Genomic DNA, 71761 nt, shown 5'->3' with positions numbered 1-71761 from the left:
CTTTTTTACAAGGGCACTAATCTCATCATTGATTATTATATATACAATTATTACTTAAAATAACACTGATCACCTCCCAAAGGCCCCACCTCTGAATACCTAACCTTGGAGGTTAAGATTTAACATATGAATTTTGGGGTGACACATTCACTCTAGGGCATCACTCTATGATCACCGATTAGAGGAAAGATGAGGCCAAATCAAGGGAGTCTCGATCACTGACTACTACCTGCCTCAGATGTCTTTTTACAAGAAAGGGACCTCTATTAGCATTTCTTCCTTCCACTGAACTCCCAGGGCCCCTGGTCACTGAGCGCTGTACCCTTCCCTGCCCGGCTGGGACACTGTGCGGGCAGGATCGCCCCGCCCCCGCCTCGCCCCACCCCTCACCCCCCCCAATCCCCGCCTCGGCGCCCCCCAACTCCGGGCGCCTGGCTGCTGTGTCCCGCCCAGCGCAGCCCTTCCGCTGTCGCAGGGTGACCAAAGGAAGGGAGACTCCTGTATTATTACCAAGCCCGTTTTATCATGTCTGCTAATTCAGTCAAAAGCCTGAACGCCGTCCAGACCATTAAAGGTTAAACTTCTTAAAATTCTGGTCACTCTTAACTTGCTCAGCAAACCTCTTCCTTTTTAGTTCAAAGATAGATGCCCAAACCAACTGTAAAAGACAGCGTTGAGACAGTGATGGGAAGTTGAGTATGGATTCTGTGTTAGATGATGAAAGGAATTGTTACTAATTGTGTTAGCTGGGGTGATGGCATGGTCATTATTTTAATTTTTTTTTTTTTAAAAAAAGATTTTATTTATGGGGCACCTGGGTGACTCAGTCGGTTAAAGTAGCTGCCTTCAGCTCGGGTCATGATCTCAGGGTCCCGGGATTGAGCCCAGCCCCAGAATCTGGCTCTCTGTTCAGCCGGGAGCCTGCGACTCCCTATCCCTCTGCCTGTCGCTCCCTCGGCTTGTGCTCTCTTTGTCAAACAGACAAAATAAAAAAAGAAAGAAAAAAATCTTAAAAAAAAAAAGAATTAAAAAAAAAATTTCATTTGACACAGAGAGAGCACAAGTTGGGGGAGGGGCAGAGGGAGAGGGTGAGAGCAGACTCCACACTGAGCCGGGAGCCCCAGGGCTTGATCCCAGGATCCCGAGATCATGACCTGAGCCAAAGTCGGACTCTTAACAGATTCAGCCATTCAGGTGCCCCTATTTTTTTTTTTTTTTAATTTTTAAAGATTTTGTCTTTAGCCTCTCCACCCAGTTTGGGGCTCAAACCCACAACACTGAGATCAAGAGTCACATGCTCTACCAACTGAGCTAGCCAGGTACCTCTATTTTTAAATGCTTCCTTATTAGAAATTCAAACTGAACTCATTTAGGATGAAATGCAATGATGTCTTGGATTTACCTTAAAATATTTCAGAAGAAAAATATATGTAAGAGGGTAGATAAACAAGCTCAGTAAAATGTTGGTAATTGGGCACCTGGGTGGCGCAGTCAATTAAGTGTCTGGCCTCAGCTCAGGTCATGATCACAGGGTCCTGGAATGGAAGCCAAGGTTGGACTCCCTGCTCAGTGGGGAGTCTGCTTCTCCCTCTCCCTCTGCCCCTAACCCCCACTCTTGCTCTCTCTCTCTCTCTCTCTCTTTCTCAAATAAATAAATAAAATCTTAAATTGGGTGACAGGGACATAAGACTTTATTACAGCAAGCCCTCTACTTTGGGGCTGAATTTCCAGAAGAAACATTTTGGGGTAAAGTACAGTCTACCCCAGCCCCCTGGCCACGTGGGTGTTGTGTGTTCAGGGTAGGGGAGGGGGGAGCGGGGCAGGGAAGAGAAAGAAGGAGAACTGGATGTGGGACCGAGTTGTGTTTAACTTCACATTTGCTCTTACTGCCTGGCAGATGTCCCAGGACAGGGAGGAGGGGAGGGGGTGACAGCCTGTCACAGTGGGTGTGAAACTGAACTAAGACAGATTTGACAAATCAAACAAGGAGACAGTGGTAAGAACCAGCTGAGAGATACTGGAAAGGCGAGTCCTGACGCTTAGAAGAAAAAGCCAAAGGAGTGGAAATGAGAGCCTCTGGCATTGTCTTAGCCCTGCTGGGCCGTGGGGTGCCCCGTGGAGGCCACAGAACTCCCCTTCTCCCTCTGCAAGGGGGCGTCGTGGTGTCCAGCGTCTCCATGGTTATCCCTCCATATTAAATAGACTCTACAGGGTGAGGAGCCCTGGGACCACTTGTGAAGGAAAATGGGATTCCTGTCTCATTTTCCCACTTCAGACATTGTAATAAAAAGGTACTTCATCCCGACCTTCAAAACCTTGTCCCTGGGCTCTGCCTCAGGCTGCAACCCGCAGCGGGCTCTTCCATTTCTCTGCTGGCTTACGTCAGAGCCCGCCGAGTGCAGGAGCAAATCACGGTGCATCTCTACCTAGCCCCGCACACCCCCTCCACACACTTCAGTACACCTGAGAGTGCAGAGGAGGGCGAGCCAACGGACCGACTCAGAGGTCAGCGAGGCTTCCCTTGGCACAGAACACTGTGGAACCTCAGACGGGGCCTTCCTGTCAATGGCCAGGGTTTCATCTGAGGCGGCTGTCCCCAGGGAGATTCACAGACCAGAAAACCAACCCTGAAGTTGCCTTCACCCTCCTACCCTCTTTTTGGCCATCATTCCTGAGGAAATACCAACTGTCACGGCTTCCCTTTCTCTGTTCATAAAATGTGTGGATTTACCTGAGGGAACACTGGCCGGTGTAGCCGGAGTGGAGCTCCCCACCCCTACCCTGCCAGGCCTGAGACCCTGACGGCAGGGGAAACCTCTGCTTCCTTCCCTTCCACACTTGGGCTTGGACCTTGCACCTGCCTCAAAATCTGGAAGTGGTCTTCACAGCCCTGTAATGATTTGGAGCTCACGGTAATGGCCCAGAACCAGTCCCCTCCCTTCGCCCCTTGGAGGAGCAAGTCAGGGTGTTTGTGACTTATCCCATGCATTGGATGATGGCCTAGAGGTCTCAACAAGACTTGCTCGAGACTCCCATCTGAGGATTAGAACCTGAGCCTTCAGCTTTGCAATACCCAGGCTGGGTATATATGGCCAGGCTGGATACATATGGAACACACATATGGATTTCCAATTTGTCCCGTCACCACCTCTCCCCATCAGCGAGACAGCCGCCTGGAAAAGCTGGCTGGCCGTGTCACTGTCCTGGTGCTGAGGAGCTTGTGGCGTGAGCTGTTTTTACACACACACACAGACACACACACACACACGTGTCATGGAAACAGATGCCTACACAGCTGACTCCAGGGTTCACTCATAGGTCTGCTTACCTTCCCCATCAGCACTCTTGAAGATGCCTGAATTAGTCAACTCTCCTGCTACTTTTCTTGGGTGAGGAACTCTTTAAATCACAGATCAGGAAACCAACCCTCACCCATCCAGCTTTTCTTGCTTGCCTATATTTTACTGGACATTTTTTTTAGATTTTTAAAAATTTATTTATTTGACAGACAGAGACCACAAATAGGCAGAGAGGCAGGCAGAGAGAGAGGAAGGAAAGCAGACTCCCTGCTGAGCAGAGAGCCCGATGTGGGGCTTATCCCAGGACCCTGGAATCATGACCTGAGCGGAAGGCAGAGGCTTAATCCACTGAGCCACTCAGGCGCCCCTACTGGACATTTTTTCATTCACATTTCCCTCTCTACTGCCCACCGCCCCCAGTCAACATGTGTCAGCTCCTCGTAGGCAAGGATGGTCTCCGGGTCTGTTTTATTTTCTACCATATCGCTAGCAACTTGACCAGATCCTGGCACAGAGTACGTACAAAACAGTTATTTGTTGGCTGAATAAGCACCTGACTTCAAGAGCTGAGCCACCCATAGATATTTGCATCTGGGCCGTTAAGTGTAGAAGCAAAAGAAGCCCCATGAGGGGAGGCAGAATTCTGGGCAGTCTGTCTGCTTAGATGATCCCAAGCCAGATACAGTTGCTGAAGCCTTGCCATGTGGACAAGACTGGAGGAAGTTTGGAGATCAACAGGTAGAATTCTGCAGAAGGCAAACTTGGGCTTAATCTCACAGGGGGAGCTGTCCTACCATAGGGGTCTGGGTGGACTATGGCAGTGATGGCTCCCATGAGTCCTGCCTTCTGGTTTCCACCTCCTTAGGCAGTCTCTTGTCACGTGACTCGGGGCTTGACCATGTGACCTGTTTTGTCCAATGGCACAATGGCATGCCTTATACGAGCCTGGAAAAGTGCTTACACTCTGAGGCTTGTCCTCTCTCATTGCTGGAAAGCCTTCAACCATCCCAGAGCCAGCCCAGACCAGCCTCCCAGAGGATGAGCAACCAAGTGGAGAGGAGCTGCAACCATCCCCGCTGTATGAAGCACGTTTTTAATTATCTGGACTGTCTGATGCTTTGCCATTTGGGGGCCTGTGGACACTGGATTGCTGATTGTTCCAGCCAAAGTCTCAGGGCTGGCTCTCACTGGCCTAGTTTGGATCACATGTCTCTCGCTGAGCCGGTCACAGTGGCCTCTGCTGGGAGAGGTTTGAGTCATCCCAGAAACTGGGGAAGGGCTCAGTCCCAGTTGGAATGAGAAGTGTAGGGGGTAATTTTCCAAAGGAAAAAAGGGTTCCATTACCAAAAAGAAAAAGGAGTTTATTCTGGGGAGGCAGAAACAACAGACAATGTCTCTAGCAATGCTCTGAGCCTCTCCGTTCTGCCTCTCTGATTCTTTTTTCTTTTTTAAGATTTTATTTATTTATTTGACAGACAGAGATCACAAGTAGGCAGAGAGGCAGGCACAGAGAGAGGGGGAAGCAGGCTCCCCGCAGAGCAGAGAGCCCGATGCGGGGCTCCACCCCAGGACCATGGGATCATGACCTGAGCTGAAGGCAGAGACTTTAACCCACTGAGCCACCCAGGCACCCTGCCTCTCTGATTCTTGACAGCCTTCCAGAGCCTTGTTCCCATATGATCTCTTTCAAGGAGAGTGAAGACAGGAGGCTCTCACTTTGATCCTATACTTTCTTGTCTGGAGAACTAGAACCAATTTCAGTTGGCTCTTAACTTCAACCACACGGCATCAAATAAAAAATGATGTTTGACCTTCGGCTTTGAAGAAGGTGAAGCAATCGTCCTTGGCTCTGAGAATTTCTGATAAGAATGGAGACCATTTTCGTTATTGGTTATACTGGACTGGGCCTTGCTATGAAATCAGCCAAATTGTCATTGCTTTCGTTCGAGTTATTGGATTGGTCTCTCTGCTCTGTCCAGGGTCACTCTTTTCCATTGAGAAAATTGGTTCCTTTTTTTCCTCCCTTACAATGGAGGTCATGCAGCCAAGACTTTATCTTAGAAGGCATGGCTCTTCTGTGGGCTTTGCAATAAGTATGACGACCATAATGACCCCTTACAATGGACTAACACCTTGCCATCTAGAAAGGCTGTTCGCACACATTACTGTATTTGATCCCCCCAATAACCAGGCTGGAGGAGTATGGTATTACCCTCATTTTCTTTAGATATAGAAATAGACTCAAGAAGTTAAGTGACTGACTGAAGGTCACAGAGCTATGCTGCCTTGGGTAGAAGGAAAATATTGGCAAGGATTAGACAGACATTTATTCTAGGTTTCGTCTATTTAACCAAGATTAGACTTTATTGCTGCAAAGCTAATCAGAGCTAAATTCCCAAAAGAGCTATTTTGCAGTATGTAAACTATGGTAGGTCAGAAGGACCCAAACATGAACACAGGGTCACAGAGGCACCAACAGGTATGACTGGAGCCCAGCCTGTCTGCCCTTGGACTCACCCATGAGCAAGTCCAAGAGAGGCAGTCCCAGCCCGGTCCCCTGGAGAGCAATTCTAGGTAAAGGACAAGCACCCAGGAGCCCACGTCTATGCTTCAGGAGTGCTGGGGAAGCCCTGCACTCCTCCCTAGCTCCTTCTTTCCTCAGAGAGGCTGGCAGCTGGGCCACGCATGGAATTGAGACTTTGGCCTACAGACAGGGAAGGTACAAGTCTGGAAGGGCCTGGAATGCTGGGGAAATTGCAGGCCTGGGTAGAAACCCCACCCTGAGAGGCTGAGGGCTTCCCTTCTGAGGACTCAGCTCTTCCTTACCCACCTCCTTGCCTTTCCCCTCTGGGCCTGTCCTCTGTACTGAAATGCCCAGTCAGAGAGCTGCCTGGCAGTCCTCGTTGGTTTGGTTTCCACACAACTCACAAATTCTGCTCGCTACCAAAGGAAGAATGGACCCAGAGGAACTAGAAGAGATAGAGTCCCTTTCACAGGAGGAAATCTTCTGGGGAACCTTCCATTCCTTGTCCTGTCCCTGGAAACTTCCATGCCATCCTCTCATCCCAACATTCTGCCAGTATCCAGAGAAAGCCAGAGTGAAGAGGTAAATGGTGCCCCCTACAAAAGTAGGCGCTGTCCCCACCCTTCCAGTCCTGTCCCTCCACTCAGCAGGACAAACAGGCCAGAGAGGAAATGACCCAGCCCAAGAGCACTCTGGGAAACCTACTGTGTTGGCCCCAGGCCCCACAAAGATGGGGGATTAGTAGATCAGAGCCCCTTTCGGCATTGTCTGAGGTGAATGGGACAGGACTTATCAAAACCTGCATGGGCCAGAAGAGAAGGAGCCTAGACAGCTAACTATGCCTTCCCTGACCTAGCTGAAGCCTTCCCTAGATGATCAGGTTATGTGATGTTGGGACGCTTCTATTCTAGAAGTTTCCGCCAGGTGGCAGAGGAAAATATCAGATGCCAGAAACTTATCCATCTGAAAGGATTTCCCCCATAGGAGAAAAAAACCCAATCACACTTCTCCCAGTTGGAACGTCTGCAATTACTCACCCCCCCATAAGTGGAAAAAGAATGTCAGGACTAATCAAATGACATCACTCTGGGAACCCAGTGCATCCCAGCACTGATCTTTTTGAAAAGCTCCATATGGGAAGATACAAATTCAATTTGTCTTGTCTAGGGGAAAAATGAGTTTTAAATATGTTAAATCAAAAATGATATCCTCCATATCAGACATTAGCGATCCAGAACAAATGCCTTGGGAGAAAAATTACCCTGAAAATTTTAAGTATTCAGGTGGCCAAAGAACTGGTAATTGACGCCTCAGCGTGAGAACAGAGCGTCCATCGTGGACACCCACACGCCCCGGGCCCAGCCAAAGAAGGCCAGGCACCTCAGACAGCTTAGAGCCCTGGTTGCTGTGGACCAGCCTGGGTGGCTTCCCACAGCGCCTCGTCGAGCTCACCTCCCTGGCATCGCTGTCTTCTTGCTCAGCTGGGCTGCCGAGGCCTGAAGACCTCACATGAAAACAGCCCGGAGCAGGGTGGTGGCCGGGGGGGTGGGAGTGGGGGGTTGGGGAGAGAGGAAAGAGGCCCAAGCCTGGTGGACACCAATGCTATTTTTTTTTTTTAAGATTTTATTTATTTGAGAGAGGGAGAGAGCACAAAGCAGAAGGGAGGAGCAGAGGGAAAAGGAGAAGCAGACTCTCCACTGAGCAGGGATCCTGATGCAAGACTCAATCCCAGGACCCTGGGATCATGACCTCAGACAAAGGCAAACACACCTAACCAACTGAGCCACCCAGGTGCCCAGCACGAAAGCTATTAAAAGGCCAGTTTGCAAGAACACTAGAGGGCGCTGGTTGTTCTTTTCCAAGACAAGCAGGTGGGATAGAAAGGAGGCCCAGGGAGATGTGGGTTTTAATCCAAGCTCTGCCAGTTGCTGGCTGGTGCCAAGGCTCTTGGACCAGTCTCTTCTCCTCTTTAATTCTTAGCTGATAAAACAAAGAGTTGCCTCTAAATGACATCCAGGTCTCTTTCAGCTCCACAGCAAAGATATTTTTCTTTCTTTCTACTCTCTTTCTTTCAAGAGTCTGTAGAGCACAGTAAAAGCACCATCTCTCAAACCGATCTGCATGGGGTCGCATCCAAGCTCTGCTGTTTTCTAACTCTATGACCTTGAGCAAGTAACTTAACCTTTCTGTCCTTCCACTTCTGAAAAATGAAGATGATAGTATTTATCTCATAACTTTGTGAAAGGATAAAATGGGTTAACCTGTGCAAAGCGCTTCAAGGAGCTCCTAGCACGTAGCTCTTATTTATTGAGCAATTACTCTATACCAGGCTCTGTAGCTGGCGTATTAGCTATAGAAATGAACCAGAGTGCCGTGATCCTTCCTCTCCAGGACGTTATTGTCTCCTAGCAAAATGCGGGCAAGAAGTTCCTCTCTCATGGTCACCTGTCTGTGTCCAGGGTGGGTGACTCCTGGCATTCTGCCTTTCGTATGGGGTTGGACACGCAGCAAGCCCCCTCCAACCCCACAGGTTCCCCAAGGCACGCACCAGCTGCCCGAGATCTCAACTTTTTCCATTTCCTGCTTCTCTATTGCTTTTCCACTCCTGATGCTACTTGCAATCTGACTTCCAAGATAATTAAAATAAATAAAATCTCCCACAAAAGAGCCTTTCCTCCTCCTCCCTCACCCCTTTCTCTCATGAATTTTCTCCCGTCTCCACTCGCCAGTGTTGCATCACTCAGTCTCGCAGCCTAGCTCCGCTTGCCCCGTTTGGGGAGCTCCGAGATCCCTCGGTGCCTGCCTGCCCAGAACACACTCTGGCCTCACTCTTCCGAGAACAGGATGCAGTCATAATCTCCTTGGTTAGCGAGGACATTGGCTGCGGGAACATTCGGCTTTGTTTTCCCAGGAGACAGGGGTGGGAATGGGAGGCACGGCTCTGCTCCTGCACAGTCAGCGGGGAAGGTAATAGGGATTAATCTGGGCGCTGCCAAGCGCAGATGTGTCCCCAGCCTGGGAGGGAGGATGAGCAGCTGCTGTCTCTGGGGCCAGCTGTGGGCTGCAGGGGGCCCAGGGCGAAGAAGGAGGCGCTGGCCCAGAACCGGCAGCCCCAGGGGGCTTGGGGCAGCATCATCCTGGAGGTCTGGAGCTGCCCTGCTCAGCGCTGCCTGCCCAGGAGGGCTGGTTGATTGATGCCTTTAATAGACATGCTGGGGAGCTGGCAGGCCAAGTGTTTATGCCCAAATGCACACTGGCTGTTTAAGGAATTCCCAAGTCCCTTGCTGGAGCCTCGATTATGAAAAACATTTCTAGAGGAATCCTGTGGCCTCCTAGTCGCTGTGCTCATCTTCAGGCTGCGTGTGGGTGGGAGGGTTGGGGGAGGAGCGCAAAGGGCAGCCCTTTGGCCAATCCTGGCAGGTTCTGATCAGGCCCTTTAAAACCGGCCATAGGCGGAGCTGGGGTAAAGATAGCTGTAAACATTTCTTGAGTGCCTACTATATGCCGGACTCTGGAGAAAGCGAAAAGGAGCAAAAAGAGAAGCGAGTGGAGCAGACAGCTGCACCAAGGAACAGGGGTTCCCGGAGCTGTGGGAAGCACGCAGAGGTGGCCGTTGAGGTCCTTGATGCCCTGCCATGCCCTCCCTGACGCCTTCACCTCTGTAGGAGCCAAAATCCTTGTCCAGTCACAGTGCTAATGAAAGGTTCCTTCCACCATGATTTCTTTAAAGGGATGTTCTTGAAGCCCCCCCCCGCCCCCTGCGCAAACCCTCCAATAGTAAGGGGGTTGGGGAACTCTAATGGCAATTTTTCAGGAATCCTGACAGATCTGTAGAGGGGGAGGAATTTGGGGGATCATCTTCAATAAATCACACGCTGGCCTGAGTCAGGACACCTGGGGTTTGGTCCATGTCTTGTCACTCCAGCAGGGTGAGTGGGACAAGTCACCGAAGCTCTCTAGTCAACCCTCTCGAGTCTCTGTGCTGTTTAGATGATAAGACAGGTGGGAGAGGAAAGGGAGACGCACAGGACCTGGGGCAGCCCCGGCAGGTCCTCCCATCTGTGGGAGCCCTTCCTGTTGGCTTTTAAATGTTATTTATTTATTCTAAGTGCTCTCTATACCCAACACGGGGTTCAAACTTAGGAACGTGAGCTCTTCTAAATGAATCCCCCAGGTGCCCTGCTGCTGAGTTTTATACTCAGCACTGTTCACACTCATTTATATACAAATAGTTGTTGAAATAATACAATATTTAATGAGGGTAAACAAAAAGGGGTGTGTGTGTGTGTGTGTGTAAGTGGGATATCTTTGTGATTGCTACATTTCGTGACCCTGCATCAAGCATCTGAAAAAACAGCCTCGGGGCCATCTAAAACAGGTGAGATGGGAACCGAGTTGCCTGGGGACCTGGTCGGCCTCTGGGCTTCCAAGCCCATCTGAAGGGGGAGGTCAGGAAGTAGCCTAAGTCTGGGGTTCAGGTACGCAGCCTGGTCTTAGGGAGAGAAACAAAACCATGTAGGAGGGCTAACAAGGGTCTTGCGCTTGGAAGCAGACACAGGGATTCTAATCCTGAAGCTGGGTAGCCCTGGGCATGTGTGTTCACTTCTCTGGGCCTCAGGTTCCTTATCTGCATATCTGCATCCTGGACTCCATTTCTTTTTTTTCTTTTTTTTTTAAGATTTTATTTATTTATTTGACAGACAGAGATCACAAGTAGGCAGAGAGGCAAGCAGAGAGAGAGGGGAAGCAGGTTCCCTGCCGAGCAGAGAGCCCGATGTGGGGCTCGATCCCAGGACCCCAGGATTATGACCTGAGCTGAAGGCAGAGGCTTTAACCCACTGAGCCACCCAGGAGCCCCATGGACTCCATTTCTTACGTCTGTTCTAGATTTACTATTATGCAATCCCGTAAATAAATGTATCAGGCGGGAAGACACCCAGTCAAGTCATCCAACAGCCACAATTATTTGCTTGAGCCCACACATCAACATAAGGCATTTGGAAAACAAGTTTTATTTCATGCACCAACTTGGGTCTGTGACCAGTGGCTATCTGGAGTGCTGTGTTGAGAAGGAGTCTGAAGCCTTGTCAGTACAGCAAGAGACAGGATGGTTTAGGGTTAAAAGCTAGGTTCAGGGGGGTACCTGGGTGGCTCAATCAGTTAAGTGTCTGCCTTGGGCTCAGGTCATGATCCCAGGATCCTGGGATCCAGTCCCGCATACATCCTGGTTCTCTGCTCAGCAGGGAGCCTGTTTCTCCAGTCCCCCTCCACCTGCTGCTCCCCCTGTTCCTGTGCACTCTCTCTCTCTCTCTCTCTCTGTCAAATAAATAAATAAAATCTTTAAAAAAAAAATGGGCTCAGACGCAGACAGCCCTCCATTTATGAGCTGCATGATTTGGGCAAATTACTTAATCTCTCCCAGCTCTGGGCTATTTGTGATGATGGATGAGATAATGCCCCCAAAATCTTTGCGCGGGATCAGGCACATAACCAATGCTCCAGGAAGATGGCCAGAGCTGTCTTTGGTGGGTCTGGGAGGGTCCTGGAAGGAGATATGCTAGCACAGGCACCTGCCCTGTTACATTATCTCCTTCTCAACCCAGTGATCACGCTGGCTGTATTCTCTGTTTCTCCCCGGAAAAGTGATTAGGAATCTCAACAGGATAGAAGCGAGTATGAGGAGACAGCCCACCCCCAAATCCTCGTGGAACAGCTAAGTTGCTCCTTCCCTCTTCTTTTTATCCTGGAGATCTATCATTTCCAGAAATGCCTTTGCTGCCCGCACCCTCTACCCCTTTCTCGGGCCACATGGCGGGAAGCGGGTGGCAGTTGCCCACCCGCTGAGCCGGTCCCCGAGGGACTCAGTCCTCTTCGGGTACAGGTCTTCCTCCCGATCCCCATGCCGATCCCCGCTCCTGGCCTGGGGAGGCGCGGGTGCGGCGCGGGTGAGAAGCGCGCCGCCGCCTGGCGGGCTGATTCCCAGACGCGCGCTCACTTGCTGCGTCTGGGGAGAGAATTCCACCGGCTCAGCAAATTTGCCTTTATTGTTGGTTTTGTCTGTTGGCTTTTCCCCTTCTTTCTCTTCATCTTTTCTTCCCTTGAGTCAGCAACACGGAGTCCAGCGAAGCAGATGGGGTGAAGGGGGCTAGAGGCGCCCCGGCGCCCCCAGGTCCCACCTAGTCCAAGCGGGCCGGCTCCGCGCTGCGGATGCGGGAGGAACTCAAATGTCCGCCAACTCCAGGACCTGTCGGAGGGCACTGGCCGGGAAGGCGGGCGCCAGTCACCTGCGTTGTCCGGGTCAGAACCCTGCCTGCCTGCAGCTCCTTCCCCCGCAAAGGCTCCTCCTTTCTCCTCAGCTCTGCGAACCTCGGAGAGTCCAGACCCTTTAATTAGTGCTTTACCTTGAGCTCATTTCAATCTCACCACCAGTCTGTGCCTGATCTGTTATTATCCCACACTGTTGCTGTCAGCAGCCAAACCGAGCAATCATAATATAATAATCAGAGTAGAGCAAACCAGCAATTTTTCGTCTTTGCATGAAGATTTGAAGGGATATTCGAAAGGTCCCTACCCACAGAAATATCACCCCACACTCAGGTCCCGAAGCTTACCAGTGTATGTATTTAGGAGAAGCGTGTCCCATGCAGAATTGCTCTGTTGCTCGTCTGGGATATACTTGTACTAAAAAAGGATTCGTCGCTGCTACAATTCAGATTTAACTAGTGCCCTGTATTTTTCTTTGCTAAGTTTGGCGATCCTAGCCTTATGGACCCTGCCCCAAGCCTGCACAGAGGCCTCACCTACCTAGAAATGCCAGGACCCCAGCTGTGGGTGGGGGTGGGGAGCCCAGGTCACTCCTATTTCCTTTCCCTTCTGCTGATTACACTCACCAGGATCTCTTCTTCCCTCTCTCCCCAGCTCTACAGCCTCTTCCCAAATTCACAAGGCCTCACCCCACCCTTGCCCGGGGAAGCAGATTGCCCCATAGCTAGCCCCCTCACATGCTACAGAAGGATACAGGGCCTTGTCCAGAGCCCTTCCCTACACATCCCTAATGCCATCCTGATGCCAGAGAGGAGAAAGGCAGAAAAGAACAGGAGGACAAGCAACGAGGCTTTGAGATGTTTCTGCTGAATTACCAGGGGACCCTGCCAGAAGGCCAGTGGACTGATTTTTTTCAAGCTGCACGTGCTTAGGCGCCAGGCCCTAGCTAGGGACTGGAGTGAAGGAGAGTCGAGCATGGGGCCTTGTCCTGATGGAGCGTTATGTCTAGCAGGAAAACAAATTACTAGGGAAGTTACACCTTGTGATGGGGGTTTCTGCTGGGAGAAAATCTACAGCAGGGTCCCAGCGGCGCCCAGTGGCCAGGGGACTACAGCAGGAAAGGACCCCCAAAAGAAGAGGTGAGCTAAAAACCCAGGGGCTGAGCAGAAGTTCTCCAGGTAAAGGGGACGCAGGAGGTGCCTTGCGGTGAGAGTAACAGTGTTTCTGAAGTCCCCAAAGCAAGAGAGAGGCTTTGGAACCTTGGAAACGTGATGCCAAGGGAAAACAGCCAGACACAAAAGGCTGTATGTGGTATGATTCTATTTATACAAAACGTTCAGAATCTGTCAGTGCATAAAGAAAGGAGATTAAGGTTGTCAGGGCTGGGAGGGGACAAATAAGGAGTGACTGCTAAAGGGATTGCGTTTCTTTTGGGGATAAAAATGTTAGCTAGTGGTGATGGTTGCACAACCTTGCGAATACCCTAAAACTGATGAATTTTCCTTTTACGCCTTAAAATAGTGAATTGTATGGTCTGTGAACGACATCTCCATTTTTTACAAAGGGGTGGGTGGGTGGGTGGGAGGCCCAATGAGCACCTGAATGAAGCCCAGAGCATATGGGACAAAAAAGAGAGTCAGCCAGGCCAGTTCATGGGGGACCACCTCAGATGGACTGGACCTGGGAGCTGTGAAAACCAGGGGGAGCTTTGAAGCTGAGCCCCATGGTCCAATTGGCACTTTATTTTATTTTTTTTTAAAGATTTTATTTATTTATTTGACACACAGACAGAGATCACAAGTAGGCTGAGAGTCAGGCAGAGAGAGCGAGAGAGGGGAATCAGGCTCCCTGCCGAGCAGAGAGCCTGATGTGGGACTCAATCCCAGGACCCTGAGATCACGACCTGAGCCGAAGGCAGAGGCTTAACCCCCTGAGCCACCCAGATACCCTGACTGGCACTTTAGAAAGATCTCTCAGGGCACCTGGGTGGCTCAGTGGGTTAAAGCCTCTGCCTTTGGCTCAGGTCGTGATCTCAGTGTCCTGGGATGGAGCCCCACGTTGGGCTCTCTGCTCGGCAAGGAGCCTGATTCCCCCCTCTCGCTGCCTACCTTTCTGCCTACTTGTGATCTCTCTCTCTGTCAATTAGAGAAATAATTTTTTAAAAGATTACTAGAAAGATCTCTCTGGCTGCAGTGGGAAGGATGCATCAAAAGGAGGACGGGACAGACCAGTTAGGAGGCCGCTGCCATATCTGGATGAGGGATCACAGGGACCAGAACCAGGCAACGGGGGAAGAGAAAGGCAGGATTCAGGGGACAGACAGGCTGAATGACAGAACTGGGGATGACTGGATGTGTCTTGAGCAAAATGGTGTGATCCACCATGTGGAACGCCATAGGGAGTCAGGCAGGTGGGGACACACAGGTGTCCCCCGGATTCAGGGACAGGTCAGTCACTAGTGACCCTGAGGGGATAGGGCTTGACTGAAGGGAGACTGGGGTAGATTGAGGAGGAGGAAGAGAAAAGGAGGAGGAAGAAGCAGAAACTGATTCTTGGAACAAGTTCGTTCAGGGAGAAGCAATAGGGGGGTTAGGCTGGCAGGGTGGGAGGGCTCAAGGCTGAGAGGGAAGCAATTTGTTTTAATTCGGAGAGCCCAGGCAGGAGGGGCTAAATGTTGTGGGGGGGGGGGGCGGGGGGGCGGTTCTAAAGAAGTGGGTGGAGCCAGAATTAGCAGCCAGGAGACCTGGCCCCATGGGAGGAGGGATAGACCCCTTTCTTCTTAGGAGGAGGGAAGAAGAAGGGGCAGGGCTGAGTTGGGCAGTACCAGGGTTTGTAAGTCTAGAGATGAGGGAAGGGAATTTGCACACAACTTCTTTTTAGTCACTGAAGTAGGGATCAAGGTCAAATACTGAGGCTGTAGGCAAAATGGGGCGGCGGGGGCTGGCCTGGCATATGCCTGTAATGGCTCAGAGAACCTACTGTGAAGTTTCCAAGGATTTTGTGAGCCAATTATTAAACAGAGCTGTTATTAAAATTAAATTGTAGTAAATCCACACAAAAATGCTCAACTATTTTTTTTATAAAGATGCAAAAGCAGGGCACCTGGGTGGCTCAGTTGGTTAAGCATCTGCCTTCAGCTCAGGTCATGATCCCAGGGTCCCGGGATCAAGACCATCCTTGGGCTCCTTGCTCAGCAGGGAGTCCGTTTCTCCCTCTGACACTCCCCATTCTCCTGCTTTCTCTCTCTCACTCTCTCTCTCAAATAAATAAATAAATAAAATATTTTTTAAAATATGCAAAAGCACTTTGCTTTTTCAATGAGTGGTTGCAATTGGACCACATCAGAATGAAAAGCTTTTGCTCTGTGAGAATCAGAAGACAAGCTACAGACTGGGAGAAAATACTTGCAAACTGCATATCTGACGAAGGACCAATATCTAAAATACATAAAGAACTCTCAAAACTCAGCTGTGCAAAAAACAAACAATTCAGTTAGGAAAATGGGCAAAAGGTATGAATGGAAGTTTCACTGAAAAGGAGATACAGATGGTGAATAGCACGTGAAAACACGTTCAAGATCATTAAACATCTTGGGAAATGCAAATTCAAACCACAATAAGATAACATGGCACACCTACCAGAATGGTAAAACTAAAAGTTATAATAACAGCAAATGCTGGTAAGGTTATGGAGAGACTGAATCACTTATACATTCCTTCTGGGAATGCAAACTGGTAAAGTCACCTTGGACAAGATCATGGGAAGTTTCTTACAAAACGAAACATGTGCCTACAATCCAACCCAGCAGTTGTGCTCTTGGGCATTTATCCCAGAGAAATGAAAACTGACATTCATACAAAAATCTGCACAGCAATGTTCATAGCGGCTTGTCACGGTAAAAAACCTAGAGACAGCCCAGATGTCCTTCAGTGGGTGAATGGGTGAATGGTGCATCCCTACCATGAAATGCTAACCAACAAGAAAAAGGAACAAACCCTTGATATGTATAGCAACTTGGATCACACAGTATAGGCTCTTTTGGAACCGTATTTTTTTTAATTTACTCAACATAATGTCCTGTGTAGGGGAAGAAAAAAAAAATCCCATTCCAAAAGATATTGTACTCTAGGCATCCATTTATTTTTTTAGTGGTTTTATTTATTTATTTGTCAGAGAGAAGGAGAGCATAAGCAGGGAGGGTGGCAGGCAGAGGGAGAAGCAGGCTCCCCGCTGAGCAGGGAGCCCGATGCAGGGCTTGATCATGGATCATGGACCCTGGATCATGACCTGAGCCGAAGGCAGACCAACCAACTGAGCCACCCAGCCTCCCTTTATGAGTCCTCTTATAGAACACTCTCAAAATGACAAAATGATAGAAGTAGAGAACAGATGAGGGTTGCCAGGTATCAGGGATGGAATGAGGAAGAACCCGGGTCTCTGTGAAAGGATGACAGAAGTGATCCTTGTGGTAATGGAGGTGTTTTGTATCTTGACTGTGTCGACATTAGTGTCCTGGCTGTGACGTTATACTATCGCCCCTGGGCGAAAGTGGATAGAGGTACAGATATCTGTATCATTACAACTCCGTGTGAATTTATAGTGATCTCAAAATAAAGTTTACTTTAAAAATACATTAAAGGGACGCCTGGGGGCGCCTGGGTGGCTCAGTGGGTTAAAGCCTCTGCCTTCAGCTCGGGTCATGATCCCAGGGTTCTGGGATCGAGCCCCACATCGGGCTCTCTGCTCAGCGGGGAGCCTGCTTCCCCCTCTCTCTCTGCCTGCTTCTCTATGATCTCCGTCTGTCAAATAAATAAATAAAATCTTTAAAAAAAAAAAAAAAAAAGGGACGCCTGGGTGGCTCGGTTGGTTAAGCGGCTACCTTTGGCTCAGGTCATGATCCCAGCGTACTGGGATCGAGTCCCACATTGGGCTCCTTGCTCAGCAGGGAGCCTGCTTCTCCCTCTGCTTCTGCCTTCCACTCTGTCTGCCTGTGTTCTCTCTCTCTCTCTCTCTAACAAATAAATAAAATCTTAAAAAAAAAAAATAAAAATACATTAAAGGGATGCCTTGGCGGCTCAGTCGGATAAACTGTTAAAACCACCAGCTCACCACGGGCCGGTCAGCTTGTTGGGAGTCTGAGCAAGTGGAGCCGTCTTTCCAGGGCCAAGAATCAAGAGTGGTCTAAAGACACAGGGTTGCTGGGTTGCTGGATGCTGCTGTGTGCTCAGTTGAGGTGGAGACCAGGACTTCAAGGTGGCCCAGTCTTCCTAGAACTGTGGAAAGCTGCTGCCTGCTTTTATTGAGGGCGGGATTTTGCCAGGGTCCTGCCGGGGCAGGAGGGAGAGAAGGAGTCTAGGATAGAGACCATCGGTGCTTGAAGCTGGAGCGTGGACCCTGAGCTGGGAAGGGAGGTATGTGCAGGCAGCGGAGACTGGTTGATGGGGACGGTGTGGAGGCATCTGTAAGCCAGGGGTCCCCAGAAGCCTGAGGAGCAGGGTTGTTACAAGGGACTCAGGGCAACTGTGGCGGCTGCTGTCGGGGGCACAACCTCCGCGGGCACGGTCATGGGGGGCAGAGATCCACAGTCTAGACCCAGTGGATTCCAGGACACAGCCTGGCCACAGGTATGGGCTGGAATGGAGGGCAGGGCCCTGGGCACAAGGAGCCCAGGATGTGAGAGGCCAGAAGCTGGCCATTTCCACGGAGGCTGGTGTCTCCAGGGACGGCAGAAGGCTTGGAGTGGGGGTCGGGGGAGGACTGGGAGAATTAGGGGATATCAGGGAGGGAGAAAAGGACCAAGAGAGAAAAAAAAAGAAAAGCCTTCTTAGCAGAGACAAGAAGGAGGAATTAACTTGTAAAGCTGGAGGCTGTTTAGGAGCACCGTTTAATGATATTAAATGCCTGCATTTTATTTTATTTTTAAAGATTTTATTTATTTATTTGACAGAGAGAGATCACAAGTAGGCAGAGAGGCAGGCAGAGAGAGAGAGAGGAGGAAGCAGACTCCCTGCTGAGCAGAGAGCCCGATGCGGGACTCGATCCCAGGACCCTGAGATCATGACCTGAGCCGAAGGCAGCGGCTTAACCCACTGAGCCACCCAGGCACCCAAATGCCTGCATTTTAATCAAAAGGGCTAAAGGGGTTGGGCTAAGAATCTCAGTTGCCCCAGGGGCCAGACTAAACTCCTGCCTCTGCGATTCTTAAATTGTCAGAAGAGTCTGAATTTATCAGATGCTTCAGAGTGTAACCCAAAGCACAGGACAAACTGTCACCAAGAAAACGAAAGTCTCCTGTCAGTGCATTGGACCACCCCTCCAGCCCAGACAGCCGCTCCCAGGCCTGAGTGGCTGCCTCCTGGGCTAGTCAGAGGGAGGAGGCTTCAAAGGCAAAGGGGCATGCATCAACCCGAAGGCAGGAGGTGGGACCAGATCTGAGCTGAGCAAGTCTGATTCCTCCAAGGACCCAAATGGGGACCCAGGAAAACCCCTGTTCACATCCCTAGGAGTGTAAGGATGGTGGGAATTTTCAAATTGCAGAAACCATGTCTTTCTTACTCACGTACGTATTTGTGCTACCGAGCCCAGTGTCAGGCATACAGTAGGTTAGCAGGTGTTCAGCAAGTGTTTATAGAATTAAACAGAATTTACTTGAAGAGAGAGAGAGAGTTTCAGTGGAAGCCTGCTACGTTTCCCTTCCAGCGGGATTTTAAATTTAAGATAGGAGAGGGAAGGAAATTCGAGCACAGTTAGCTCTCCGATGGTGGACTGCCGGCTCTCAGTGGAAGGTTTTCTTGCTGGGGAAGAAAAGGTGGGAAGAGCCTTCCCTTTGCTCCTCAAATTGTCCCAAGGGACACTGCTGTTCCAAGTCAGGTAACCTTGCTTGTGGTCACGGCTCTCATCCGCAGCGAGTGAGTCCGGGCCACGGACCTGAGGACTTTCCAAGGAGCCGATCCCATGGAAGGGACCGTTGTTCCGTCCACTGTGGCGGTCAGGACCCTCTTGTTCTATGAGAGCCCTGGCTGACTGGCCGCAGGCGGGTCTGGGCCAGGAACCTCCACCTGCCCTCCCAGCCTGAGCCCACAGCCGCGCCCCTCCCCCGCAGACCCTGCGACTGAGGTCAGGGCAAGTAGCCCTCTTCTCACCAGCTCCGTGACCCCTTGGGACAGACACCTGCTCAGTGTGGTCCCAAAGACTGTGCCAAATCACATTCTTGCTCCGCAGGTAGAGGCAAGGGACGGAAAAATCCAGACTCCACTTGGAAAAGAACTTCAATACGGGGGCAAGGGAGAAATGGGAGGAGAAAGGCTAGGAAATGATTCAGAAACAGCTGAACTTTGAAAAACAGCAGAAAAATCTCTCGGGCGCTGCAGAGGAGTGCATTTTTCCATGAAGCTGTGCCAGGGGACTGAAAAATTGCTTATGAGCAGAGGACATGGGCCCAGGGAGCAGCTGAACTGACAGGGCAGACAGAAGAACTGCTGGGAACGCGGTTTGTCCGGGGGCGGCAGAGGGAACTCGGAGCACATTCTTCATCACTGGATTCCAGGAGGTCACCGGATTCTGTAGCCACTCAATAATGTGACCGCTGTCTGGGATAGATACCAAATACGAGGGCCACTGCGGACTATGGCCACGAAATACTATAGCAACCGAAGCCTGAACCGCAGACAGAAAATTCTGGTATTATTACTCCAACAGATTTAGGCCTAAAGAAAACCAGTAATGTTTGTAAAAAGAACAGCAGTCTTGAGGCCGCAGGCCCATTGTCTGAGTAGCCCCTGGAGGACATTAGACAGATGGCAGCTTGGGGCCGGGGGAAGGGAAAGGGAGAGAAGTTTTGTTTCATTTCCCTGGGAGGCCAGAGGCCTCTCTGTGCCTCTTGGATCTAGGGCAGGGGCAGCAAAGCTCTGTCTGAGTGTGAATCCTTCTTCTAGGCCTGGAAGCCAGCTCACTCTCACCAGCCTCAGGGCCAGAACTGGGCCAAGAGAAGACCTGGGCAGTGATCTTTCCGATCTGACCGGCCCTTTGGCTAGAAAATCATCTCTACTCTTAATCACTGATATGAGCCCGGGGACCACGTAACATTAAAATTGCCCATGCATATTTTTGGTCATGGTGGATGTTTGCAGCCGAGGGGTATTTGGTTTTGGTTTTGGTTTTTAGCATTGTATTTAAGTCATCTCGAACCCACAACCCCGAGGCCAAGACTCGCGTGCTCCACCGATTGAGCCGGCCAGGCCCTCCCAGCTATTTGGTTTTTAGCTGTGTTTGGGGATTTGGAAAGGAGAGAGTGTGGAGTTCTGTTTTATTTAGAGTTTATCTGTTGGGCTTTCTCCTGGGCAGCCAGGGAGTCCTGTGGCCTGTGGTTTTCCCTTGGCAGCTCATCTTGGCTACCCAGGGAGACTCCAGGAGATGGAAGAAGCGTGGACCTTGGTGCAGTGGCCACGGTCACAGGTACCCGCCACAGTCAAGGGCCTCTCTGAAAACCACCTGCAAGCAGAAGAGACCTTGGCAGGGCCTCCCTAGCTGCCTGTGGTTCTCCTGCGGGGTCAGCATTACTTTCTGCCCCACCCCTGCCCCCAGTCTCCAGGCCTCTCTCTCTGCTCTTCCCCCGCCCACCCCAGGAGGACAGGACAGGGGTGTTCCCTCCCTGTGTCCTCAGGTGCTTTCACAGAGGGGACCTGGCAGCTCCTGGCAGTTTCCTCAGGCTGTGTGTGGAGAAGAGCAGAAAAGAAGTGGCACCGAGGGACACAAGACCCAGTGTTCTTGTGCCTGCCCTTTCCCCCACATCCCTCCATTTGGTCTCACCCACAAGAGGACCCCCCAGCACCCTAGTCCCAGACAGAATTCCTGCCATGCAGCAGTGGATTCTCCTCTTAGGGGGTTGCTCCACAAGGAGGACAGGGTGCGGCCGCTGGCCCAGCTGAGGGTCTACAGGAAGAGGCCAGCCACAAGGTCATGGCCACAAGGTGGGGAGCATGCCCACCCCAAAATGAATCTTCTGGGCAGCGAAGAGATGCCACTACTTCTGAGCCCTCAGGGTTTGCTTCCTTAAGTCTTTTCCTTGTCACAGTAATTCGTGTGCATTGCCAAAAATATGAAAAGTGCAGAAAAATAGAAAGAACTATAAAAACAATGACTCGTGGTCCATAATGCAGAAGCAAACACTAGTCACACTTCGTTGACTGTCTTCTTGGCTCACTTCCTTCACGTAGCTTGTTTCCCTTAACAGTAGGGGATAAGCTGTTCTCTAGGGGTTCAAACGCTTCAGGATGTTGTTTTAAAGGCTGTATGGGATGGTCGACTTAATTTTATGTGTCTGCTTGGCTGGGCCACAGGTCGCCTGGCTGGGCCATGGGTCGCCCAGATTAAATGTTACTCCTGGGTGTATCTGTGAGGAGCTTTCCAGATGAGACTGGCATCCGAATCAGTGGACTCTGTCGGGTCAACTGTCCTCCCGAAGGTGCCTGGGCCTCATCCAGTCCACTGAGGCCCCCTCTCTCTGCCTCCCCAAAGGAGGAGACCTACCCCATCTTCTCCTAGCTTCAGACTTCTCCTAGCCTCAGCTTACACAATGGGCCCCACTGGTCCTCTGGCCTCTGGACTCAGACTGAAGGAGGCAACTGGCTTTTCTGGGTGTCCAGCTCACCGATGGCAGACTGTGGGACATCTCAGCCTCCATAATCGAATGAACCGATTCTTCATAAATCTCAATAGACAGAAGATAGATCAATCAATCAATTGTTCTCTTCTCTGGAGAACCCCAACTAATGTAAAAGCTGTATCATATATCTACCCATGTATTTGTTCAAAATGAGGCATTGAAACAAAGGGGAAAAAAGAGAGACAAACCAAAAAACAGACTCTTAACTACACAGAACAACCAGAGAGTTACCAGAAGGGAGGGGGTGGCTGAAAGAGGTGATGGGGTTAAGGGTGCCCTCACCACAGTGAGTACTGAGTGATACGTAGAATTGTAGAATCGCTGTATTGTACACCTGAGATTAACGCAACACGGTATGCTGACCACACTGGAATTAAAATAAAAAACAAGCAACAACAACAACAAAACAAAACGAAGCACTGAGTGCCCGTGGTATACAGCTAAGGACCCAGACTCTGCAGCAAACTCTGGGCCCAGGTCTTGGCTCTGCCCGTGATCAGTTGAGAGGGCTCGGGTAGGTGGCGTAACGCCCTGCTTCCCTTTCCTCATCTGTAAGCCCAGCATGGGGGATATCATTCATCTCTTAGGGTGAGGATTCAATGAGTGAATGTGTGGAAAGGATTTAAAGCAGGGTCTGGTTGGGGCATGTTGGGGGCACTGTTAGTTAAGCATCCGACTCTTGGTTGCAGCTCAGGTCGTGATCTCAGCGTGGTGAGATCAAGCCCTATGAGGAGCACATACCCCCCACCCCTCCCTCACCCCCTCCACTCCCCCCTGCAGCCTCTGTGCTCGGTGCGGAGTCTGCTTGTAGATTCTCTCCCTATGCCCTACCCCCACCTTTTCTTGTGCTCTCGCTCTACAATAAATACAATAAATCTTAAAAAAAAAAAAAAAAAGGAACAGTGTCTGGCTTGGGACTCAGAGAGTGTTAGCTGTTGTTATTAATTTTATTATCAGTATTATTTTTAATTGGTATCATGCTGGAAGCACAAAGAAGATTTTGCTACTGCCTGCCTCCCAGGAGGTCACGGTCCACTTGAAGGAACAGACAAGGAAGGAGGGGTGCCCAGTCCAGCACGTGTGGTGGATGCTGAGGGTGGAGAGGAGAACGGTTTCCAGAAAGAAGGGATTCCTGAGCAGAGAATCAGCTGGGAGAAGGCGGGGGAAAGAGAAACAGTGTGTGGGTGGCAAAAGTTGAGGTTTTAGTTAGAACAGGAAAATTTGGCCGAGTAAACAGGGACCCAGTGAGGAAGAGCTCTTTGTACTTTGGATAAAGTTACTCTTACCGTGCTGGGGAGCTGTCCACGAGGACCGAAGCAAGGAAGAGGGTCACACGCATGCTAGGGAGGTGACCCCAGCTGAGGATGGAGCTGGAGATGACCCGTCTCTGTGGCGTCTGTCCAGGGTAAGGAGGGTCTGACAGGCAAATGGAGGAGGGGCGGCCTCAAGCCTGGTGTCAGAGGGGAGCACTGGCGGCGCTTGGCAACATGGACAGAGGCGTCCACGGCAACCTCGAGGTGCCTCGCCAGGGTGGTTTGGTGGATCCTGGTACCACAAACTGGGACGGATGATGTAGGAAATGGAGTGCACTAGGAGGCTGGAAGGAGTTTCAGTTATTTCTACGCCTGCAATTAAAAACTGCCTAAAAGGTGGCCTTAAACAACAACTTATTATTTCTCATGATTCCGTGGGGGTAAGAAACGGGCAGCGCTCAGCCGGCTAGTCTGCAACCCCAGCTCCACCTGGGCTCGTTCAGGGGGCTGCACCCAGCCTCGGACGGGGCTGGGAGGTCCACAGGGTGACTCACATGCCCGGCCCCTGGTGGCGGTCGTCGGGCCCCTCCTGCCTTCAGTCAGACTCAGAAGTAGGACCCAGCAGAGCCTTTGGTGAAGTTCCAGTCTATTCTGAGTCTGAAGGCAGGAGGCGACCGGTGCCTCAGCTTGAAGACAGTGAGGCGGAGAGGAAGACTTTTTTATTACTCAGGCTTCTTGCTATTCATGCTTTCGACAGATTGGACAGGCCCACTCACACCGGGGAGGGAAATCTGCTTTTACTCAGTTTACTGACTCAAATGTTAATCTCACCCAGAAAACACCCTCACAGACACGCCCAAAATAATATTTAACCCAATATCTGGGCACATGGTGGCTGAGTCAAGATGACACATAAAGGGAAGCAACACAGCCAACCAGAGGCTCCCCTTCCAGAGGGAGGCACGCAGCATGTAGTACTCCCCTGCTGGGGGCACGGGCTGCGCAGCTGGCTCTCTCTCCAGGAACTGTCCTCCCCCGTAGTCACACCCTCTCAAAGTACAGCCCCCATCCGGTGCCTGGAGGATGTGGGGGATACCAGAACCCAACCCCCTCACCCCTCTTCGGGACAACTCTGAAGGGCCAGCCCAGCTTCCCCATGGGATCAGCTGATGACTCTGCTGGAACAGTATCACGGTTCAACTTCCCCTCTTGCCCAGTCCCCTTCCCTCACTCCCGTACAGATGCTGCTCCAAGTCCCTCCCCAGCAACTAAACACAAAACTCTGCTTCAAAGTGTGTCCCACCAGCCGACCTAAGCAGAGAAGAAAGAGGCTGAGCTATGACCATGCCATGCAGAGGTGTAGGAGCCTCTGGAACCGAATTAGAGGCTCCGGCGGCCAGCAGGATAATTGAGGCCGTGGTTGGAGGGAGAGGTCAAGGCCTATATGGAATGGGTAGAAAGAGAGAAGATCAGGGGGCTGAGGTGAAAGCAAAGGAAACTCTTGACCTAACCAATTCACTCATGTTAATGCTTAGGTTGTCTCCAATTTGCATTGTTATAAATAAAAAACATTGCAATACATGTCTTTATACCTGAATTCTTTTGTTCACAGTTCTGATCGCCTTTTTTTTTTTTTTCCTGTAGCCCAGATTTGAGCAACGAAATCAGGAATGAAAGAATATAAGCACTCTGGAAGCTGCCAGAATGGTCCAAGGCCCCTATTCACATTGCGTTTACACAGAATTCATTCTCCTGCAGCCAAACTCCTAAATTTATAAGAGACCTGATTTAAGGAAGGTCATTGATACAGCCGGAAAGTTAATTATTCATCTGAATTGGTTTGTGCAAAAGGCTCCAGAGAGCCCACAAGAATAAATTGAAATGCTATTAGAACTAACAGGCGAATTTAATAAAGTGGCTGCATGCAAAATTCAATAGCTTCCTCATCAACTCGCAACAGCCAATTAGAAAATAAAATGTGGAGGCCACATGGGGGGCAGAGAGTGTAATCACAACAGTAATAACAATAACAAAATGCCCAGGATTGACTTTACCAACAAATGTGGCAAATGGGAACACTAGATCTTGGTGAACTTTCTAGAACATGTGCCATAACGGCGTTGGATGGAAAGGCGTGCCGACACGTGCCGTGAAGCACTGTGTTCCTAAATGGCACAAGCCAATGTGCCATGGAGTGAACCTGGTGACTGAACACTGCCCAGTGGAAAGTCAAAGGTGGTTTATGGCTTTGTTGTTGTTAAACATGCCACAGCTATTCTAAATTTCATTCCTAGGCAAGAACAGCTAAGAAAACATTTGAAGATGGACGAAGAGGAATTTTGCCTTATCAGATAGTGAGTATACAACAGAGCTAATATTATGGAATAGTATAGCCCTGAAGGCAAGGACTGGCAGACACCTCCATGGGTCACGCTCACAAACAGAAGTTCGTGTGCGAGAACCTAGAGTCCGCAGAAGTCGGCATCACGGTCCTGCTGGGAGAGACAGCATTATTTGATAAGTGGCAGAGAGATGATCGGTTGAACTTTCTGGGGGAAATTATACCTCCTCTCACACCACACAACCAAATAAGCAAATCCCAGTTGATGAAAGAGTTTGGTGTTTTTAGAGGTTGAATTGTATCCCTTGGCGAAAAAAAAAAATAAATTATATATATTGTAGTCCCAACCCTCAGCACCTCAGAACATAACCTTATTCGGAAATAGGGTTGTTGTGTACGTAATTAATTAAGATAAGGTCACCGTGGAGAATTAGGTGGGCCCCCAATCCAATATGGCTGTCATCCTTATACAAAGACAGCACATGAGGACAGAAGCTGAGATGGGAGTTACACCTTTCCCCAAGCCACTGAACCTGGAGACTTCCAGGAGCTGGAAGAAGCAAGGAAGAATCATTCTCCCTAGAGATTTCAGAGCAAGCATGGCCTGACTTCCAGCCTCCAGAACTTGAGACAATACATTTCATTTTTTTTTTTTTTTTAAGTGGGCTTCACGCCCAGCACAGAGCCCAACATGGGGCCGGAACTCACAACCGTGAGAACAAGACCCAAGCTGAAATCAAGAGTTGGACACTCAACTGACTGAGACACTCTGATGCCCGAGTCAATACACTGCTGTTGTCCTAAACAATCTAGTTTGTGGTACTTCGTTGTGACAGCACAAGGAAATCAACACAAATGTATGCATTAGAACCATTAAAAAAAATCAAAGAAAATATAGGTGAGAGGGGCGCCTGGGTGGCTCAGTCAGCTAAGCATCTGCCTTCTGGCTCAGGTCGTGATCTCAGGGTGCTGGGATCGAGTTCCTTGGGCTCCCTGCCCAGAGGGGTGTCTGCTTCTCTCCTTGCTCGTGCACTCTCACTCCCTCCCTCTCTCTCTTTCCCTCTCAAATAAATAAAATCTTTTTTTAAAAGTTACTTAAAAAAAGGAAAATATAGGTGAAAAATGTGTATGCTTTCAAAAGCAGTAAGGACTTTATATGCATAAAGCCAATGGAAAATATCCAGAGGGAAAAATCAATACTCCTTCTACATTAAAAAACTGAAACTTACATAAAAATAGCTTTAGTAAAACTAAAAGGTGAAGAGCAAATTGGAAGATACAATTGCTACGAAATGACAAGTGGCCATTATTCTTAATATATAAGAATCAAAAATCCCAATAGAAAATTGGGCAAAGAACACAAACAGACATTTCACAGAATGGCCATGACTCTAAACATAAAAAATGTTTAACCTCACTAGTAATCAAATCCATATCAATTAAAAGATGACACTTTTGCCTTTCAAATTGATTTCACTTAGTGCAACAGACTGGATGTTTATCTCCCCTCCACCCATTCATCTATTGAAATCCTAATCCCCAAAGTGATGGCATTTGGAGGTGGGACCTTTGGCCGGGAGTGGAGCCCTCATGTATAGGATAGGATTCATGCTGTTATGAAAGAGATCCCAGAGAGCATCAACAGCCCTTCGGCCAGATGAAGGTACAGCGACATGATGACCATCTGTGAGGAAGCAGGCTCTCACCAGACACGGACTCTGCCGATGCCATAGCCTTGGAATTCCAGCCTCCAGAACCGTGAGAAATAAATCTCTGCTGTTTATAAGCCACGCATTGGATGATATCTTGTTACAGCAGCCTGGATAGACCAAGACACCCGGCATGATGTTTTCAAGATTCATCCGTATTGTAGCACGTATCAGAATATCATTCCTTTTTATGGTTGATTACTATTCCATTTTAGGCACACACTATTATCCATTCATCCATTGATGGACATTCGGGTTGTTTTCCTTTTTAGGTTATTACAAGCAATCTTGCTGTTAACATTAGTGTACGAGTGTATGTTTGAGTAATGTTAGTGTTAACATTAGTGTACAAGTGTATGTTTGAGTTCCTGCTTTCAATTATTTGAGGTATATGCCTAAGGAGTGAAATTGCTGAATTGTATGGTAAATCTATGTTTCACTTTTTGAGGAATTGTTAGTTTTCATTTTTAAAATTTTTCTTCTGTATTTTTCAGATTTTCCCTACTAAATGTGTATTATTTTTGTAATCAGGATAAAAATGAACATATTTATTTTCAAGCCTCTCCCACTGCTTTTCTTTCTTCTCTCTACATATAAAGCACCGCTCCCTTGGAGCCAAGCAAAAGATGGCTCAAATTTTCCCCTTAACGGAGAGCAACAGCTGCACAAAATGACTATTTTAACATGCACCTGGGATTTGTTTTAATCAGGCATGGTAATGGTAAGATGATAGACACAGAGACCATTGTCTGTCTTTTTTTCATTTTCTGGAGATATAATTGCCATATAACATACTGTAAGTTTAAGGTGTACACCATGATGACTTGATACACATATATTTTGCAAAATGATTATCACAATAAGGTTAGTTCACACACCTATGGCATTGGGTTGCCATGACAACTGCCATTACAAGAATAGTTTATTGCTTACCACTCCCAAGAGGAGGGGGCCAGCCACGCCACACAGAGAAGCACAGGGTTATGCAAAAGGCTGGAGGAGCTAGGAGAAAGCGTGGGCACAAGCTTCCATTGTGATTTCCATGGGAAAGGCAAGGCAAGCCAGAGTGGACAGATTTAGGATTGACTAATTTGCATACTGTCCCAGTGGGCTCTGGGCTAAAGGGGTGACCCCTAGTTGTTGGGTACCCGGCCCTGGAGTGATTTAGGGCAGGGGGAGTACAGACTTGGTGTGAGAGAGATAATAAAGGAGGTGGGTTTCCTATGAAAGGAGTGCTCTCAGGCAAGATGTTAACTATCCCTGGAAAAGAGCTAACCCTAGGAGGACCATCAAAGCCCCAGGATGTCAAAGCGTCATAGAGAAAACAAAAAACATGATTAATACTGTGATGTATGTGCACGGTTTGTCTTCACAGCAGTTTGTCATAGGAAAGGTTGGAAGCCAATGAAAGTTCCATCAAGGCAGGAGGTAGTTAAGTGATGGCACAGTAATAGAATCCAATGCCAGGCAGTCATGAAAAAGAAAGGAACGATTTCCAGGAGATGTCACAAAAACAAAACAAAACCAAACCCTGGTGCAAACACCAAGTGAAATATTCCTCATTACATGTACTCAGGTGCTTGTATGTGCAGAGAATGTCTCTGGAAGGGCGCCCAAGAATCCTAACACGGGGCCTCCAGGTACAGGAACTCAGTGGCTCAGGACCAAGGTTAGGAGGAAGAGTTTCTGTCTCTTTTAATTTTGTGCCATGTGAATGTGTTGCCTATTTCAAAAGGAATTACATAAAGCTTTTTTTAAAGAAAAGAAGAGGGGAAAAAAAGGCCAGAGGCCCTGTTACACATGTTATGGGTTGAATTGTGTCTCTCAGAAAAACACACTGAAGTCCTTCTAAGGCCAGGTGCCTGTGAATGTGACTTTCTTTGGAAAGAGGGTCTTTGTGGAGGTAGTCAAGTTACAGTGAGGCCATTAGGGTGGGCCCTAATCCAATACGACTAATGTTCTTATAAGAAGAGAGATTTGGACATGGACACCCCCACGAAGGGGAACACAGACACGAGAAAGCAGTCGAGTAATGCCGAGATGGGAGAACACATCTTAGACTGAGGAATGTCAATGCCAGATTTACCAGCAAATGTCAGAAGCTAGCAGAGGCAAAGCAGAGAATCCAACACCTTGCTAACACCTTGATTTTGGACTTCCAGCCTCCAGAACTGCGGGACAATACATTTCTGTAATTTTAAGCCCCCCAGCTTGGGTGCTTTGTCATGGCAGCCCTAGGAAATTAATACGGGCCTCTCTCAACTTCCCCCTAGAACCCCAAGTTTTCTGGTTATAATGCTGGCAGATGTTTTGAGAGAAGCTCAAGGTGGAGACTCAGTCTCTGAACATGAACCCTCAAGGACCATGAACACTCCTTCTGGCCAGACTCTCTGGCCTCTGGGTTCTTCTCTGTCCCTTGTCTGAGGGCTCCAAGCAGAGCTGGGTAAGAACCTTGGATCAGACATCCTGAGGCAGATTGGCGTTTGGTTCCTAGAGTGTGAGCTCCAAGCCGGCCGGAACTGAATTCTGTATGATGCCCTCCCTCTGCACTCCGCTTGGAGCTCCTGGCAGGAAGTCAGGACTCAGTTAACATTTGCTGAGTGAAGGCAGGGGCCGTCTATCTTGTGTCTCATTTGATCATTCAGTCAAAACACTCCGAGCATCTGCCTCCTGACCTTGTGAGGATTAAAGCCGCTAATGCCCACAAACCCTTAACAAGATGCCTGGAATGTAACAAGAGGGCGATTAGAAGCAGTTATTAATACTGTGTTACACTTTGGCAAGGAAGCATGTTTCCTTATAGCAAAATTGGCAAGAAGGTTTCACCTCGCATGCCAACTCAACTGAGGTCGCCTAGACTGTTGTGTTGAAAAGATGTTGAGGTCAAGTCTGGGCTGGGTCACAATAAGTTACCAAGGATTGCCAGGAGCCAAGAGGTAGGGCGGTGGCCTGGGTGCCCCTGATCTGGGGTCTCCTCACAGCATTCCATCTCTCCCATTGACAGAGCCAGTTCCTCACAGAGGTGAAACATGGACACAAGATAGACCGTTCTCCCTGCGGTTTTGTAGGGAAGAAGCAAAGGCTGAGGAGGGCACATTGTCCTGGGAGCAGAGCCTCATCTCCGAGTCTGGGTCTCCCTGCAGAGATCATGGTGGGGCCAGTGCCTTGCTCCTAGCCTCAAGGACAGGGTGGGCTCCCTCACCCCCAGGCAGGAGGGAGGTGGAAATTAGCCAGTAGTCTGGTAATGGGCAAATGCTTCTAGGACAATATCCTTTCTCCCCCTTCCCATGAATTTACCCAGGGCACTGGGTGCAAAGGCATCACGGAGCCCCTTCTTCCCAGGCACCCCAGAGACCGCTGGCCCTGATTGAGGACTTCCCCACTCCTTCACAATGCTTTTCCATTCGGCGCACACTAATGGTCCTGCAAAGTGGGCTTTATCACCTCTACAGATGAGCAAAGAGAAGACTGAAGGGTCTCATGGTTTGTCCAAGGTCATCCTCCTGTCCCTTGGCCTTCGTCTTTTGTCACCACAGTCTCCTAGGGAGATTGGCTGTGTGTGGGGCACAGGATGGGCTTCATGTCAGGAAGGAGCAGCCCCACGCTCTTTCCTGCCCATTGGCACTGCTGGGGACACACCTGGCCCTGCCCGGCTCCTATGGTGCTTTTTACCCTCCAGAACTTGGAAATCTCTTGGGAGGAGACTTTCCTTCTTTAGTCCCTCACCCGACTGGAGCAACTCAGATCCTTCACTACCTCCTCAGGAAAGGACCCTTGTCCTTAGGTAGTCCCTTGTTAAAGCCCTACATTGCCTGAATCTCGCTGAGAGGCTAGAAACGCAGATGCCCTGTGACAGTTTCCTGGGAGCCATGTGGGTCCTGCCCCTGGGAACACTTATGCTTCCTGGAAGGTTTGGGCACCCCAGCTCACCACGGGGCGGGGGGTGGGGGCTTCTCCTGGCAATAGCTCTCACTACATTCACTTAAGTGCCTGCTCTCTATCAAATATGCCCTGGGAGCCAGGCAGACAGAGGGAAAGACACCCCACCCCACCCACCCTCCTACAGTTGTACCCCAGCAGGGAGGACAGGTCCAGAAATAGACTGAGGGATCCATGGGTGCTCCGGCTGTACAGAGGGGACTGACTCAGCTAATTAGCCCACAACCAGGCTGTATATTCTGAGCTGTGTGGAAATGCATGGGGTGCTTGGTGCAGGTGGTGAGTTTCCTGTCCCAGAAGGTCTGTAAGTGGAGGGCAAAGGGACTGCCTGCTTACCTACACAGATTTCCCTTCTGTTATCTTCATCCAGGCTCTCAGTGTGGGGAGAGGATGCGATAAGCCTTTGCTCAATGGGATAATTTAGTACATGCCTGACTAAGTGCTGGGGAACTATTAGCAGCTATTATGAACTATTATATTTGACATTAGAGCACCCATCCTCTTGTGGAGAGTAAGGCAACAGGAGGCAAAGGATTCTTCCCCTGTGCCGGCCACATCCACACACAGCTGGCCACGGGGCAGGAGAGCCTGGCTGGCAGCTGTCCCCACAGTGCCGGAGCAAGGGTGTGTGAGCTCCTGAGAAGCTGCTTCAATCTTAATGTCCCTTTAATAGTCCTTGTCAAATTGCCATGGCTCTCCCCAGAGACTTCCATGACTATGGAAAATAAATAGCCATTATCTGACCTCCAGGGGAATGACGATGCCTGCAGGATTCCAGGAAAGGCCGTGCACAAACCAAGTGGAGCCAAGTCACCCTTTCGGAGACGCAAAGCCAAGGTAAGGAAGTCATAAAGTAAAGGCATTCACTGCTCAAATTCTTTTCACCAGTTTTGATGTATATGAGTGCATTTGGCTTCTGGCAGCAGAGAGGGAGAGGAGGGAGACGGAGAGCAACTCCCAAAATCTGGGTTGGCTCTTTCTTTTGCCCTGAGGGGAAAGGAGGTGGTGAAGCACAGGACTTCATTTTTCAGTTAATAATTTATCATCAGAACTTGGCATTATTAACTACATGAACAAAGTTTTAAAAAGTCTTGCTACCATCCAAAGAACGTGCGAGAATAAAGTGTCCTTCCTTTTCTTACCACATAATTTGAAAAAGAGAAACCATTTTTTATCCTAAAAACATTTGATGTACCCGGCAAAAAGTGTTTTGAAATACAAGACAGTTCCTTAAATAGGCCCCAGAGACAGCTCTGGGCCAGGTCTGAGCCCTGCTCTGGTCCTCGCTTGGGTGGCCGGGGATCTTAGCAGAGCCAGCCAGTTGCCGCCAGCTGTGAGGCAGTGGGAATGATTGCCCCTCAATGACCTCAGGAGAACGGTCCAGAACGATTGCCCCTCGGTCACCTTGGCCAGGATTATTGTGAAGAGCACCTGAGGTAAGAAGTAAGCAAAGGCTCTGAGAAAGCAGGCCGCCTGCAGAGCTGACTCTCATGTGAGAGGAGCAGTGCTGAGGCCCAGTCCCTGCCAAGGTGGGGTCCTGGGGCCACTCTGCACCTGTCACAGCCAGACGGCTTCCTCGGGCAACTTCAGCAACTTCTCCCATAACCAGGCTGCCCACCCACATCCGACTGCCTCTGGGAAGGATCAGGAAAAATGAGAAGGAAGGAGAAGTTTTCCTTTGTGTTCGTTCTCCCATCAGGAGGCAAGCTTGAAGCCGGGAGAGGTTGGGGGACATCCCCACTCACCCTAAGCCTTGGCTGCCCTCTCCCACAGGTGAGGGAGGGTGACTGGCCCTGCCTTTGCCCACACTCTATGACCGATACTACTAAAACAACAAAACTCAATTGAGTAGATTTGAAGATCTAATTGACTTTATTAAATAATTCATGAATAGGGCAGCAGCCCATCTAGCTGAGGATCCAAGTTCCCAGTAGAGGGGAACTGTTGTGAGGAGCTGTACAAAACGGAAGGGTTTTCTAGAGGGAGGGTGGAGCAAGAAAGTTATTAGGAAAAGAAAAGAAAGGCAAAGCCACCTTCCCTTAGAGAAAAGCAAAGGGGTGTTATTAGGTAGTTTACTTAATTTTCCTTTGGGGGACAGAGGGGGCCCCCGTGTGACAGATGACCTCATTGGTGCTTTCAGAAAATTCCTGATTGACAGGCTGAGAATTAGATTTCTGGGGGAGACTGAAATGGCAAGTTAGGCATTAAGCCTGGGTTTTGTGGCTTGGCTTAAGAGACATCATTTGGGTCTGTGGTTTGCTTTTTTAACGACCTAGAACCCATGGCTGTGGCCCTACCCCTCTCAACAGCCACAGGATTTTTTGAGCCACATCATCAAGGATGTGGTGACACACAAGATATGGGCTTCCTTCGGGAAACTTTTTTGTGCCAGTGGGAATACTAAGGATGACACAGGGCAGGCCATGTGGCCAGAGAGTTGGAGCACTGGCCTGGGAGTCAGGAGACCTGGGCTTGAATCCCAGCCCCACCCAGTGCCACCTACCCTGTTTGGGCCTCAATTTGCCCCATCTCTGAAATGGATATCACAGCCTCCAATCCACTTACTACACAAGGCAGGCCTGTGTAGTAGGCAGGTCTGACTAGACGACAGAGGCTGCTCTCCGGCTTCCGACACTGCAGTCCTGGCGGGAGTCGCGGCACCCGGCTGCTCAGGTGTTCTTCATTTATTCGTGGCATTCGCCAACTCTAAAGAAATACAGGCCTGCTTTGCCCTCCAGGACCCTGCTGCAGAGCTGGTGGCTGTTGTGAGGGCTAGAAAACCTCACATACTTGGCCATGGCTGGCCACCATACTGCTGGGGCAGGAATGTTCTCTGGGGTGCTCTTACAAGTTATTATCCTGACACCAACTACAACTCTGCACCCAAGTCCCACGGGTGGAGTCTTCCCCAGACTAGCGATTCTCTGACACCAGCTTGGGGGTCCTGAAATTCGGTTCTGACATTATCTACCTGGAGATAACATCACATTCCAAAGGGTAAGGGTTCAGTCCTACAAGACTGCCCGCTGCCCCTGGCCACCTTAGATGCCAGTCACAGATCCAGGCTGTCACCCGTGCTTCTGACCAAAAGGCTGTGAGATCAGAGGTTCCAACAACCTCTCCTTGAGTTTGACTAATTGTCTGGAGTGGCTCACAGAACTTAAAGAAACATTTATACACTAGATTGCCAGGTTATTATAGATGATAGAACTCAGGAAGAGCCAGACAGGAGAGAAGCATGGGGCAAGGTCTGGGGAAAGGGGGCAGAGCTTCCCTGCCCTCACTGAGCACTCTACTCTCCCCTTATCTCCACGTGTTCGCCAACCTGGAGGTTCTCCAAAACCCACCCTTGGGTTTTTACAGAGGCTTCATCACGTAGGCCTGAGTGTGACTAAATCATTGGCCACTGGCGACTGAACTCAATCTCCAGCCTCTAATCACATGGTCAGCTGTTCTCGCAACCAGCCCCCATCCTTAGGTGCATCCCTAAATCACCTCATTAACAAAAGACACCTTTATTGCTCTCTTCACAGGAAGTTCCAAGGGTTTTAGGAGATCTGTGTGGAGACAAGGAGACAAAGACCAAATATGTATTTCTTACTATAAATCACAATACCACGTTATTTTATTAGAAGGGTGCACCAGAATTCTATCTTCTCATTGCAAATAGGAAAAGAACAATGTTCTGGACCTCTCCCTCCATCTGAGGTGCCAAGTGCCATGACAGGATCTTCCCCAATGTGGGCTAGCATACAAAGATGGAATCTTTTCTGAAGTAGTCTCCAAGGGAAAACCTCATCAAAGTATCAAAGCATCTGAGTTATCTTTTGATTGAAAAGTACATGTAGGGGCGCCTGGGTGGCTCAGTGGTTAAAGCCTCTGCCTTCAGCTCAGGTCATGATCCCAGGATCCTGGGATCGAGCCCCACATCGGGCTCTCTGCTCAGCAGGGAGCCTGCCTCCTCCTCTCTCTCTCTCTCTCTCTGCCTGCCTCTCTGCCTACTTGTGATCTGTCTGTCAAATAAATAAAAATCTTTAAAAAAAAAAAAAAGAAAAGAAAAGTACATGTAGACAATGGAGTGTCCATCCATGAAGGAGGAAGAGCAAGGAAAATGGAGAGAGGTTGACAGCGAGCAGACACTTGAGAATCCATTCCTTACAGCTAGGTTTTTGCACAAAGAGCCTTTAACATCCAGCCTTACACATGAGGGTAGGAGTCCCTCAGGCAGAGGGGACAGGCCTCTGGGATGGGTTGGGTTCTAGCCATAAGGCAGACCAAGCAGCATCTGAGGGGAGTTGCTGGTGGACTGAAGCTCAGACAACAGTGCAGGGAGAAGAGGAGGAGAAAAGGAGAGGAAGGAACTGACATTTATTGAGCACCTACTATAAGGAATGAGGCTGAGCAAAAAGAAAACGAAAGGACAGGTTGGGAAGAGATCACTGCAGCAGATGACAGTCTGGTGTATCCCTCATCTTCACCATCCTCCATAACCAACGGTCAGCCATGTCCCAAGCCCTGGGGCTGGGATCACAGAGCAAGTTCTTGCCATCGGAGGCTCACAGTCTCCTTGGGGAGGCAAGACCTAAAGAAATGACAGGTCAGCCACAGTCACCTATGCTCTGTCAATGGCTGCCACCTAGGAAGTGTCAGAGACTGAGGGAGGGATTGCAGTGCCCTGTTTTGGGCAGGCGCCCCAGGAGAAATCTGGCCTGAACTTGAATGCCAGATAGCACACCAGCAGAAAGGTGTTCACTTTGGACAAGGAATTAACATGGATGGACAAGGAACAATAAAATGGGGCCAGCTGGTGTACTCAAGGGACTGTGACTAGCTGTTTATTATTCTTTTTGTTACTTTGTATTTGGGGGCCCTTTCACAGACCTCACTCAGGAAATGACTCTTGTCCTCCGTAAGCCCAACTAAGCCTCAAAACAGATGGCCTTCAGTGAGTTCGACAGAATGAAATGAACTCCTACTATGTGTAAATCATTGTCACATACTGCAGAGTACATAGGAAAGTGTGAAATATAGTCCCTTCCCTCAAGGGCAGGAAGGATTTTCCTTCTGTCAAACGGCCAGTGACAGAGATTCAGGATGACTCTGCCGCAGTGAAGTCCTCCATCTGATAAATGGCGGCGGGCTCTGGGCAGCACGGACAAGTCTTAGGAAAACCAGATTAGCCATCTATCAAGACACTCCATCTGTGGGGGGTCCAAAGGTGTTCGGTGACTCTGCAGTTTTCTTCTCAGAATTAGTTACCAGGCTCAGTCTTGTGTCTCCCACACTCCTCCCAGTGATTTCCTTCTCAAGCACGGGAGCCCGTCTGTGGCCAAACACCCGTTCAGAATCAGAAGCCAGAGTAATTGCAGAGATACCTACGACCCATCCATGGCTGGGCCACTAAACAGCACCCCAACCAATGAACAGCCTCAGACTCTGCAGTTACTCCTGGTAAGGAAGAAGCATCAGAACAAGAACTAGAGAACCAACATAAGACAACGCCTGTGGGTAACTTCTACATTGGTCAACCCTGGACAAAGGAAGTCTGCACATCTCTACCTGGCCTGAGAGAAAGGAAGCAACCTCCTCCCAGCCCTGGAAGAGTAGTTAGGGCTGAGCGGGGGGGAAAGCACAGGTGAACGTCATCTGAAACAAACTGAAATACCAGTTTATCTTGGGCATCCCACAGTCTGACGATGTAGCTATTGCCATGATGGAGCGGAGAGGTTTCAGGAACTTACCAAGTTGTGTGGGGCAAAGCTGCTACTTCTATGACAGAGCTGGCAGATGTCTGTCAATCATGTCTCAAAAAGAGAGTCACGGGGATATGAAGCAGAGAACTAGCTCCTTGGTTCAATCAGAAGGCACAAGACTGAAGATTCTGAGTGGTTAGCACTCACTCTGGCATATGTGACCTCCTGCTTCCTCAGATGACTGAAGGCCAAATAATGGTCAGAAGGGGATCTCTGGTGCCCTCAGGTTCTAGGCTCTGAATGCTTCAGTGGAAAAACTCTTTTCAAGGCAAAAACATACCACAAGATATTTGGAAGTATTTTGAAAGATGAGTTCACTTTCAGCCATAAGAAAGAATGAAATCTTGCCATTTGCGATGACATGGATGGATCTCGAGAGTGTCATGCTAATGAAATCAGTCAGTCAGAGAAAGACAAATAGCTTATGATTTCACTCGGATGTAAATTTAAGAAACAAAGCAAATGAGCAAAGGAAAAAAGAGAGACAAACCAAGAAACAGACTCTTAACTATAGAGAACAACCTGATGGTTACCAGAGGGGAGGTGGGGGAATGGGGGAAAGAGGTGATGGGGATTAAGTCATGATTAGCACCAGTGATGTATGTAATTACTGAATTGCTATATTGTACACCTGAAACTAATAAAACACTGTATGTTAGCTACACTGGAATTAAAATGAAAAACTTTAAAAAGAATGAATTCACATGTCCTAACTCCATCTCAGAAGTTTACAGATCTCACTTCAAGACAGTTGAAACATAATGCTGTTGCAGGCTAACCTGCAAAGAAAGGGACTGTACCTCCTAGATCAGAGTCCTCAAAACTGTCAAGTAACCCCCCACCCCAAAAGCAAAGAAGTAGCACACAATCTTAAGACTCTATATTTAAAAGAAAGATTTCTGAGCCAGGATACCATCACCAAGCAGGAAGACGCTCCTGAAACTTAACAGTCTGACTGAAGGCATTTGGTCTTGGATGTTAACGAAATGGTATTGGTTGTTGTTTTTTTTAACTAAGCAGTCTGTACCTTTATCTTCATGTTCAATTCAGAAAATTCCATTTCATGAAACTTTAGGCTCTGAAGTGAAGAAGCGAACACAACTCTCATGCATTAATACTCCCAACGGAAAGGTAAATGGAGCTACCCAGATAACTCCCGGTAAGGTGTCCTGAAGGACGATACCATATAAGGAATCTGGTTGTTGAGAAAGTGGATGACTGATCTGCATATCACTTTTTAAAAGCACCAAGCACTAACTTTGCTAGACTGCTAACACTATCAGAAGCAGCATCTGGATCCAAGAGAATATGGCAAAGCTATCTGAATGAACACCAATTTTTATCTCTTCTAAATGTTAAGACGTATGAATGTTAATTTATAGATAATTGTGAACCCCCCAAAAAAAGGATCTGGTGAGCAGAGTTGGCCAAGAGAAAACAGACCAGCTGACAGGAAGGTGGTGGAGTGTACACCTTGATAATGCATCTTGCTCCCTCCACAGTGTACAGACCCTCCTAGGACAGGTGTGTGGCCAAGCTACTAAAAGAATGTTTCAAACTTCCTAGGTCACACTGTCTCAAGAGAACTCTGGAGATACAGCCCCGTCCTTTGGTTCTTGCCCAAGGAAGGCTTTTAAGTATTTTCAGGGTCTCTCCTTTATCCATTTTTAACCAATTTAGGGCATTTTTGAGCATTCATTGGTCCTCCCAAGATACTGCGACAGCCATAGCCCTAGGGTTGCAACAGTTCTCAAGTAAGCACCATTTACCAGAGGGGAGGTGGGGGAATGGAGGAAAGAGGTGATGGGGATTAAGGAGTGCGCTGGTCATGATTAGCACCTCTCTAGTCTAGAGAGGTGGACTAGAGAGTCAAGAACTTTGGACTATATTTCCAATTCTTTCTCTGACCCACTGGGTATTGTTTCTTCCTTTGCCCATTTTTTTTTTTTTTTCATTCAAAAAATATTTACTCCTTACCTACTATGTGCCAGGTTCAACTCTAGGTGCTGTGCCTCCAGGACAATTGAGAAATCAAATTCCTCTCACAAAGCATACATTCTAACTAGGGGAACAAACACACTCTCGGAGAGACTGAGCGCTCGTTAGAAAATAAGCACAGTAACAGGACTCAGTGATGGGGGCAGGATAGAGAGGAGGGGAAGAAGAGCCCTTCTTTGGCCAGGAAAGAGCTCCAGGAGGACTGACAGCTCAGTGGAGAGCTGAGTGATAAGCAAAAGATCTGAGGGAAAACTTCTCCAGGCGAAGGGAACAAACATGAAGGTTCTGAGGTGGTAGAGTCAAAGAAACTGAAGGAAGGGCTGAGAAGCCAAAAATGAAATAGAGGGAGACAGATAGAGACAAGCCGAAGAGGGGGCAGGGGCTGGAGAAACAAGGGCACTGCCTGTTGCAGGAGCTACACCATCTCAGCCTGGGGCAGACTTCATGAGGACCAAGTAGCTGCAGAACACTGCAGAGAGAATGAGGACGTCTGCCTTAGAAAGGGGTCTCAGGGACTAGGATAGAGACATAAAGCCCATCTTCAGGTCATCCCAGGGTCAAACATTACTCAGCTGACCAATCCTTATGGTCTCCTCTAGCCCAGTCCTCGGGTACTGGAACCCCCTGGCACTATCCTGGATTTACTCTACTTGTTCTGTTCCAGAGATGGGACTCATTCCCCTCTGATGGCAACACTGAAGTTCTTCCAAAACCCAATTCCTTGTGACTTTTACTCATTTGCCTCCATATATCCTTCTGCGCTCTACCAACAGCTAGTAACACTCCAAAAATTCCCTTCTCAGGCAAGTCAGACCGGTTTCTTTCAGTTACTCATTGGACTTTCTAAAGTCTAACTTTTTATTATGGAACATTTCAAATGTCCACAAAAGCAGAGAGAACCGTATAATACATCTCCATTTACCTATGACTAGCTTCAACAACAACCAACTCATGACCAATTGTGTTTCCATCTCTCTTTCTGACTTCCTTCACCAACTTGGTCATTACATTTGTCTCATAGGTATGATATGGCCAACCCAGAATACCAGCAGCTCACTCACTGGAGACGTCCCATTTCTCCTGCTAATGATCCCATTACATGTGTGGCAGCCATACTGTTGCTTCAGAATGTGAATTCATTCAACTCAAATTCTCCAATCACAACTTGTGCCCGCAGGGCTTTTGAACCCAAGTGAAGGAATTAATGTTTGCTCCCAGTGATTTTCATTTTATCAGATTCAGCCCATCCCTTCAGGCTATCATGATGTTTTTTGGATCTAGACTCTCTAATATTTACTCACCATCCCTCCCAGCTTTTGCAATACCTCCAAAATTTGGGGAAGTAATGAGTCATCTCTATCCTCTCTGAGGATAAAAAAAGAAAGGATTAAAAAAAAAGAGAGTATGAATTAGAATGAATGAATTATAAAAAGAGTATAGCCAAAATGGATCAGAGAAAACCTTTAGTTCAACTGCTTACTTTACAGATGAGAAAACCAAGGCTGAGAGAGTCTGCGTCTGATTCAAGGCCACCCATTAGGTAAAGGCAGGACAACCTAGAGCCTAGGCCTCATGCTCACTGCTTCCTCCACCAACTCCTACCTCTGCTAATTTTTGAGGAGGGAAAATGTTGGTCATCACCAGCGAGGCTACTGACAGTGGGCAACTGCAAACCGATTTCTAGTCAGCTGCTCATAATAACCCACTTATCTGGCTAGCAATTATCAGGGGTTGCTCTCTGCCAGGCCCCACTGCCCTCAGTGACTTTCCCAGTCTCTCCCATTCTCTGAGATTAGGTTGGAAATCATTTTTCTCCATTCTTACTTAATTCCTGCATTATGTAGAACTATGTAACTGAACTAGAGTTAGGAATGTCAATGTTCATAAATAATAAAGGATTCACATCTATTAGAAATGAGAAATAAGTTTGTTATTCAAAAAGCCAAAAAATACCTCATTTAAAGGAAACACTTAACAAAATACACATCTTAAAAATTCAGCCCTCAAGAAACCTCTTTCCTACTGTTTTCCATTTGAGAAACAAAGGACTGAATGGGTAATAATTACAGACACAATTCACACAGTAACTTGGATAATACACAAAAAGCATCGATGTTTTTCTGAGATTTCTCTTTGTGGTTCACTAATCACGCACTGAGGAGGGGTCCAAAGTTCAAATGTGCACAGCCCAAGGGGCCTCCCAACAAAGTGGCAGTGCCCTGGGGAGGAAGGGGGGGGGTGTCCTTCCCTCAGAGAAAAACATTAAGGGGTGGCGACCTGGGAGCTTGACCAAGAATCCAGCTTCTTATCCAGTCCGCTGCCACCATCAACTGTCAAACCATTTGCTCCTCTTTGCAAGAGGTGCTCCTTTAGAAGGTCCCAGTAATTTCTGCTTGTATTGTTCGACCAGCTGGTTGAAGCGGATTTCGGTCTTATTTCCCTTAGCTTTTTTCCTAAGGGCCTATAAATGAAAGGTAAGGAAAAATAAGATCATCAATTTCAAGCATTGAATATCACCTTGCCTTTATGCCAACCACGAGAGAAAATAAGAAATCCTGTCAGCCACAAGAGGTGGACATTCAGAGAGTGACCCTTAGAAAAACCCAAATGAACCATCCGTTGGCAAGAAACCAGACCGGGAACACCTAAGCGAAGGTCCCACTAAAACACCGTGCAGGAGCTACAGAGCTCTCACTCTCAACTGTTCCTGTGAGAATCTTCTCACACGAGTCAGCCCAGAGTTTGCAGCTTCTTGCTGGCCCTTTCCCTCAACGAGAATCCTGCTTATGTGATTTCAGAGATGGAGCTCTATAAGACAGTACGGTGTGGGTCAGACTTCCCAGAGGCACAGATTCCTTGAGTAGGAGAAGCTAATGCTTCTTTTACCCTTAAAACTTAGAAGGAACTAGGGAAGGGGGAAAAAAATCTTGACCTCAAATGTTCAAGAATGTAAAACCACAACTTTCTACTAAAAGGACCTAGGGCTGCTTGGAAAAATGGCTAATGCCAGGACCAGGGAAGAAATATGTAAGATGAGCTGGGACATCGGTTCTACCAGAAAGCAAGGACACCACCAAAGACAGGGTCATATCAGAAGGACTCAGGACCCAACTGAAGGGCCTTCTGCTGGCCTAAATTGGACAAAAATAATAGCTGCATTTGATTGCAACACATCAAGTATACAAAAACTCAGGAATCTATAATACTAAAAAGATCTTATTGGTCACCAAAGGAGGGTGGTAGGGCACCAACTCATTACTCTGAAAACTGATAAAGAGAAATGAAATCAAGCATTTATCCTGCCTTTCCTATACAAATGGTTATATCATGGTAACCATATAGTTGACCAGGGAAGATTATTTTTTCTAGAATTCTACCAAAACAATGCAAAAGAACTGGGAGGGGGGGAAGCCCCAAAACCAAAATGCTAGAAAATCACCATTCTGCACCCCATATTGAAATCATGGATATAGACAGTAATTGTCAGTGGGTGCTAAAACCATTAGATGAGAGGCTGATGGGAACTTCACAAATGGGAGAGAGGCAGACAATCTCTAAGCCTACACATCTACTGATGAACCTGAACATCACTAAAAATGGGGCAACCAGACGCTATGTGCCTTAGGATGCTGATGCACCCGCAAGCACCCAGCACCACCCGTGAAAAACTCTTGCTGAGAAAACTGAACTTGAGGGGCGCCTGGCTGGCTCAGCTTGGAGCATGCAACTCTTGATCTCTGGGTTGTAAGTTCAAGGCCCACACCGGGTGTAGAGATGATTTAAAAATAAATAAAATCTTTACAAAAAGTAAAAGAAAACTGGACTTGAATCTAATCAAGCCTGTACATCTAACTACCAGTTTATAGGCAATACCGGGTATCACAGGAACAGGTTAAATGATACCACAACGCAGCAAGCAGCTAAACTCAAAGTGTAATACATTCTTTTTTTTTTTTAAAGATTTTATTTATTTATTTGAGAGAGAGAGAGCGGGCATGAGAAGGGGGAGGGTCAGAGGGAGAAGAAGACTCCCCTTGGAGCAGGGAGCCCAATGCAGGAAGTCCAGGATGGTGACCTGAGCCACCCAGGCACCCGAAAATGTAATACATTCTAAAGGGCAAATCATTCAGTTTCTTCAACAAATTATCAGTATAGGAAAAAGGGGTCTGATGAGGAAAACTGAGTTTTATAGGGAAAAAAAAAGATTTAAGAGATATAAAACCAAATGTAATGTATGAATCTGTCTGGATCTTAATTTGTACTAACCAACTACAAAGGAATATTTTTGAGGTAACTGGGGACATTTTAATATGGGCTGCATATTAGAGGATATTAAGGGCTTCTTATTAATTTCATTAGATATGATCATGGCATAATATATACATATTTTTAAGACCAGTCAGTTGAAGATGCATTCCGAGGTTTTTTTCTGAGCAATACACCTCATTTTCATAGAAGGCATATTTACATGTGAAGCTGAGTTCGCCTTAACATACTCTGGGCAGAGGGTCAGTATGCTTGAGGAAAAGGTAAAATAAGAGAATTGTCGAAGTAAAGAAAGTAATATGCAGGTTCTTTCTACTTTTATTTTATCTATTTATTTACTTACTTAATACCTTAGTTATTTACTTATTTCTTATCTATTTTATTTAAGATTTTTTTAAGTAAGCTCCATGCACAGTGTGGAGCCCAGTGTGGAGCCCAGTGTGGGGCTTGAACTCACAACCCTGAGATCAAGACCTGAACTGAAATCAAAGTTAGATGCTTAACCGACTGAGCCACCCAGGCACCCCTAAGATTTTTATTTTTAAGTAATCTCTACACCTAACATGGGCCTCAAACTACAATGCCAAGATCAAGAATTGCATGCTCCACCAGCCAGGTGCCCCCATTTCTTTTTAAGTTTATTTATTTATTTTTAAAATTTATTTATTTATTTATTTGACAGACCACAAGTAGGCAGAGAGGCAGGCAGAGAGAGAGAGAGAGAGAAGGAAGCAGGCTCCCCACTGAGCAGAGAGCCCGATGCGGATCCCAGGACCCTGGGATCATGACCTGAGCTGAAGGCAGAGGCTTTAACCCACTGAGCCACCCAGGTGCCCCTATTTTTTAAAATAATTTTTACATCCAACATGGGTCTTGAACTCATGACCCCAAGATCAAGAGTCACATGCTCTTCTGACTAAGCCAGCCAGGCGCCCAGGTTCTCTCCACTTTTAGAACTGCATGCCTCAACAGCCTCTAAAAGAGGGTGTTGCAATCCAGAAGCCCTTTCTTTTTGCTTAACTAATCAAAGCACAAAAGTGGCTACCAGCCATGGCAGAGCCCTGCTGTACCAAAGCCTCGTGCCCTATAGAACTCACCTGCTTGGGAGGTAATGCCTGCTTCTCTGGCTTCTGCTGGTTCATCTGGGGCTTTGGCTTTTTGGGGAGAGACTTCACCTTGCCTTTGTCCCGCAGCCTGAAATGAGAGGTCAGGTAAGTGTCACTCTGAGCTCCCCCTCTAACTGGCTCCTCCGAGGCTGTCTCCACCGCCAGATAAAATGCTTTTTCTTGCACTGGCTCTTTCTAAGCCCAGGATAAGTCATTCTAAAAGAGGAAACTGTAACATAATATCCTAAGGCTCAACATGTGTATACTTTTTATTTTGGCTTAAAACCTCAAGGGATTCTCAAAAACCATCATTTATTTAACAAGTATTTTGTAAAGATTGACTTTTGTTGATAGCACTAATCCGTTGCCTCAAACAGGATCTGCAAGATAAGCTCAAGTAAGAGGGCCTCAGCTGACAGGATGGGAGGCAGCTCTTCAGAAGAGGAGGAGAATGGCACAAAAGCCACCCCAGGAGTTCCTCCCAGGCTATTCCTATTCCGGCCTCCAACTGCTCCCAGAGCACAGGTCTGCCAGTGTGGAGATGCCTGCACATTAACCCTTTATGGGGGGCTGACAGAGTGCTAAATGTACCTTTCATCCAAACAAAAGCCACAAAGAGGAAAAGGGTAGAGCAAAACCAAACCCTGGGAGAAGCCCACCACCCTGCTATGCCGCCACTCTGCATCTCACACTCTGCATCTCACCTAATTTTGGGGCCTCGGTGTGAGGGGAGCACTAAGACCTTTCTTCTCTTCTTTCCATCAGGCAGCTCCACCTGCTCCACTTCAGCCTTGGTCTGGAACCCTGTCCACGAGGTCGGATGCACCCTCCCCTTCTGCTCCAGGGGGGCCTTGGTTTGTTCCTGTGTGTGGTTTTGAGCTGCTTTCCGTTGCCGTTGCTGGTCCTTTCCAAGGGCTGGTTGTTCCTGCTGGGGCCCACCAGTTGCAAGCTTGGATTTCACTTTTTGCTGCACAAAACAAGAGACTGCCATCTAGTTTCCGGATGAGGTTTATTTGCTGAAAACACTCAGCAGAAAAGGAGCTTTATGCAAGCTTAGTGAAAGGAGAATTCTTCCCCTATAGAGTACAAATTACAGGGAAGTGAATTCAAGTTCACAGGCCCTGACGTGGTAATAGCTGGTTACCAGGTTGGGGGACACAAAACCACCACTTCCCTTTCCATATACAGGAACAAGGGAAAGTGTATGCATGCCCAAGACTTGAAAGCCAGTAGGAAGAAAGCAAAAAGAAAAGCCAGTAGCATGGGGCAATTACTAAACATGTGACGGGAATCCCAGAGGGAGAAGAAAGAAAGGAACAGAAGAAATATTCGAAGTAATAAGGGGTGAGAATTTGCCAGACTTGGTGGCAGATACTAAACCACAGATGCAGGAAGCTCAGGCAAACACCGAACAGGAGACGTACCACAGCCTCTCTACCCAGGCATATCATACCAAACTGTAGGAAATCAAAGACAAAATGAAGATCTGGAAAGAAGGGGTGGGGGTGAGGTAAAGAATACCTTCCCTACAGAGGAACAAAGATAACATTACACTGAATTTCTCTTAAAAGCCATGTAAGAAAGGAGAACAGAGAAATACTTAAAAAGTTTTGGGGAAGTCACCAACCTAGAATTCTGTATCCAGTGTAATCACCTTCAAAAATGAAGGTCAAAGAAAGACTTTCTCAGACAAACTAAATTAAAGGAGTTTGTCACCAAGGGACCTGTCTTGCAAGAAAGGCTAAGCGAATTTCTTCAGAGAAGGAAGATGACCTAGGTCAGAAACTCGAATCTGCATAAAGAAAGGAAGACTGCAGGGCACCTGGGTGGCTCACGGTGTATGCCTTCAGCTCTGGTTATGGTCCCAGAGTCCTAGGACTGAGTCCCTGAGGCCTGCTTTCTTGCTCAGCGGGGAACCTGCTTCTCCCTCTCCCTCTGCCACTCCCCCTGCTTTGCTCCCTTGCTTTCTTTCTGTCAAATAAATAAATAATATCTTTAAAAAAAAAAAAAAAAGGAAGAATGCTAGAGAAGGAATAATTGAAATGAAGACTAGGAAAAGATGCTGTAAGAAGAAAGACATAAAGTATGTTACAGATTTAGCTGCACTATAGTGGAAGAAGAAAAAGATCCACATTAAATTAGTGTAATCATTGACACAACAAAGATCTACTATATGCCTGTAAAGTGCCAGTCTCAGTTTTTAAGGTAAGGCTACAAAGGGTGTCTGCCTTTGAGGACTCACAGCCTGGTGGCGGATTAGACACATACAAATAGGGTGAAACTAAAAACCTTAAAAAAAACACTAAAGACCTTAAGGAAATTCATGAAAGTACAAGTTATGAGATCTTACCTCCTTTGAGAGAGGTGGTAAAAACGCTACTTGAGGAAGCACATTTGATCTGAATACAGACACTCAGTAGAAGTATCCTTGAGTCAGGGGAAAGGGGCACTTTCACACAGAGTAGTACGTACATAAGTATAAGCACCAAATAAAGCCATCTGAATCATTTTTTAAACCTCTAGTTTCAGAAGCATTCTGAAACAACAGCTTAAGGCAGTAAGGACAACAAAGCTGCCTGAAACAAGAACCAGATCCTATATTTTCAAGTCCAGGACCACTGTATCAACTCCCTGCTCTATTGGCCAGGCCCATGGTACACACCACAAAGAGTGCAGATGTTTGGTATATAAGCAAATCCAGGTACATTATCCATGAAAGCTATAGCAGTTACGGTATCAGGATTATTCTGGCCTTCTAAGTCCTAGAGCAAGAAGGGTAAGAGAATGAGTACTGATTGTGTGCTGACCCTGCACTGTGACCATTTAATCCTTATCAGTCATGTGAGGCAGACAGTGGTAATCTTACTTTATAAACTGAAGCTGAGAGAGGTACTAACTTACCACAGAACTTAGGGGTACAGCCTGAGTCTGAACATGAGTATTCCTGGTCCCATTCTTTGCTTTACACCACACTAGATTAAAAACAATACTAAAACTATCAGGCATCACATCTAAGAAGAAGAATCATGGCATAGACAGCTGAAATCTACAGCAATGTAAACTTTCATGTGAGCCATTACCTTTGACAGGTATGTCACAAAACACTGTACTGGTATTGTTCACTGCTAATAACCTTAGCCTGACTCTCCTCTCTCCTTCCTTTCCCCTCAACAGAGCTATCACAAGGAAGACCAGCAGAGAAGATGGCCTGGAGAGTTCTGGGGAACTAAGAGTAGAGGGTAACCTAATGGGGTAAAGACCTACTTCAAGGATGCAGAACCACAAATTGAACAAAATAGGAGTTTAAATATAGTCTGAACAAAAATTGTTTTAAGTGAACTACACTTAAAAGTAATAAATTTTATGTTATGTGTATTTGACCACAATTTTAAGAAAACAAGCAAAAACAGAAAAACATTTCAGTTCTGTACCAGGCTGCGCTGAATCCTCAGTTCCTTTATTTTAAGTTTCCTTCGATCCTCCAAAGAGAACTCCACTATTGGTCTCTGGGTCAGAAAGAGAATATCATTCATTAGATGTCTTAGTTTGAGTGCAAGAAGCTGAGCTGTCCCCCACCACTGCCCCCTCACCTGCTCACTTACTCTACTTAAAAGTAAGGGGCCGTTCCGCACACAGTCTATCCAATTTAGATTCCAATTCATTCTAATCTTATCAGCTGAATCACTGCTTATTCCCTCCACCAACTTGCTACTCTTTGTCACCACACACAAGTCAGAGGACATGGGACATAAAGGAGAGAAAGAGTTTTGTGCAAACGGCCCTCAGAGAAACAGGTGTGCCCACAGGCCGAGGCTCACCTTCAGAGGCCCAAAGATCTCTGGGTTGTTGTTGATGTGGCGTAGGGCTGTCAAGGCATGCTCGTGATCCTGGAACTCTGCAAAGGCGTAGCCCAGGGACTGACCCTTCACCTTCCCAAGTGCTCCTTTGAGGTCTCGCATCACCCTACACTAAGAGTAGAACAAGAGAAAGAAGCCGTGGTTACAGGATGAGAGCACGAACAGACTCACTGAGAAATCAGGTGACTGGAAAAGAACCCTCATCCGATCAGCCACAGCAGTCACACTGAAGTCACGCTTACCAAGGTCTTATTAGAACACCCCTACTGAAAGCACAAAACCAATTAAACAGATATTTTCTGGCTTTCTAAGAGTTTATAGAGATCAACAAAAACTTATAAATAATCATGTAAATAAAGTACGCTCCCCCCCTCATTTTAACAGTCAACTGTGGACAATACAAGCAAGTTGAGAGGTATATGGTACTTTAAACGGTGTAGGTTATCACAGATTCTGAAGTGCTGTCCATAGACCTCATCCCTGAAGAAGCCACTCAGGAAGGAAATCACTAAAGAAGGAAAACAAGGGCGTCTGGGTGGCTTAGTTGGTTGGGCAACTGCCTTCAGCTCAGGTTATGATCCCGGAGTCCTGGGGTCAAGTTCCGCATCAGGCTCCCAGCTCCATGGAGAGTCTGTTTCTCCCTCTGACTTTCTCCCCTCTCATGCTCTCTCTCTCTCAAATAAATAAAGTCTTTAAAAAAAAAAAAAGGAAAAGGAAAAGAAGGCTTGATGGCTTTAGTCAAGAAAGACATGTAGGGGCGCATGGGTGGCTCAGTTATTTGTATCCGACTCTTGATTTCAGCTCAGGTCATGATCTCAGAGTTATGAGACTGAGCCCCACATCAAGCTCCCTGCTCAGCAGGAAGTCTGCTTCTTTCCCTCTGCCCCTTCTCTCTCTCTTTCTCAAATAAATAAATAAATCTTTAAGAAAAACATTCAGGCATGGGGAAGGGCCTGCCTAACATATAGCCTCTGGATTATAGGAAGAAGCTTCCACTGGCTTTGCTCAGAGCTCATATCTTCTCTGGCATGATTTTTTCTTAAATCCTTAAGCTGAATGTAATAGGTGTCCGGGGGCATCAAGGATACCAAACTATAGTAGCATATCTTGGAAAAACTGATTGTTTACATGCCATTACTCCTGAAAGCCATAGTTCTGATGTAATAGAGACATCTAGATACATGGATGCTGCTAGTACCTACTTCTACATACTTCTAGTACCTATGCTGTCCCTACAACTGCGCCATGTACTATGGGGAAGTTACAAAAAGCTGAACATGAGGTTCCCGTTCTCAAGAAGTTTACCATCTTGCTGAGATCTATATCTACACATATTAAAGAATTAAAGAGAAAATTCAAGGGGTGCTGGGGTGGTGTAGTTGGTTAAGCATCCAACTCTTGGTTTTGGCTCAAGTCATGATCTCAGGATAGTGAGAGTGAGCTCTGCATGGGGCTCCATGCTCAGTGTAGAGTCTGCTTCAGATTCTCATTCTCCCATTCCTTCTGCCCCTCCTGCTCACACTCTTCCTCCCAAATAAATAAATAAGTCTTTAAAAAAAAAAAAAAGAGGGCACCTGGGTGGCTCAGTTGATTGAGTGACTGCCTTTGGCTCAGGTCATGATCCCAGAGTCCCAGGATTGAATCCCGCACGAGGCTCCCTGCTCAGTGGGAAGTCTGCTTCTCCCTCTGACCCTCTCCCCTCTCATGCTCACTCTCACTCTCTTTCTTGCTCAAATAAATAAATAAATAAAAAGAAGGAAGGAAGGAAGGGAGGAAGGAAGAAAGTAAGTCCCCTTAAAATAACAACAGTGGGAGTTTTTTAAAAAGTAAGTAAAGAGAAAATTCAATACAACACAAATATAGTAAAACACATAAATTCCCCTAACTGGGAGCATCTGGGTGGCTCAGTGGGTTAATCATCTGCCTTTGGCTTAGGTCATGATGCCAGGGTCCTGGGACTGAGCCCTGCATCGGGCTCCCTACGTAGCAGGGAGACTGCTTCTCCCTCTGTCTCCCTCTGCTGCTCCCCACTTGTGCTCTCTTGCTTGTTCTTGCTCGCAAACAAATAAATAAAATCTTAAAAAAACAAAATTTCCCTTTCTGATGACAGGTTTTCAATGTGTATCGGCACTTACTAAGTATTGTGGATGCTGATATGAGAAATTACACAACTGACCTCTACGCCAGTAACACTTTGAACAGTTTTACTAAGAGTGGTGTCAGATATGTGCTGATATGTTCACATTCTCTCATGTAATTCCCCAAATACCAATGCCATACATTTTGAAGAGGTTTTCCAGGATTAGGAAAACAGTTTCTAGTCACAAATCAGAGCAAAGTAGATTTATAATACTGCCTATGTTACTTACTCAGTAAATACAGATTGAGAGATTACTATGTTCCAGGTACTCTGCCAAGAACTGGGAGCAATGTCCTACCTGCTCTCAAAGAGCTCAGTGTGGTCAGAAGAAATGACCAGCAGACAATGACAGGACGGTGTAACAGTAAGTGCCATGACAAAGGCTTGCGGTGGGGGGGCAGGGAAGTCTTTGTACTCAGAGACTTGGTATGAATCCAGTGTTTGTCTAATACGACTGTCCAAGACCCCCATGGCTCTCTGTGCTTGCCACATAGCACTTTCATACAGTAAGAGCCTAAATGGCACTAAAATGTCCTTCTAAAGAGCAAACTACGCAGAGTATTTTCTCTGTGAGAAAATTAACATTACAGCACCTGCTATGATGCTGAGCACACAGCAAGCATTCAAATTAATTCACGAGGGCAGACACTTCCTCACATTCTGCTGCAATTTGGACAATGCATGTGAAAGGCAGTTCTAAGAAGAGAAAACAAACACATGAAAACTGCCAAACCCAGCCTTATCTGTCGACAATGCACGCAAAAGAAACTGTCAGTCTGCTAGCAGCACAGTCTGAACTGCTCAGTCTGACCCACGATGAGAATCAAACTTCAGAGTGGGCAGGGCCCATCTCACCTCCTTGAGGCGCACCCCCTTCTCCCCTCGGGTGGCACTCAGCAGCAGCTTTCTGAGCTCTTTGTCGTCCACACTCTTTGGGAGGTTGTGCAGGCACAGCCTGGTCAGGGAGACAAAGATATTCTGGTCCTTGAGTTTCTGATGCTTCAGCAGCTCAAACTGAAAGAACACCAAATTGTTAACAATACAATCCACCCTTTAAAAATGCAGGTTCATAAAAAAAAAAAAAAAAAAAAAAAAAAAAAAAAAAATGCAGGTTCATAATTCTCCAAAAGGAAAGAACTGTGATCACCACTCCCCATCCAACAACAACACGTATAGATAAAAGAAAGGAAATCACCCACCTACAGTCTTATGATGACTAGATTAGGAAAGGTACAGAGAGGCAAGATGGGGCTTAAGTAGTAAAATCATGGGCTCTAGAAAACAGACTAAAATGGAAATTCATCCCTAACTGGAGAAGTTACATGAAATTTTTTAAGTCTCAGTTTTTCCCCTCTACAAAGTAGAACCATAGGTCAAAATACCCATCTCTCAGCACTGATGTGCGGCTGAAATGAGGGAATATACAAAAAAATCCCAAACTCGAAACGCAGCCCAAAACAAGTAATAAGTAATACTGTGATTACCATCTATGCCCAGTCCTTATCTGCCCACCAACTCAAGCTAATTATCTAGTCCTTCCAAAACGAGAAGGAATTTATTTAAGTACTTGATAGAATGCTATCTCAACTCTGCCACCTTGAGGCAGAAGAATGTCCATGACCACAGAAATGAACTTTGCTTCTAGAGTATTGGACTCAACTATGCTGCACAAAACACCAGTTCCAGGGCAACGTTTGCTAAAGTAAGAGGAGAACATTCTTCTCCTGGTATGTTTTTTAAAAATCAGATTAGTAGAAAAAGAGTTTTAAATTAAACTTTTTCTTTTACCAAGTCTTATTTCTGCTGTTCTTAATTGGTAAAGGTGCTAACAAATTACAAAATACAGATACTCTGAAAATGAGTATTAAAGGGTTATTTGAAGAGGCTCTCACACCTGAGCTCAACAGTATGATTCTTCTCCCAGGAAAAACTGTGCCTGCTGTGAATTATAATGCTTATAATTTACTGAGCTTTTTGCTAGAAAAATTTGTTCTAAGGGAAAATTAAATGTTTCACTATCATACCATGATCAGAAAAAGGCATACAACGCTCTCTAAATACCATGATTTCCAGATGCTCACTAACAAAAAAAGTTGTGAACACGAGACTAGAAACTGTACAAAGGAAAAACACACTGACTCTTGGTGTCTACATTCTCTTCTCTGTTCTTCATCTTCTGTACCTTCAAGTTCCAAAGCTCATTCTCTTAATGATCATGCCTCTTTATCATTCTAGGATGGCTTAGCTATTTTGAAAGTACACTACTTGGGTAAAAGTTAAAAATTACTGGAAATGAAAAACTAAGCAGCAAAGAAACTCAGTATCAGTTATCAGGGGGAACTCCCATGATATGGAGTCTTCCTAAGAGGATTTTATAATCTGGACATAACCCCCTACCAAAAAAGGACATCTTAACTCTTCCTTCTAAGACCCACATCTATCTCCTTACCTACTAACTCCAGCCCATTCTGATCTTCCTCTCTTAGGTCATTCTGCCTTTACACTGACATCTAATTATATATAGCCTTAGCCTCTAAGTGTCTATTCTATTTTGTAGAAGCATACTATTTGGCAAACATTTACTGCTGAGCATTGGGAAATTAAAGAATAAGATCCAGTCCTTTTAATGGCATACAACGCTCACATTATATGATATACAATGTTGGGTTATTTGCGGTTTCACCCATATGCTTCCCTCTAACAAGACCGCAAGCAAGCAGGGGTCTGTGACTGATGCTTGGCTCTCTGACAGGCACCTCCAGCATTCAATAATCATTATATATTGATTTATAGTAAGTCATGCAGAACCTGAAGGCTGGTGCCTAATCTACCCACCCGTTCTCTTTTGGCCATATCAGCAGCGCTCACACCCTCGGCAGCCTTAGTCCCAGCACGAATCACTGCAAAAAGAGGGAAAAAGGCCAAGACATCAGCAAGGGAATTTTCACTGAGCAACAAGAGGAATGTGATTTGAATGATGCAAGCTCTTTGTACAGGGCCCAGAGGACTATGCTGGCCAGGACATAGTGGCATTTGGGTAGGTCCAGAAATAGGCTACAGGGCTAAGTTCTCAGCTCTGTGCTGCTCTCAAGGACTAAAACTGAACATTTTGTGAATTTGTTCTTCTTCTCCTTCCCTCCTCTCACAAATCTCCATGTGTATGTCCAACATCAGATGGAAAGGCCTAGAGGAAGTTCTGAAAACAAGTACATTTTAGGTATTTGGGATACAAAATGCTCCACCTATAACCTGCCCTTAGAATTTTACTGTTCTTCATGTACTTGTGGTCAGTTCTAAGCAGTGAGTTAAGCCAACCTGAAAACAGCCACCTGGCCATACAGAGGCCTAGAACCAACGGCTAAAAAACCTTGCATCACTAGTCTGGGCTGTGCAGCTGTGCAGCAGGTAGACTGACAAATACCATATGACTTAGAGAAAGGGAATCTTCTGCGTTTTTTTTTTAATTGAAGCTAATTTCTGATTATCTTTCTGACATTAAAGGAAAGGTACTGGGTGCACATTTTAAATCTATGAATAATTCAAAAGAGTAATTTTAGTCATAATTTTCAACTCCTTCAGAAAAACTATCAGGAATCTTGACAAGAAGTGAAGGTAATTTGAGCTTTTCCTCCCTCTTTGCCCTGCTAATCCTCTAATCTAAAGGTCTCAAGGCAAGCAGGCAGGAAGGAGAATAGGACTGGTTAAACCACAAAATGAGTGAAGGCTTCCTAACAGAAAGCCCCATCTGCTCGAGTGGAATAATAATGTAACACTATTGACGAGGACATGTGGGTTTTGAATCTGAAACATGCCCCCAGACATACTATTGCTGGTCACAGTCATAGCACGGCACCCGCCACTCAGAAGCTTGGTTCCACATCTCCCTTCCACTACTCACAGCCTTCTCGGGCCAGGTAGAGGTTCCGGGTTCCAGTTGGCTTCTTCACCTTCTTTGTCTGGAGCTTTGCAGCCTCATCACGGGTCACTGCCAAGTCGACCCTGAGCTGCCGGCCATCCAGTTTAAGCCCACCACCCTGTAACAGATTGCAACCTTCTCTCTTAAAATTCATAATGAGTAGAGACTAAGCACTTGACAAGGAATGCCAAGGAAAGGGAAAACAGCAAATCCCAATTATGCTACGGAGCCCAACCCATAGGATGTTTTAGCCCCGACAGCTGCAAATGGACCACTAAGCCTAATACCTAGTAGAGCTGTGCAAAAGGCCACGTGTATACTGAGGGCAGTTAGTAGTAATTTATTTTATGGGAGTTGAATAGGCCCAAAGTAAGCCCAAATTGAGGAAAACCATATATAGCCAATTTTTTAAAAATTCTAAGGAAAGCTAATGGCATGGTAGTTATTAATTCTACTTAAAAGAATGTAAGAGATAATGGCAATACAGGATAACTTATCTCAAAACAATATATACTAGGTTTTAGAATACACAGAAAAATCCATCACCCATACACTTTCTCTCATTTACTCCACTTTATAGATGACCTTAATCCCTTCCTGTCCCAACCTTTCATGTTATCAGCCTATGATGGAGGCTGGCATACAGACAGTGCTTAATAAACATTAGACACATTATTATACCTGCTTCCTCATTTATAAAATGGGTATAATAACTGATCTTTTTTTTTAAGTATACTCCATGCCCAGCGTAGGGCCCAACATGGGGTTTGAACTCACGACCCTGGAGATGGAGACCTGAGCTGAAGTTAAGAGTCAGACCCTTAACCGATTAAGCCACCCAGGCACTCCAGTAGGTATAATAATTGTAATTATCTTACATACTCCTATAGAACTGATGTAAGGATTAAATAAGGTAGTACATGTAAAGCTGAGTGCCTAACACATACCACGTGCTCAGTAAGTGTCAGCTTTATTACTATGGCATTATTGACAGTACTAATAAAGCTGGGTATAAACAGCAGATGCTGGGAGCCACTATGCCCTAAGTTATGGGGTAAAATGTCCTCTTTACCTCAGTCTCTGGAGAAGCAGCTTCAAGGCATTTCTGAGCTGCTTCTTGAGTCATGAACTGGGCAAACGCACAACCTGCATGGAGAAACAAATTAAGTGAGATGCCAAACTACCAAGTCCCACCAGGATGCCGAAAATGATGCTACAAACGGTGGCAGCCTGACACAGGGTGGAAGGGGGGCAGCCAGGTGCTAGGAGACAGGCACTGTGCCATGCACTGAAGGTTCAAAGATAGCTAAAACACATGCTTACAATGAAATTTTATTATTACTTCATCTTTTCTAATGCTTCTTAGAACTTTAGTCTCACCATTGCTCTCCTTAGTAAGAAAAAGCCACAGGATATGGTAGAGAAATTCCACTTAAATCAGCATTATTTACTGGCTTGCTTTTTAGAGGACAAAAAAATGAGGCAGGAACCACTTAACCTGAAATTAATTACAGAATCTCACTGTCATCAAAGCCACCTGGGAGACATCAGATATAGGTAGACTGGCCTCTATCACATGAATACAGCAGTGAACCAGAAAGCCATAAGCTCAATTCTTGACTCATACCCTCAAATTTGCACAGGCTAACCTATCACTGGTTAAATGCAAAGTCAATCAACCCACCCTCATTTCTTTCTTTTTTTTTTTTTTTAAAAGATTTTATTTATTTATTTGACAGAGAGAGATCGCAAGTAGACAGAGAGGCAGGCAGAGAGAGAGAGAAGCAGGCTCCCTGCCGAGCAGAGAGCCCGATGCGGGACTCGATCCCAGGACCCTGAGATCATGACCTGAGCCGAAGGCAGCGGCCTAATCCACTGAGCCACCCAGGCGCCCCCCCCACCCTCATTTCTAATATTGATAAAAAGCAGTTTTTGTCAGCAAAGGAAAAAAGTTACCTTACAGTAGGCTCCAAAAAAGAAATACAAGTTTCATAATATTTTACAAGTATTCCTTTATACAAATTTAAATATTCCCTCATATATGAAAAAAAAATCATATTTCCTAGAGTTACTGGGGCATTGATTGATTTTTTTGCCCTCTACAAGAATGAATGGCAGCAGACTGAGATAACACACATGGCAGGCCAACCCAAGAATCACCATCTAGGTGAGGTGTTTCCTGACTCCTCCAGGCAGGGCCAAGTGCCCCATCCACGGGGCCTCCAATCACATCTCTCTTTTACAGTGCTGGTCACATGCCATCTTCTCAAACAGAAGAAATGCCTCAGGAGTAAGGGCTATGTTTCTAGGCTGTTAGCATCTACCATAGTGTCTGGCATTAAGAGATACTCAATAGGAAGAAACAAACAATACAGAAAGAAAGGAAGAAAGATGGGAGAAATATGTTCTAACTGACAGATCAGCTTATTCATCCAATATGAAGAAAATGGGTACTTCTCTCTGAGTGGTAAGAATTTTAACACTGGAAATCCCTAGGTCAGTACTGGGTTTAGTCTTAACACTTCCCTAAAAGTCTACAAATAATTTTTTGCTCTCCTTCACAGCAAAATGGCATGTTGACATTGGATATTGGTAGGAGGTGGCCAAGGCTTTGTGTAGGCAAAAAAATTTAATAAGAGCTAGAAAAAGACAATGTATTTGGGAAACGTGGGTGGCTCAGTTGGTTAAGCATCTGCCTCAGCTCCGTCATGATCCCAGGATCCTGGGATCAAGTCCCTTATCAGGCTCCTTGCTCAGGAGAGAGCCTGCTTCTCCCTGTCTGCTGTTCCCTGCTTGTGCTTGCTCTCTCTTTCCCTCTCTGACAAATAAATAAATAAATAAACAAAATCTTCAAAAAAGAAAAAAAACACACAATGTATTTAAAAAAAAAAAAAAATGCAGGATGCCTGGGTGGCTCTGTCCATTAAGCACCTGCCTTCAGCTCAAGTCATGATTCCAGAGTCGTGCAATCAAGTCCCAGATCACGCTCCTTGCTCAGCAGGGAAATGCTTCTCCCTCTGCGTGCTGCTCCCCCTGCTTGTGCTCACTCTCTCTCTCACAAATAAATAAAATCTTAAAAACTAATAACAATGAAAACTATACTTATTAAGATCATTAACTCTCAGCTAACATTAATAGATCAAAAGAGACTGAGCAAGTCAGCTACTGACTACACTTTGAAAATACCAACCCAATACACTACCGCACTCAAAAAGAAACAAAAGATATCAAAGTAATGCAATATCCTACAGTACTAGGAACATTCTATGCAATTCTAGTTTCCAATTCCAAAAACATACTGGAAATGGAGAAGGTCCAAGAGGTATAGCTGACTATTAGAGCTAAAGACACATTAAGTGATTACTCTAGTTGAACCTACTCATTTTACAGATAAGAACCTGAAGCCTGCAGTGGTTAAACACTCTGCCAAAATCACCCAGCTGGTCTATGGCTCAGCTACAATTAGATCCCTAATCTCCAGGAAGCAGTTCATCTTTCTTTCCATCATCCTGCCCTACTTATATCTTTTTGGCTAAGGGAAAACAAAAAATGATCAGGTCTCATCAATTTGGAAAGTAAGGTTTAGAACAGAGGTTCTTACCCCTTGAATAGATTCCAGAAAGCCCACAAACCCTCAGGAGTGGCATTTTTCTGGAGAGAGAGAGGGTTCATAGCTTTTGCTAGATTTCAAAGGAAGCAAGAACCAGAATGAATTAAGAATTCACTGCTTTAGGAGAATGACTGCAGTTGATGAAATCAAAGATTATGAATAGACTGAAAAGATGCTGCTCCCCTAACAACAGTACTCTAGAATGAACTGGGGCCGATCCTTGAAAGTTCAAAAGAAATAGCTTTAGGGAGAAAAATCTAAGGCAGCAGTCCTGCTATATACAGCTTTCCTTCTGACTGTTGCCATTGCAACAAAATTTCTGTTAGCTTCCATCTCTAACAAAAGCAACTGAAAAAAATCCCAGTAATTTCAAGCAATGTGGAATGATTAATACCCATGAGATGCTATCACATTTGAAATTCAAAGGAGAACAACAAATGGAATTCATTACCCAAAAGTAAATAAGCAAGGGCTTAAAAAGCTTAGACAAAATTGTGGCTGGCAGCACCATTAAAGATGCTGAGTTTGATATCTTAGAAGACAACCTCAGAATGTCCTTGGTGCTTCTACGGGCCACAGAAACCTGGGCTGGATGGACTGTAGGCCCCTCACAATGGCACACATTATGCCCTCAAGTAACCTAGTCAGTGTCCACGGCAGCAGTCTCTACCTTTTTAGGGCCTGACAAGCTGACAACAAGTACCTTTAGAATGCTCTGTGTCTGGATGCAAGACAATACGGACATATTTAAGATCTCCAAATTGCTGGAGGAGCTCCCCGAGTTCTTCTTCCTCTGAGTCAAAAGACAGGTTTCTATGGAAGATAGTCAAGTCACAAGAAAGGTCAATTACTAAAGTGAGATCCTGTGTTCTAGTACAAGGTGAGTAAGACACCAAGTTGAGTGGTACTCTTGCTTATGACCACCCTGTGGTTCAAAAATAGCACCAATACACAGGGGAGGCCCCCAGTGGCCCAGCCTCTAATATGTGACTCTGCACCTTGGCCATAATTGATTGGCCTTTCTATGTCAATCAGATTCTCTCCCTCAGGATTTAAACTTGAACAGACATACACAAAGGCCAGAAGCTGTTGATGCAGATTTATTTCAAAATAGCAGTAGCCCACCCAAAGAAAACTTCTGGGAAGCGGAAATCTGAAAATGTCCTTTATCTTGATCTGGGTGGTGGTTACATGGATATATATGCATGAAAAATTTCACTGTACAAATGTACACAGCTGTACATTTAGATTAAGGCAATTTACAGAATACAGATTATGCCTTGAGAAGGGAAAAAAAAAAGGCAGTGAATGTTCCCAGAGAAAAGACCCACAGCCTCCTACAGCTGGGGCCCGAAACATCTCAGATTTTCATCTCCTCCTTCAGGTATGTTCTTCGACAGTTTTGATCCCGTGAATCACCAAATGTTCATCCAACAAACCCACTTTTCCATTTACGTGGCCAAAATTAGTTTCTCTTATTACAACCAAAAGATTTACAGCAGGCCAATGAGAAAAGTCAAGTGTGTGCATGTGTCTGTCTGTCTCTCTTGATTACCCATTTTTCCTCTCTGCATTGCTGTAAAATCCAGGTTTTAGTTAAAACTTTACAAAGGTCAGATAACCCTTCAAAATAATGATTCAAAAGCAAACACAGTAAAGTTTACTAGGTAAGTGCAAAATAAGAAAAGCACTTATTTCTCTTGATGGGATTAAAAAATGTGGGAAGATTTTCTAGCAAATTTCAATACATTGTAAAGATCTTTCATTTCCCCAGCTATGCACATCCTTCCAGGGTAAAAACAAAGAAACAAAAAACGGTCCCCAATAAATATTTATAATTTTTCTTCTCTATACTCAGTTAACAACCCCATAAACAATTCCATCTTATGAAGTAACCGAGACAAAACAGATGTTCTGGAATAAGACATACCCTAGCCATGTCACTTCTCCTAATTTGTTTCATTGTGTATAGTTTTCTCTCCCCCATCCTTTACTTTCCTAAGTTTCTTTAAAAGATGTAGAAATAGTAAGGCATGGTACCCTTGGTATTAAGGTCACAGGCTCCTAAGTATGACACTTCCTCCTTCCCATTAGACAGCATCCTCTACAAATACAAAACTATTGATATGGCTATTCCTAACAATACAGTAAGAACAACTATGAAAAGACAAGCTGTGAAGGAAGAGAATGGGCTAAAGCGCAGCTTGTGGAGGCTAAACTCGTCTTTGATATGGACATGTTTTGGGGCGTTCTCTGAGTAATCAGTAAGGTTAATATTTTGTGTCTTTTTGCTCATTTATTTCCTAACTTTCCTACAATAAGCACAAGTTACTTAGATAATAAAAACAACCTTAAAAGACTATATAGGAAGATAATATACACATCTTTAAAATAAGACCCAGGGGCACCTGGGTGGCTCAGTGGGTTAAAGCCTCTGCCTTTGGCTCGGGTCATGGTCCCGTGGTCCTGGGATCGAGCCCAGAGTCGGGCTCTCTGCTCAGCAGGGAGCCTGCTTCCTCCTCTCTCTCTGCCTGCCTCTCTGCCTACTTGCGATCTCTGTCAAATAAATAAATAAAATCTTTTTTAAATAAATAAATAAATAAATAAAAATTAAAAAATAAAAAAAATAAAATAAGACCCAAATAACCCTAGCACACTGGCACTTAAGAAAGGACAAGAAGGCACGCCTGGGGTAACCTTAAGATATCCTGACTCTGTGAAATGACCGATATGCCACAGTCAGTAGCACTAAAAGGGCAACGGCAACATGAAATAAAACCCATCTCCACCTGACTGCCTCCTTAAGTTTTCCTGGAAACAAATGGATGTCTTATTTTATTCTGAACAATACTTTAAAAGGTAAGTTAGGCAGAGAGAAAAATTATCTGGGACAAGTGGCAGTGGCATCACCCCTTCCCAGTACTTCCCCTAAAATGAAAGCCAGAAGCAAGACATTTCTAATAGTTGAAGAACTGATTTATTCGCTACCTCAATTACAAAAAAGGAAATGTAAATGCGGACAAAATCTGGAGACCCCAGCTCTTTATCTTGTGTGTGCAGTTCTGATTCTCCTCTATTCTCACCATTTGCTATGTTCCTATAGCCAGATGTATCAATGGTTTTAAAGGCATCTAATTTTCTGGTCTACCTAACAGAACTAGTACCGGGGTGGGGAAAGGTGGGGTGCCTGGCTGGCTCAGTCTTGATCTCCAGGCTATAAGTTCAAGCCCTACTCTAGGTGTAGAGCTTACTTAAAAACAAAATCTTTACAAAAATATAGAGAGAGAGACAGAAGAAAAGAAAAAAGGAGAAAAAAACCTGTGACGGCAACACAAACAGCAGTTCCCAAGGTACAAAGACATACCTGATAAAAACAGTTTTCCCTTCATTCACGTCAGAGGGTAATTTCCTCTTCTTTTTCTTTGAGACTTGCACATCTAAAATACAAAGAAAAACAATGTTCTAAACAATAAACACTATATTCGACGTGTGTGTGCATGCACATGTGTTTCCGCTTATAAAAGTATTACAGAGATAGGTAAGAATCTTTTAACACTGGTTGTCTCTGGGGAGGGGCCCTAAGTGGCTGAGGACCTGGGTAAAAGGAAGACTCAATGTTTTTAAAAATAGACATATAGGGGCGCCAGGGTGGCTTAGTTGGTTAAGCATCTGCCTCTGGCTCAGGTCATGATCTCAGGGTCCTGGGGCTGAGTCCCACAACCTGCTCAGCAGGAAACCTGCTTCTCCCCTTCCCTCTGCCAGCATCTCTGCCTACTCGTGCCCTCTCTCTTTCTCTGTCAAATAAACAAAAAAATCTTTAAAAAACAATAAAAAAAATAAAAATAGACATATATGCTTACATATACATAAATTTCTCAAATAATGTGAAAGAAACAGCTGTGGTTACTCTGAGAGATTCTCGGGGGGAGTGGAGAGGAACTTTTCTTTCTCTATGACATTCTCCTGCACTAGTCTTTTTAGTTTTCTGCCATTATCATGAATTAGCCCAATAATTTTTTCAAAGTAGAGAATGATAAGAGATGATTACTGAATGGTCATAATCCCACCAATACAGAAGCTTCTTTAATGCTAAGGTGTCTACCATTCTCTCCTCATGGAAAAAGCTTACTTCCTCAGATTTTTTGTATGGCCAAGCCAACATGCCAGACTTAACCCTAAAGAACCAGTTATTGACCATTCCTCATTCTGTAATGACCTGCTGCCCTCAACAAATAAGTTGAGTTCATGTTCGACATTCTTTATAAAGAATGTTTGATGATTACAGTTTGTTTACAGTTTTACAAAATGCCCCAAGAGGTCCTTTAGCCCCATCTCAACTCGTCAGAGTTGTTTAAAATCCACTTGATGTTAGGATACAATATCCTGTTTATCCAGTTTTTCATTCATCTTGGATAAGCAAGACAGAAGTACTACCTCGGCATTAAGCCAGGTTTTAAATTCGCTGAGAATTGTAACCCTCAAATGCTATTCCAAACGTATTTAAAAGACAAAACAAAAACCTTGAGAAGGAATATAAAGGTATCCTTTTCAGCACTGAAACATAAATCTGACAGAACACCTTAGGGTCTATTTAAAAAGAGGCATGCACTGAACTGAAGCACATTTGCCAGTAACTGGTTTTAAATGCAAAGGCAAACCTTCGTCCTCTTGCTCTTCACTGCTGGTATCACTCTGAGCCAGTTCCTCTCCATCATCGATACTCTCTCTTTCCCCCAGGTCACTGTCGTCATCAGAAAGCTCCTCCTCACTGCTCTCGCCAGGCGCGGCCCTCCGGACTGCTCTGCAATGGCACAGTTCAGCACTGAGGATCTGGGCTACTGGAGGGGTCTGTCCACTGTCACTACACACGTCACCTCCACCATGAAGGGGGCAGGGAAGACATCACTGTCCCTCACAGAGACAAGCCTACATCTGCCTCTGTTGTCTCAGAACAAGCTGAGCTGCTTACCTCTTTTGAATTTGTGCAGGCTTGGTCACCCTTGTTTCTTTGTTCTCCTCCCTTTCCCTCTCCTCATCTTCCTCTTCTGTGTCATCCTCTTCTCCCTCTTCCTCTTCCATATCCTTTTCTTCCCTGCCATTCTCTTTACCTAATTCCTGATGTTTAGGTTCAGGCCTCTTCTCCTCACCTACAAACAGAGATAAAGAAAGTTAGGTATTCATTTAGAATCCAAGATTAAGGGGCACCTGGGTGGCTCAGTGGGTTAATCATCTGCCTTCAGCTCAGGTCATGATCCCAGGGTCCTGGGATCGAGCCCTGCATTGGGCTCCCTGCTCTGCAGGGAGCCTGCTTCTCCCTCTCCAACTCCCTCTGCTGTGTTCCCTCTCTCACTGTGTCTCTCTCTGTCAAATAAATAAATAAAATCTTTAAAAAAATAAAAAAGAATCCAAAATTAACTTAACAACCCAAGTTCCCAGTTCCTTGACACTAGGACTAGGACTTTAACTATTTTTCTCAGTATTTTTCTTACTATATGTAAGAGAAAGTATGAGAGAAAAGAACAAAAACAACAACAAAAACCCCTCTTCACTAGACTCCCTGGAAGTCTGTCCCATTCATCAGAAGGTTGAAGGTTAATCAGGCTTTGAATGAGAGAAGTAGCAACTGAGCCTCCACAAACAGTCTGTCATTGTGCACCACAGCCAGCACGATGCTCACCCAGGGGACCAGCCATGAACTGTCATCTTGGTGAGTTCTGTTCTCAGAGCTCCTGGTGGCTTAAAAGCCACCTGCTTTCTAAAAAACCCTCAAGTTTTAAGTTTCTCTATTCTTAATATTCCATCATTTTATGAGAAGTTGGGAAAGGACAGCCAGCAGAGGGGACAATGAACTCAGGTCCCACCCCTCATTCACATTCATACCCAGGATTGGGCTTAGACTCAAAAGACCCTATGTTTTGAGACCAGATCACCAGATGGTACAATATGAATCGACAAACAGCCCTGGGCTCACTTCTGAGCCCACAGGAACTCGGAGCTTCTCTTAATTCTCAGTCTCATTCTTTCCATTAGTTTTGTGATTTTGGTACCTTTGACCCAGTATTCTTACTGACAAGCAGGTTCCCTTATAATTTTACCGTAGGTAGAGCTGCTTCCATACCCACCTCAGGACATATAACCCCTCCTACCCAATACAACCACATCTTACCTGGGGCAGAGGCAGACTGTGTATTTTTATATTTATCCTTTGCCACAGCCCAATCCACAGCCACTGTCCGTCCTGGCAAACAGAAAAGTAGCATCAGAAAGGTCTTCCTCTTTTTAATGTCGCTTGTAAATGACTTCCTATTCATTGAATACTGTGACAGAACCAAAACAGACAAAAGAAACTGCTAATTCAGGGAATGCTGGTCCTGAAATAAAGCTCAGAGTTGCCTACCCTTGTTAACCCTTAAACTTTTTTATCAATTTAAACAGTTATTTTGCCTTTCTACCACAGTCCCCATACCTGGGATAAGAGAGTAAAAAAGTTAAGAAAGAAAGAATGGGAACAGTGTTTCCAGTTAGACAAGTTTCTAGTTAGACTAAGCAACAGCCAAAACAAGTGCTCTGGAATAATATGCACTCTGCACAGAAGTTACAAAGTCTCCAAGCCAAGCCCTTCTTTAGAATCTAGTAAAGGAGCACAGCCAGTTCAACAGCCCACTGATGCTGACGGGTGCTCAAGAGGGACCACCACCAAGACAGAGAAACCTGCAAAACCTGCATCTATCAGTGATTATTTCAGGAACATTTTTTCATTAAGGATTTAAATGCACACTCATCACCCAAAGAGAAAAGCAAACAATGGTATATGTTCTTTCAAGTTTAACCCTAAGATCAAGCACTAGGAATATTTCACCACACAGTTTCTGTATTAGCAGTAAGACTCTCAATAATTCAAACACCTTTTTGAAAATGTAGAAAGTGGGTTACTGTGTTAATTCACAAAACAGCAGAAATATCTGGGTGAACGGTATGGGTACAGAAAACTTACCTTTTATCTCTTTCATGTTCATGCTTTTGAGAGCTTTTCCTGCTTCTAGAAGGTTTTTGAACTGGACAAAAGCAAAACCACGCATCTTTCCATCTGTGTGCAAATGTACAAAGAAGTTAGAGACAGCAGGTGGGGAGCCAACAAACACCAAGGACATTACAGCAACCTGGGCTGGCGAGATGACCCAAATCCTGCCAACAAGTCAGCTCCTTGCCCAGAGCAATAGCTTTTTTTCTCCTGCTGAGTATACCCTGACTCAAGCTTGAGGAGAAATGCATTTTCTCAAACTATCACTTGTCTTTTAAAATTTGTTCCGATCTAACTAAAAATGCCACTGGGGGAATAAGCATTATTTTTGAGTTTTTGCTATGTGTCAAGCACTGTGCCTCATACTTTATATATGTCATGTGATCGGGGGCTCACAAGGAGTATGACATGACCCTTGTATTTCTATTTTGTTTAAAAGATTTTATTTATTTGAGAGAGATAAAGAACACATGTGTGGTGGTGAGGAGGGGCAGAGGAAGAGGGACAAACAGACTCCATGCTGAGTGGGAGCCCCACTTGGGGCTCTATCCCACAACCTTAAGATCGTGACCTAAGCTGAAATCCAGAGATGAACACTCAACAGACTGATCCACCCAGATCCCCCTGTATTTCTATGTCAAATATCAGTTAGTTCAAGGGTGAAATGGAAAAACACCATTATGTTAAATAATCTTAACCTAATCCACAGCAAATGAAAGTTTGCTGGTACCTGGCTTCCGGGGAATGTTTACTTCCAGAACAGCTCCATACTGAGCAAATACTGTCTTCAAGTCATCTTCTGAACACTGATGCCACAAGTGAAAAGATATTATCACAAAAAATAAACATGAAACATCAAACATTAAATTAGCTCATTACAAAGAACTTGAATACTTTCACTCCTTTTTTACTTTTGAGACTAGGACATCAAACATTTCTAAACACAAAACACCTTGCTTTGGATCTAACAAAGAAGATAGATATCAAAGAGCTCTTCCCCTCCTCCCTCCCCAAAAGAAGTCTCCTTTACACTTACAATCCTTAATTGTTTATACAGGCCCATTTTCTGTATCCAACAAGGCTAAGATTCAGGCCCAGAAGGAATTAGGTCCAATGATACTATCCTGGTGAGGAGCTCCACCAATCAGTACCAACAGCCTACAGAACAGGTAGTGTCAGTAATCTCAGTTACTCACCTTAAAGCTCAGGTTCCGAATAATTAATCTGGCTTTCTTATCTGCTAGTTTGGGATTTTTAGGTTTCAGCTCCTTCTTTGGGGGTTCTGAATTTTCTAAAAAATTAGAGGCAACAAAATAAGTCTGTGATCCAGTCTCATCCCTGATCACAGGAAAGAAGCTACTAGCAAAAAAAGAAGCTACTAGCATTTCCCAAGGGTTAAGTATGACAACACCCAGGAGCATCAGATTTCCAAAGTTTGAATTAAATAAAAGACAAAAATGGGTAATAAAACACATTAGATGATTTTGGACATCAAAAGGAAATTAAAGGAAGTTTTAAATTTAGAGGCTATCGCCCATCTCCCCTCTCCAAACTCCCCTTCCTCCCACCTGAGGGAAAATTCTCTTCAGTTACTAGAAACTCACCATTTTCCCCCTTTTCCTTGGACTTGTTCCTCTGTTTTTTCTTGGCAATAGTCACGTTGATCTTACAGCCTTCAAAGGTGGTAATCTCCTTGAGGGCCCTCTGAACATCTTCCAGCATAGAAAAAGTGACATAGCCAAAGCCTCGACATGCCTTACTCCCTGAACAATGAAGGGGGAGGGGGAGCACGGTTAGTCAAGAGCCCTAAAACACTAAATTCTCTCTTTAAAACCCAGTAAATTCTCAAAGTCCTAACCAGCAGATATACTGCCAGACCATCCTATTATCAGTTTGCCAAAATCCTCAGAAGAATAGAAACAAAGTTGGCATCAGTGGCCCCTTCTCCACTTTGTTCAGAAATTGTTAGGCTTCCTCTTCTAATCTGTTGTCTTCAGTGTTAGCTTGTCTTCCTCCTCCTTTCTTTTCTTTTTTTTTTTTTTTTTAAGATTTTATTTATTTATTTGACAGACAGAGATCACAAGCAGGCAGAGAGAGAGAGAAAGGAGGAAGCAGGCTCCCCGCCAAGCAGAGAACCCGATGCAGGGCTCGTTCCCAGGACCCCGGTACCACGACCCGAGCTGAAGGCAGAGGCCTTAAACCACCGAGCCACACAGGCACCCACTTCCTCCTTTCTTGATAATCTTGAGAATACGGAAGATCCATGATACCCATTATAGCCCCAAAGAATAACTCATATCAAACAGAATGGGAACATACCAGAGAAGGTGGGAAAGGTAAGTACAGTAGCTCTGAGAACTGCAAGGCAATAATGCAGCAGATCAGAAATGGATGCCTGAGGCCCTGACAAAAGAACCTCAATAAACAATAAGCATTGCTTCGGGAGCCTGCAGATACTATTACCATTATTACCAAGCCTTAGCAATCAATATCAAACTTAACCTGTCCAAAGTAGCTGTAAATCTCTTATCTCACTTTCATATTCAGAAGACACTAAGGTAGGTAAAGTGAATATTATCATCCCTTCTTTCCAAATGAATAATTTGAGATGGAGGAAAGTAAGTGAACTGGTTGGTGCGCCAGGGTGTTAGTAGCTAAATTAATTCCTTATTACTGGCCCCATGTTCTTTCCATGGGACTCCACCAATATAAAGGCCACAGAGAAGAATATTTAGGACCAAGCATGAACAGTTGCAAATAAAAACTCGCCTTTGCCCTTTTGGGTATGCTTTTTTTGATTTAACATTTTTGTGTAGTAAAATTTTTAAGCCATCTACTGCATCGAAAAGGAAAAGAACAGGTAGTCTGCCTACGACCCAAAGAAGAAACACAGCTCACACGCTCTGCTTCTTTTTCAACTATACTCGGACCAACTTCAGGGTACAAGCCCTCAAACACAGGATGATGAATCACATAAATGGTTAAAAGCTGATACTATGCACTAGGAAGGCATACTGTGATCTGGATATCAACGTTTTTCTCCTGGCACTCCTCATAAAAGCCTGCCCACTCACTGTCAGAAATCAGAACAAGAAAAATCAGGGCCCTTCCTGATCAGTACACTGAAATGTGAAGGAGTTCAGCACGAAAATAAAAGCATATCTCACAATAAATGCCATTCACTGTTCGCACAAAGCACTCTCATTCTACTTGAATCCTCACAACATCTTGTGAAATTGTTCCCATCTTCAAGAGGTTAACTGATGTGCCCAAGTCATCACTACTAAGACCTCATCCCACACACAACCCCTCCTTCCCATCCCAGTAAGTGTAACACTCCGTCCAACACATCCTGACTATCTGGAGAGAAGAGCACATAGTCTTTTAAAAAGGGAACAGAGTTGTTTTGGGGTTTTTTGTTTGTTTGTTTGTTTGTTATATTTAGACCACATACATAAGACAAAAGGTAAGATTACACTTCAGTTATAGAAGACCCTAAAGAGAATTGCCATTCAATGCCTGTTCTTCCCTGGAACAGAACCACCAAGCACGGGACAGTAGTGTCCCTCAAAGTGTTCCGACAACCCACAGTAAAGAATGTAACATATATACTCTTTATATAAAACCAAAGGGGTGCCTGGTTGCCTCAGTCAGTAGAGAATGCGATTCTATATTTTTTTAAGCTTTTATTTATTTATTTGAAAGGCAGAGATAGAGATCACAGGTAGGCAGAGCAGCAGGCAGAGAGAGAAAGGGAAGCAGGCTCCCTGCTGAGCAGAGAGCCCAATATGGGGCTCCATTCCAGGACCCTGAGATCATGACCTGAGCCGAAGGCAGAGGTTTAACCCACTGAGCCTTACAGGAGCCCCCGAGAATGCAATTCTTGATCTTGGGGCTGTAAGTTTGAGCCCCACATTGGGTGTATAGATTATTTAAAAACAAAATCCTTAGGGACACCTGGGCGACTCAGTTGGTTAAGCATATGCCTTCAGCTCAGGTCATGATCCTGGTTCTGGGATCAGTCCTGCAAGGGGCTCCTTGCTTAGCAGGGAACCTGCTCTCTCTCTCTCTCTCTCTCTCTGACAAACAAATAAAATCCTTAAAAATAAATAAACAAATAAGAATCAAATAAAATCTTTTTTTTTAAAAATATTTTATTTATTTATTTGACAGAGAGAGATCACAAGCAGGCAGAGAGGCAGGCGGAGAGAAGGAAGCAGGCTCCCTGCTGAGCAGAGAGCCGGACGTGGGGGCTCGATCCCAGGACCTGAGATCGCGACCTGAGCTGAAGGCAGAGGTTTTAACCCACTGAGCCACCCAGGCGCCCCTCAAATAAAATGTTTTAAAAATTATAAATATGGGGTGCCTGGGTGGCTCAGTCATTACACGCCTGTCAGGTCATGATCCATGTCTTGGGATAGAGCCTCCTGTCGGGCTCCCTGCTGAGAGGGAAACCTGCTTCTCTCTCTCTCCCACTACCCCTGCCTGTATTCCCTCTCTCATTCTCTCTCTCTGTCACATAAATAAATAAATAAATAATCCTTTTTGAAAATTATAAATATTAATCCTTTACCATATATACATATATTTTATCTTTGAAAAAATTCTTGTCATGACCCACTCAAAACCCACTAACAGTAATGATCTGCAGTTTAAGAAACACGGTTGTAGAGCACTCCCCTTCTCTCACACACCCATATCTATACCTAAAATGACAAAGAACCAGGCTCGTGTCATGGCCTGTATGGCAACCAGAGCCATGGGGACAATCCCAACTCTAGCCTCTGTCATTAACAAAATAGGAGCTAGCAACGGAGGGATTATTAGCACACAGTTAGCGTGTCTGCTCGCACACTCAGATACCATGCAGGGAAACAGGGGTCCACAAGATGCCAGTTCCCTTCAGTTGTTCTGCTGAAAAGCAAAGAAGCGGCTGCCTTCAGAGACAGCCTGATGACTTAGAAGGGAGCTAAATAAAACATCAGGTGCCTATCTCGAGTGTCCCTTGAAGTCTAGGTGAGAGGAAGGAATGCTTCTCTACAATTAAAATCCTTACAGTCCTTCCTCATTGCAATACATGCCAACCCTTTCTCACAGTGATGCAATGAGCATCGCACAGAGTATGAGGCATACAGCAGGATTACACTTTTGGCTTAAGCCAAAAGCCTTGGGAATAGGACTTGACTCTTCTTTTTCTCATACCCTGCATCTGATCCATCAGCAAATCGGTTCTACCTTCAAAAATATCCATATTCCAATCCCTTTCTACCACCTCCACTGTACCATCCTGGTCCAACACCATAATTTCTCACCTGGATTATTGCAAAAGCCCACTATTTGGTCTCCCTGCTTCTGTCCTATTCTCCAACGGCAGCCTCAGAATCTTTAAGCCAGATCATACTTACTGCTCCCTATTCAGTTTCTCATCTCACAGTAAAAGCCAAAGTCCTTGCAATGGCCCGTAAGTCCTTCACGATCTGGTCCCTTAGAATCTCATCTCCTATTCCTCTTACCTCCACTCACTCACTCTGGTCACCCTGCTCTCCCTGCCAGTCCTTCCATATACCAGTAGTCCTCTTCAGTATTCCTGAGCTTGCTGTTTCCTCTGCTTAGCCTTCTCCTCCTCCTGAAGAGACACATGTTCCCTCCCTCACCTCCATGAGGCCTTCCCTGGCTTCTCCATCGATAGAAAACTGCCATTCCACACTCCTCTACGACCCCCACCCCACACGCACTTACAGAGACTCCTCATCCTTCTTCCTGACTTATTTTCCTCCTTAGTATTTACCACCATTACCACTCTATATTTTGCTTGTTTAACTGGATGTCTTCCCCATCTTGCAGACTTAAGAGCAACTTTTTTGGCTTGGTTTGGGTGCTCTGCTGCATCCTCAGGACCTACAACAGTGCCTACTACACAGCAGGCCTTCAAAAAATATCTCAATGAATGAGTGGGTAAATGAGTAACATACTGGTTAGGAGCTCCGGGTCGGGTGACCAAATTCTGGGTCCACTACGTACAAGCTGTACGAACTTCAACTGAACTTATCAAATTTTCCCCAAGCCCCAGATTCCTGTCTGTAAAATGGGGTTCAGACTCTCCACCCCAAGACTGTTGGGAAAACTAAATGCGATTAACACGTGCGGAATTCAGCACCGTGCCTGGCAATCAGCTGACTCTCAATACGCCTCACCGATGTTACTAAATGTTAACTGTATTAAATAGTAAATGTTAACACTGTTACCAAATAAGATACCGTATGTGAGCGCCCCCAGAAAACGGAAAGCGCTATGGAACCCTGAGGCAATGCCTTGACTGTCAGAAATGGACCCCCACGGACTCATCCAGAACCGAGTCCTTCTAGAAAAGAAACTCAATTCCCAGCCCCTTCTCCCCGGAGCGGGTCAAGAACTCCACGGCTTGCTGAAGTCTGGGAGGGTGTCCTCGCGCGGACCCTGCTCCCAGGAACCCCAGCCCCGTCCTCCACAGCCCCGCCCCCTACCTTTCTCAGTCACCACGAAGCACTGCTTCACCGGCCCCACCTGACTGAACAGCTCCTCCAGCTGCTCACTGCGGGCGGAGGGCGGCAGGCGGCCCACAAACAGGGTCAGCCCGGCCATGAGGCCGGGGGACGGAGGCGCGCGAGATCACGAGCGAATCGGGGCCTCGCACGCGAGGCAAGAATCGGCCTTTAGCAGGCCAACCACGCCAAGCTGCCCGGAGATTCCGGAAGTGCTCGTTGCTCTAAAGAGTCCGGAGGAAAACAGGGTGGGGAGGGGGGAAAAGCGTTCCGGAATGGGGGAGGGGCCGTTCTGCCCGGGGGCGGAGCTTCTTGAGCGGGGCTCCACCCCTAATCCCAGCGCGGTCCCTCCAGTCCCTATCGCCCCCCGGGGCCTCTGTAGGAGACTGGCATCCTAGCTCCTACCTAGTTTAAGATCTCATTTCCAGGAGATGATCCCAGAGTGCGACGGCGGGCAGAGGAAGTCGTTTTTTGCTCGGGGTCTCACGCAGGATCTGACACATACTGGATATTTAATAAGTACTTTTTTCGGTTCCACCAAAGACACCCAGTTTACGTGTATAAAGTGGAAACAGAACGC

General features: G+C 46.1%; 1 protein-coding gene across 1 annotated transcript; it reads right to left on the bottom strand.

The window, feature by feature from the left end:
- Window positions 1-38611: 38611 nt before the first annotated feature.
- On the bottom strand, window positions 38612-71417 carry RBM28 (RNA binding motif protein 28). Its single transcript, XM_032305098.1, has 19 exons — window positions 71164-71417; window positions 66265-66423; window positions 65857-65951; window positions 65391-65466; window positions 64634-64726; window positions 63806-63877; window positions 62609-62786; window positions 62298-62440; window positions 61004-61076; window positions 58343-58452; window positions 55102-55175; window positions 54012-54147; window positions 52949-53013; window positions 50969-51127; window positions 47935-48084; window positions 47548-47622; window positions 44821-45083; window positions 44108-44204; window positions 38612-41205 (listed from the first exon to the last, which is right to left on the bottom strand). Exons 1-19 carry the CDS (start codon window positions 71279-71281, stop codon window positions 41071-41073), a joined length of 2271 nt encoding a protein of 756 aa, XP_032160989.1. The 5' UTR covers window positions 71282-71417; the 3' UTR covers window positions 38612-41070.
- Window positions 71418-71761: the final 344 nt, after the last annotated feature.

Source organism: Mustela erminea, chromosome 11, assembly GCF_009829155.1.
Source record: "Mustela erminea isolate mMusErm1 chromosome 11, mMusErm1.Pri, whole genome shotgun sequence".
Lineage (NCBI taxonomy): Eukaryota > Metazoa > Chordata > Mammalia > Carnivora > Mustelidae > Mustela > Mustela erminea.
This window is presented reverse-complemented; position numbering and strand designations above follow the sequence as displayed.

Bases quoted from the DNA above. Each gene is read 5' to 3' on its own strand.
- RBM28 (XM_032305098.1), bottom strand. From the start codon at position 71,281: ATGGCCGGGCTGACCCTGTTTGTGGGCCGCCTGCCGCCCTCCGCCCGC. The intron at 65,952-66,264 runs GTGAGTTTCTAG...CTAATTTTTTAG, and splicing joins CAAGGAAAAGGGGGAAAATG to AAAATTCAGAACCCCCAAAG. The intron at 44,205-44,820 runs GTGAGATGCAGA...CTCTCATTTCAG, and splicing joins CACCGAGGCCCCAAAATTAG to GCTGCGGGACAAAGGCAAGG.